Genomic DNA, 72,089 nt, shown 5'->3' on the forward strand with positions numbered 1-72,089 from the left:
CCCCATCTATTTCCCATGAAGTGATGGGACCAGATGCCATGATCTTAGTTTTCTGAATGTTGAGTTTTAAGCCAGCTTTTATCACTCTCCTCTTTCACTTTCATCAAGAGGCTCTTTAGTTCTTCACTTTCTGCCATATGGGTGGTGTCATCTGCATATCTGAGGTCATTGATATTTCTCCCAGCAATCTTGATTCCAGCTTGTGTTCCATCCAGCCCTGCATTTCCCATGATGTACTCTGCATATGAGTTAAGCAGCGTGACAATATACAGCTTTAATGTACTCCTTTCCTGATTTGGAACCAGTCTATTGTTCCATACACAGTTCTAACTGTTGCTTCCTGACCTGCATACAGATTTCTCAGGACGCAGGTCAGGTGGTCTGGTATTCCCATCTCTTGAAGAATTTCCCAGTTTGTTGTGATCCACAAAGTCAAAGGCTTTGGCGTAGTCAATAAAGCAGAAGTAGATGTTCCTCACCTTAGTAATCTTTTTTCTCGCTCCTCTGGGCCTTCGATGTCATTGCCCATCTTTGTCAATAATGACACTTCTTTCTTACTGCAAAATGTTTTAGAATCATTTTAAATAAAATTCAAAAAAGGTAAATTTGTTGTTGTTGCTTAGTGCCTACGTTATGTCTGACTCTTTGTGCAACCCCACTGTAGGCTCCTCTGTCCATGGGATTTCCCAGGCAAGAATACTGAAGAGGGATGCCATTTCCTTCTCCAGAGGATCTTCTCGACCCAGGGATGGAACCTGTGACTCCTGCCACATCTCCTGCGTTGCAGGAGGATTCTTTACAACTGAGCCACCGGGAAAGCCTGTTAAAAATCACAAATAAATAAAATCTGAAAATATTATTTTTATTTTTCTGTATATACACTTTACTGGAAGAATGAAACTCTGTGTTGTATTTGTCAATTTTGCTGAAATGAAATAAAGAAATAGGAAATGGCTAGTGGCATCAAAAATTAAATTTTTCAGTTACACAACAGGCATTTATACTCCCAAGTGATGGCAGAAAGAGCCTGTTACTAGTGAGTTTACTCAATGATCTATGGACATAGCATGCTCACTGGAGAAAACCAGTTTGCAGGTGAATCAAACAGAGCGCCACTACCCCTCACCGGAGAGAGACAGAGTGCTCCTTGCCTATAAAAGCATTTTATTAAAATAATTTCTCTGCATTACAAGTCAGTGACAGGGTGTTAACCAAGTCAGTTGGTAAACATTATGCTTTTTAGATAGGATGCTTCTAACTGTCAGTCTCATAATAAGCAAAAAGTGCACCTAATATTCAGGCTTTCCAGATGGCGCTAGTGGTAAAGAATCTGACTGTCAATGTAGGAGATTTAAGAGATGCTGGTTCAATCCCTGGGTCAGGAAAATCCCCTGGAGGAGGGCATGGCAACCCACTCCAGTATTCTTGCCTGGAGAATCCCATGGACAGAGGAGCCTGGTAGACTACCGTCCATAGGATTGCAAAGAGTCAGACGTGACTTAGGTGATTTAGCGCACACACACATAATATTCACTGCAAATCCCACACTAAATTATTAAGTAATAAAATGCAATGTGATTATAATGTTCTCCAGCCTACCCATTCTTTTTGGCAAGTCATTTCCAAATCTACACTTGCCCACTCATGCACACACGGACACACACATGTGTATAGACACATCTCACAAGAGATGTCAATTTCAAATGCTTTTTCAACTCACCTATGGAAAACTGCTCTTGGGAAAAAAGAAACATCTTAAATCCTAAATCAGATTAAGTCATTTATAACATGAAATATTTGTTATTTCTAGAGGCATTTATATTTTGCCCTTAAAAACAAACAAACAAACAAAAGCAAGCTGGTGTCCCAAAGCATATCTATCTAAACTGCACACATAATATGGGCTCCTTTGTTAGGCCCAGGATTCCAAAGTTGTAAATCCTGAGCAGGACTGAAAATCTATAGCCATGTTTAAAATATTCCACAACTTTCACTTTTCACTTTTATGCATTGGAGAAGGAAATGGCAACCCACTCCAGTGTTCTTGCCTGGAGAATCCCAGAGACAGGGGAGCCTGGTGGGCTGCCGTCTATGGGGTCACACAGAGTCAGACACGACTGAAGTGACTTAGCAGCAGCAGCAACAATGCTTTATAAAGATATTTCAAAATCAACAGAAATCACTCATAAGACAGGTACAAGGGGACACTGTGTTGACAATAAATATAATAAGGGTCACTTCCAGGCAGAGATTTCTTGATTAGACCATATATAACATGCACAGATTATATTGATAACGTGGGAGTATTTTACATGCATTATTATAAAAACATAATTTTCCCTAACACAGAGAACATGGTTTTTACTTACTGAAAAAATTTGGAAGAAATATCAACAATAAATACTTTAGCAAAGTGTATTCTTTCCTGACATTTTGAGACTAAAATAAATGCATATGGATTTCAAATTAAATCTTATTTTGTTATTTATTAAATAAATTTATTATAAATTAAATTTTATTTTATTTATTTGTTAAATATTGTTTTTATTTAAATCAGCAATTCTCATTTTTAACTATGTCACAAAGGGGGTTCATATTAATTGCATATAGCATGATTGGAAAAAAATACAGAATCAGTTTATTTTTTAAGCAAGTCTTTTAAAGAATTAACTAAATCCTTTTTTGACTATAACTCAATTTCTTTAAGCTTAATTTATTCCAGGCTCAGGTTTTATGAGCATTTACCAATTTATACTATCTCTGTAAGAATAGAAATTGATTTTCTACTATAGGTATTGTTCACTCTAGGGAATAGACACATTCTAGAAAGACAGTTGCTGGAAATAATTTTTTGTAACACTTGCATTTTATTTTCCCCTTGACATTCATTTGTAACTTGAAGACTGTAAAGCAAAATATTTCCACAAGAAAAGTCAAATCAAACTTAGTCTTTGCAAAAAAAATAAAAATGTGTTTCTTTCCCTGAAAAAAAAATAATTTCTATGAATAATTTCAAATTAGAATTCTGGGCTTATTCATTTTAGCATTTAGTTTCCTTAAAGGTAGCTCAACTGAAAACTGAAATAAAGAAAAGGCAGAAAAAGACTTAATAGGGTGCTGAGTTCTTCTGTATGCTAAGTGTCATTATCAAAATGGGTATGATTTATTTTCGAATTGAAATCCTTGGACTAATTGTATCATAATCAGCTGAGATGCATGTTCCAAGGCTGAGTCTAAGTCTACTGAAAAAGAATCAAAAGCTCTGAGGGATGAGGCTGGGAAGTCTGTATTTTTAACAAGCAGATGTGGTATTTGTTAAATATTCTACAGTGTGAGAGGCCCTCATCTATTTTATAGGAGGTACTCCCTTTCTAGGTAAAAAAGAAAAATCATAAACTAAAAAAGCAAAAAGATATTACTTCTATAGTTTAAATTAATTTTTAATTTCTTAACTGACTATTTACATATGAAGAATTTCTATCCATGAATTTTTAACTGCAAAACTAGATCTGTTGAGGAGCATACACAAACACAACTGGCCAAGACATTGGCCCTTTACTCCATAGTCTTCTTAAACCTTAAGGGTAACTTATTAATTAGAGGGCAGAATAAAGCTGTAAGGCTTATATCTACCTAACTACGCATTGGCCAAAAAGTTTGTTCGGGTTTTTCTGTAAGTTGTTACGAAATATATTCTCCCATGTCTATAGGCTGAAATGCCAAAGCTTACCACCAAAAAAAAAAAATGATTCTGAAAAAAAAGCTTAATTAAAACACTTTGATAAGCCATCAAAGACCATTACTGCCTTTTACTAACATTCAGTAGAAAATACATTGCTGAATATACTAGGAACTTATAGCTCAAAAGACAATTGATGTCACAGACAGTGCTAAAGTGGTTCATGAATTTGAAATGACAACAGATGCTTTGAAAAAGGAAAGCCGGCTGGATTTTGATTGAACATGCTAATTTTCAAAAGAATCATTCCCTAGCTTGATTTTATACAGTGCAACCTGTTAAGGCTATTTGGAAATCACAGAGGCTGGTGATAAAATGATATTGAGCTCAATTATCCATTATCAGAGGAAAAGATACCAGCATCCCTCTTGCCCCTTTGCAGGTTTATTTGAACACACAGTGCAAGAGGGGAACAGTGAGATGACTTAGAGGACAAGTGACTGTGTGCTCAGGGAGCTATCGGAGCGAATAAGGGACGGAATTCGGGGATGCATTCCTGCTAATTTGGTTCTGCATTGAGATTAAAGCTTTAATTCCTCCCACTTGAGAAAAGAGAGTTAAACAAACAGCCTCTATCCTTTAGGCAAGATTAAATTGAATCCTTTATCATGGGGATCCATAGAGGATGAGATTAAGCATTCTCATCAGTCAGTTAACTTTAGAAAATATTTAAGTGCAGGATCTCATGGTAGAGCAATGCTCCTTTACAGCCAAGTTTCCTTTAGCAGCAGAAAACTGAATGCCGAAATTCAGGACTTTGGGGAGTGTGTGGGGACTGATTGACAAATTAATGGCAGTCCTTGATCTGCTCAAGCATTTTAGAAACTCTCCTGGTTAAATCACCAGTGAGAAGATGGCCCCGTTGTACCAACAACAGCAATGGGTGTTGGCCCCTAAATATTTTTTTCGTGTTGTCTGATAGCTCTTCTATTTAATCAAATTCTTTAAGGCTTTTTAGGGATGCAATTATGGCTTGAGCTTTAGCATTTTGGGGAGCTGGAATGAGGGTAAAGTGAATGAGGCATTTATCTCAGGAAAGAAATTAAGGTTGTGATGAAAAAAATAAAAAACAGTAATCAAGATAGATAATACCTAACACAATATTTCAAAAAATCAAAAATAATGCAGAAAAATCCAAGAGGAACCAAATATCAAAACTTTAAATACACTGCATTGTTGTTGCTTGTTTTCTGACCCAGCATCACTATGTAACAAAAGCATTTTTTTCCTGGGCCCAGAACCCCTCCATCTTCCATGTCCCCTCAGACCCTCCTGGGGAGGATTTGAGGCTTGACAATGACATGCAAACACAGTGGGCAACTATTTGGTTTATATATATAGTTTTAGTTTTATTGGAAATATTTATTAATTTTTACCACTCGGTTCAAAATATGAGAGGATATTTGGGTAAGTGCATACAGGGGAGCCCTTTTTCTTTTTTTTCCATTTGGCTCAGGCATGACCTTGTTAGTATCTTAAACTACTTAATATATGGCTAACACAAGCTATCTCACTGGCCTTCCCAGGTGCAGCTAGTGGGAAGGAATCTGCCTGCCAATGCAGGATGTGCAAGAGGCGTGGATTCAATCCTTGGGTCAGGTCGGGAAGATCCCCTGAGGTAGGAAATGGCAACCCACTCCAGTATTCTTGCTGGAGGAGGAGGCTGGTGGGCTACAGTCCATGGGGTTGCAAAGAGCTGGACACAACTGAGCACACACATGTAAGCCATCTCATTAGCCACATCTGAATGATAGAATAAAGACACTTACATTTTAAAATAACTCTTACTGTTTATGTATTTAAGAAGCTATCCTCCTGTAGTTAAATTTATTCTCCTTTTCCCACTATTGAATTTGTATTATGTTCTTTGAAATATGATTAACCACCCATATCACAAAGCAAAACTGTGGGTTTTGTGTTTTGAATTTAGGCATATTATATCCTGATTGACAAGCAGACGGACAGGTTAGAAATAACTAAAGAATTTTATCCCTAGTCTGGGCCAAAAAAATCCAGCTTAGAAAGTTACCTATAGAGAAGCTTAAGAGAGATTTACTGGAAACATTTTCTGGCTTTTAGAGCTCTTTTTAATGGATAACCCAAATGCCATTTAATGTAACGTGTACAGATTTCTAACAGCAATAGTTACATGCCCCATGTAATTGGCTACTTAGATAGCTGAGGTCACATGTATCAATCAAGACAGAAGATATTTTGGAACTATATCAGTGGGAAAAGTAAGATAGAATCATGAATGCTTTTCATAGTTTTCGTTCTAAAAAACAGTAGATATCTCATCTCAGAATTGTCATATACTTGCCATTTTTCTGGTTAACTGTAAAGATTTAACTTCTTTTCCATAAAATGTCACCAAATTCAAAAAACGTAGTATCGAGTGTTCCTTGTCCCCATTTTCAGTCCAATAAGTTTTATAATAAAATAGAACATTCCATACAATGTGAATATCTGAGAATGCCTGCTTCTTCAGGGGTACAGTTTGAAAGGCGCTTATATCAAGCCCTTATAGATGACAGAAATTACAAAGACAAGAAAATCCACTTAAGGATGTATTTCTAAGAATTTCTTCTTTTTCCTCTATTTCCCTTCCTTCCCCCTTTTCCTCCTTCTTCTGTTTTTGATTTGTTGTCATTTGTTTTTCATTGAATCGACTTGGAAAAAGAAATTATGTCAAGGTAACAAGTTAAGTACCTTACTTTGAATGTAGAAAAAACATGGGCTGTTAGCAAACAGAAGAGAGGAAACCAAAGCCTACTTTTCCATTTTTGCAGTAAAATCAGATAGATGTAGTTCCCTTATCATATGAGTATCTCATTCATTTTCTCTCTCTCTCTCTTTTTTTTCCCCACAAACACACACACATACACACATAAAATGCACAAAGAGTCGTATCCGACTCTTTGCAACCCAGTGGGCTGTACCCTGCCAGGCTCCTCTGTCCATGGAGTTTTCCAAGAATACTGGAAGGGGTTACCATTTCCTACTCCAGTAAATGTAAGCAATTAGTTCATTAATTGAACAATCTGAACAGAGACTTCTAAATTAAACCCCATGGTTCATTTCCAGGAATAAAGACTTTTAAAGACATAATCTGGAAAGTGAGAACAAGTGAGTTTCTAACATTTAAAGGAACTTTCTTGAGAAGCTCTTTGGGTACTTCCTGTTGGATTATATCATATATACAACTAAGTGCATGCATCTCTTCAAGCAGAATTTAGTTTTTTCCCCTTTTCAAGAAGTTTTGTAGGCAATAAACAGATTGGACTAGTTCAGCATGCATCAGGTGAAAAAAATAATTATTTTTAAACTTAGTTTCTGACATTGCATGCCATGTTCTTGAAGTCTATGATTTTCTTTTTCAAGCTGTAGGTGTTGGTTCATAGAAAATATAAAATTTATGCATAATTTTGGAAGACTTTATGAGTCCATGCATTTTTTTTTCTTTCTCAGCAAATGTGAAAGATAAATTTCAGAATGACCTGGAGCAGACAGAGAGAGAAAGTAAGATAAAATAGACTATATGAAAAAAAAAAAGAGTACAGATTCTTTAACTCATAACTTTTTTTTTAACTAATACAACTTGTTATTGAAAATGAATGGTGTGAACTTATATTAACTCCACGTGCACGGAATGGGAAACTAGAGAGAATTTGCAAATTGCAAATACGCTTCTTGAAAGAGGATTTTCTTCTTTTTATGGCAATGTTATCTGAACACCTAACTGCTAGCTATCAAGATTCAAACTTATTTTATGAACATCCCCCTCACCTATCCCAATTAATATATTCAAGAAAGAATAAAAGAAATGTTATGCCTAAATTTCTGTCTTTCCTCTTATGAAGGGGAAAGTCAGGCTTTCTCTATTTTGTCAAAGAAGTGTAATTCATACACTATTAGAGGAAACTACACTCCTTATCGTATGAGTATCTCATTCATTTTCTCTCTGTCTCTCTCTCTTTTTTTTCCCACAAACACACACCCACATAAAATGCACAGTTCTGAGTAGGATTAATTCATTACTTTGATTTCCACATGCATGCATTCATTCTTTTCTTTCCTCATCAACAACTGGCCAGCACCTACAACCCAGCAAGGATGTAGACACTGGAATTATAGTACTGAATATAACACTGCTGACGGCTGTTACACTTAAAGAAGTCCGAATCTCTTTCTGAGCAGGGATACAGTGTGTTTGCATGTATGTGTGCCTGTCACCCGGAGAAGGCAATGGCACCCCACTCCAGCACTCTTGCCTGGAAAATCCCATGGATGGAGGAGCCTGGTAGGCTGCAGTCCATGGGGTTGCTAAGAGTCGGGCACGACTCAGCGACTTCACTTTCACTTTTCACTTTCATGCATTGGAGAAGGAAATGGCAACCCACTCCAGTGTTCTTGCCTGGAGAATCCCAGGGATGGGGAGCCTGGTGGGCCACCGTCTATGGGGTCGCACAGAGTCAGACACGACTGAAGTGACTTAGCAGCCACAGTGCCTGTCACCACTCTGCACAGGGTGGTTTCTTGTTCAGGGACTCTTCAAGAACTATCAGTGAATTAAGTTTGTTTCATTGATTTCATTTCCATTTAGAAGGGTATTCAGGGTAGAGGTTAGTGATTCTAAGACAAAATACATTGGAGACATTCTTATCCTTAGAAAAAATTCTCAAAATCAAATTTCCACTTTACATTGTTTTCTTATTAACTTAATAAGCATGTATTGAACTCCTACTTTGAGTGAAGGACTTATGCTTCATAGACTATGATAAAAGAGACACATGAACCCACACGCACCACAGATAGAATCCCTGCTGTCCTGGAGTAGATCATGTGCTTGATGGCTCAATTTTCTTTCCTGACTATAAGAACAGCATGGTATGAAGTGGTAGTGAGTAATCCTGTCAAATGGCCAAAGAACAATGATGTAAGATGTTTAGGTATTTTAAGCAATTGCCAAATATGAGAAAATTGACTCCATGCTTGATAGATCACTTTGTGAAAACTAACATAAATAAATAAAACCAATATTTAAAATTGGGAATAAAATGGTATTGTGTTTCTATATTACCTACACACAATTACTTCACTATAGTCTCCCTTGCCTGTCGTGTGGTTGTATTTAAGTTTTTAGCTATTAATTTGGGTTTACTTTCCCACTGACAAGTTAGGAGATCAAACCAGTCAATCCTAAGGGAAATCAACCCTGAATTTTTATTGGAAACACTGATGCTGAAGCTGAAACTCCAATATTTTGGCCACCTGATGCAAAGAGCCAGCTCACTGGAAGAGACTCTGATGCTGGGAAAGATTAAGGGCAGGGGGAGAAGGGGGCAACAGAGGATGAGATAGTTGGATGGCACCACCAGACATCAATGTGATAGCATCAATAGACGTGAGTCTGAGCAAACTCTGGGGGATAGATAGTGAAGGACCGGTAAGCCTGGCATGCTGCAGTCCATGGGGTTGCAAAAAGTTAGACACCACTTAGTGACTGAGCCACAATAAGAACATATATTGATCTCAATGTCTCATTTCATTTCTTTTCATAGACAAAATTTGATGCCAGGCAACAAAACTACTCAAGCCCATTACTTTTTCTCCCTCAAAATCTAGGAATGGCAGGAGGCAGAGGGAAGTTATCCCTTAAAAATTATCTAAATCAATGCACAGCCACAGAAAGAAACTGTATTCAGCTGAGCTGCTGATGGTCAGCAGATTTATCTCAGGGGCACGAGGAAACAGATGATATCACGGCTCTTACCACCGACAGAGAATTCTCTGAGGCTTTGGGCTCATGCTGAGTGATTGCGAGTGAGTCCATTTCCATCAGCGAGTGGTTTTCTCTTGTTTGTATGAGAGCTGAGCCTTTCACATCATGTTTACTTTTCACAAGCTTCTCGTTACTTTAGTCCCTGTGGAAATGTCTTATCTGAGATTTCAAATCCAGCTGTATGTGCTATACATGTCACTGTATATATCCAAAATTAATGGGAATTGCTAAGAATATTTTCAGGACTATAAAATCCCTATTATAAAACTATGGCAATTAAGCAAAATTAATAGAAAGGCAATAAACTTGAAAACTATGTATAATACATGTTACAAAGAGTTGAAATCTTTGATCTATAAATTGCTGTTATATTTATAAGAAAAATACCAGTGCTCATGAGAAAGAAATTAGTGAGCAAAGGATGTGAACAGACAATTTCTAGAAGAGGAAACACAGGTTGGTAACTGATAAAAAAAAATGCTCATTGTCAGTAATAGTCAATAAATGCAATTTTTAAAAAGCAGCAAAATATATTACACTGCTTTTATGTTAAAACAACCCTAAAATCTCAGACGCTTAAAACCATGATGGTTTTTATTCTTACTGTATGTCATTCATAGTTCAGGTGAAGGCTCTGCTTAGCATTCTTGGTCTAATCAGACCAGACCTAACGTGATTCAAAACCAAGTGGCTCTCATTGACTATTATATGCTCTAGCTTGAAAATGATACAGGTCGCTTTGATTCAAAACTTACTGAGCAGAACTGTTCAAATGGCTCCAGCCAAGTACATGCCTCGAGAATTAGAAGTTTAAAAGTATTTGATGAGTAGCAATAATGACAACTGCACTTCCATTCCATTTCTCCTTTTATTTTTCAACATATGGTGGGATCACGCCTAAGTTATATTCCTAACTTACTTATTATTTTCTTTGTCTATACTCCTTCCTCTCCCTCTTTTGTGCCCAAAAAGCAAATTCTATGAGAGCTTAGGGGCACAGACATTGTCTACCTTGTTCCTCACTGTATCCCCTACACTTAGAACACAGTCTGTTTGATAATAGCTGCTCATCATAGAGTCATTAAAAGAATAAAGAATGTATTTTTAAAACTCCATCTGTTTCATTTTTTTAAAAAAATTCTAGCATAATCCCAAATGCTAGCAAGAAATGTAGATGGATGTTTGTATATACAGCTAGCTCATCAGAAGTCTGGAGTCACACTTTTTGGAAATCAATTTGGCAATATGTAACAAGAGTCTTAAAACATTCAGAGAGTTTGCTAAAATAATTTCTCTTATAAGAATCCTAAAGAAATAATCATAAATGTGAGAAATCATTTTAAAGAAAATTGTTCATTTTAGAAACATTAAAATAGTAAAGATTTAAATACAATCTAAATTTCCAGTGACAACATTACAGTTAAATGCACTGGTGTGCCTATTTAAATATTTGCTATTCTATCATTCAAAATTAATGTTATGAAGAAAATACTCATAATACAATGCACATGGGACCTAAATTATGCATAAATCTATGCATTAGATAAAGAAAAAAATGAGGGAGAAATTTCCTAATCAGGGACAGACAGAGCTTTTGTTTCCAACTTACCTTTCTATTCCAAGTACCCAGAACTGACCAAGAATTAATAAATCCATAATTGCCATGAAAAGTAAGTAAAAGTAAAATATAACCTTTGAGGAACTTTAAAGAAGGAAAGCAAATAGGTTCTGACTGACAAAGAGAGAAGCAGGGTCCAAAACGTGGACACCAGCAAGCTTCAAAGAAGATGGGAGCAGTTCCAGGTATCCTCAAGGTGCAATGAAACCTTATAACGAGCAGTGAGAGGGACTTCCCCAGTGGCTAAGACTCCATGCTCCCAATGCAGGGGGCCTGGGTTTGATCCCTGATCAGGGAACTAGATCTCACATGACACAACGAAGTGTTTGCAGGCCACTAATAAAAAGACTCCACATGCCACCGCTAAGATCTGGTGCAGCCAGATACATTAATTAATGAACATAAAATTTAAAAATGATCTGCTAAAGAGCAGTGAGGGCCTGGGCCTATGTCTGTGTGATTAGCAAAGAAAGCTAGCTTGCACAGCAGCAGCCTGCTCTGGTTATTAAGCAAATAACAACACAATTGCTTGTTCCACACTACAGCAATATCTGTTCAAACAGGCAGGTGAATTCAGATGGGGAGGAGTCAACATCCTTTATCTTTCAGCTCTTTGGCAGTGGCACTAAGCTCTGCAATTCCCCCAAAGATGTGGGTTGCTATGATGTACAATTTTAGTTAGGGCATAGGGAAGAGGCATTCCAAAGGTTTCTTTTATTTATGCATATGTATGCATGTGTGCTCAGACACGTCCAGCTCTTTGCAACACCATGGACTGTAACCTGCCATGCTCCTATATCCATGGAATTTTCCAGGCAAGAATACTGCAGTGGGTAACCATTCCCTTCTCCAGGGGATCTTCCAGACCCAGGGATCAAACCTGCATCTCTTGCTTTGGCAGGTGGATTCTTTTCCACTGATAACACCTTCTTTTACTTGGTCCTTCCTAAGTACTAGCTCTTATCTAATAAACATGAACACACTTAGCAACACAGCCTCAAATTATGTTATATAATCAAAATAAAAGGAGAGAAATTTATGAATAAACTTTTTAAATATACAACCATTTAAAAAAAACAAAAACAGTCTCCTATAAATGCTGGACTTGGGAAATAGCCACAGAATGGATCGACAGTCATGCTGGGCCCACTATGAGAATGATGTGAGTCAAGACTCCCCTACGATCAACTGACTTTCACAGGCCCCACTTTGACCTGTGCACTCTGGTGGCATTTTTGTCAGTTCCAGGCTGGTATTTAATAACTCCTAAAACTTTGGAGCATTTTCACCTCCCTTAGTCATAGTTAAAATAAGTCTCCTCCCTAAAGTCTTGGAGCAAGATTTATTTGTGGCTACGCTTGCGGGGACCTTTCTTAAAAGGCTCTAGCCTCTGTGTCAATCAAGGGGCTCTGAGACCTGGGTAAGAGGCAGTAAATCCCTATTATAGTTTCTTGAATCAATCTCTGCCTCGCTGACCTAGAATTTTACAACTTAGTTAGGTCAAGTGGTACTTTAGAGTGCTACCTATTTTCTTTCAAAGGATACCATGATCGATTTGCCACCATGATTCTGTGGGAAGAACCATCTGATCACGGCTTTGTTTCTGTGGTTTATTATGGTGGATGCAGCTACCATGTCACTACCTCCTGCCACCTTCTGGTGCTACTTGGTCTCCACCACTATGGGTCCCATTGTTTTTGCCAAAAAAAAAAAAAAAGGGGGAAGGAAATTCCTCTGCATTTCCCCATTTTTACTGTGTTAGCTTTCTAGGGCTGCCATAACAAAATCCCACAGACTGGATGACTTAAATAGTAGAAATTTATTCCCCACATTACTGGAGCCTGGAAGCCTAAGAGCAAGGTGTTGCTGTTTGATTTCTCCTGGGGCCTCTCTCCTTGGCTTGCAGATGACCAACTCCTTGCTGTGTCCCCACGTGGCCTTTTCTCTGTGTGCCTGCATCCCTGGTGCCTCTTTCATTGTTCTCATCTCCTCTTATAAGGACACTAGCCAGATTGGATTAGGGCCCATCCTAATGGTCTCATCTTAACTTAATCAGCTCTTTTAAAGGTCTTATCTCCAAAGGCAGTCACATTGAGATACTGTGGTCAGGGTTTCAACATTCGAATTTTGGGGAGGCATGATCTGGCTCAAAACAATTTTCTTGGACATCTGAGGACAACCAGCAAAGAGTATCTGAAGCTTTTTCATGAGTGAATAATATACCTTTATATACTACACTACATTTCTGTGATCCTTTCATTAGCTGGTGAGAGGTGATGTCTCATTGTGATTTTGATTTTCATTTCCCTGATTATTAATGATAGAGCACATCTTCATGTATCTGTTGGCCATTTGTATATTTTCTTTGGAAAAATGTCTATTCAAGTCCTCTGCTTATTTTAAGATTAGAATTGTTGTTACTATTGTTGAGTCATATTATTTCTTTATCAGATATATGCTTTGTAAACATTTTCTCCTATTCCACAGACTGCCTTTTCATTTTGTTGTTTCCTTTGCTATGCAGAAGCTTCTCAATTTTGACATAGTCCCACATGTTGATTTTTGCTTTAGCTGTCTGTGTGTTTGGTGTATTATATACAAAAAATGTTTTCAAGGAGATTTTTTTCCCCTTAGGTTTTCATCTAAAAGTGTTATGGGTTTAGGTCTTACATTTAAGTCTTTAATCCACTTTGAGTTAATTTTTTTTGAGTGGTATAAGACAGCTGTCCAGATAAATTCTTTTGCGTGTGGATATCCAGTATTCTCAACACCATTTATTGAAGAGACTATTTTTCTCCCCACTGAGTGCTTTTGGTGCCCTATCAAAGATTTGTTGACTGTATATACATGGATTTATTTCTGGGTTTTCCATTCTGCTCTTTTGGTCCTTACATCCAATTTTATACCAGTATCATACTGTTTGAATACTACAGCTTTGTCATCAGTTCACTTCATTTGCTCAGTCATGTCTGACTCTGCGACCCCATGGACTGCAGCACACCAGACTCCCCTGTCCTTCACCAACTCCCAGAGCTTACTCAAACTCATGTTCACTGAGTTGCTGATGCCATCCAGCCATCTCATCCTCTATCGTCCCCTTCTCCTGCCCTCAATCTTTCCCAGCATCAGGGTATTTTTCAATGAGTCAGTTCTTTGCATCAGGTGGGTGAAGTACTGGAATTTCCACTTCAGCATCAGTTGAAGTTCTTCCAACAGCTTTGTAATACATGGTTTGAAATCAGGAACTGTAACGCCTCCGGTATTTTTCTTCTTTCTCAAAATTGCTTGGACTATTTGAGGTCTTTCGTGGTTCCATATGAATTTTAGGATTGCTTTTTCTATTTCAGTGAAGAACATCATTGCAATTTGCAAAGCATTCTTATGCATAAATTTTAATTCTGTTTCTTTTAAAAATTCTATCTTCAATTGGTTAATTGAGGCAGTATTTTTATAGATTTTTAATCTTCTCTTTCCTTAAGGTTTATGTAAAGGAAATAGTAATGGCTTCATGCATGAAAGCCTTATTTTCTTTTATTACAAAAGACTTGCCTGTGGTGGATTCATTTTGATATTTGGCAAAACTAATACAATTATGTAAGGTTTAAAAATAAAATAAAAAAAAAAAGACTTGCCAATAAATTGATTTAACAGGTTATTTTAGTGACTTTCAGGTTAAATTTTCTTATCATTTAACCATATTGCAATCCTAGTAATCTTTTTTCAAAAAATTTTTTGCCAGACTGGGTCTTCGTTGCTGTGCATGGACGTTCTCCAGTTGCAGCAAGCAGGGATTACTCTTTGTTGTGGTGCACGGGCTTCTCCTTGGAATAGCTTCTTGTGTTGCAGAGCAAGGGCTCTCGGCATGCTGGCTTCATAGCTGCACCTTCCAGGCTCTAGAGCATGGGCTCAGTCGCTGGGGCACACGGGCTTAGTTGCTGCAAGGCATGTGGGATCTTCCTGGACCACGGATCAAACCACTATTCCCTACATTGGCAGACAGATTCTTAACCACTGGACCACCAGGAAGTCACTTAAGATAATTTTTGAGAAATATTTAAGAGATATAAATTGTTTCTCCATGTATATCTTACTCATTAAAACATTTTAGGATTTATTCAGTAAATACTTACCTAGCACCTTTTATATGCCTAGTACTGTATCAGAAATAAGAACTTGAGGGACAAAAGAGAATGCAAGTCTCACCAATGTATGTAAAATATACTCACAGAATAGCCACATGAAGCAGAACTCTGGGGTTTATTGGCTATGCATTTATGTACTCATTATATCTTTTTTTTTCCTCCTTAGCAAGAGAACCATACCCTTTCAAAAGAATTTATGTATATATAATTTTATGAGCTGAAAATCTCTGGTCTTATAGAGATCTGAGTATATTTGACTAAAATTCTAACTCCATGAGCCTTGATAACCCAAAGTGCACCTCATGTCTGGAAGCCTTTGCTTACCTGAGCCCTCATGCTCCTACAACCTTAGCAGCCTTCTAACCATTTACACATACACTGCTGCTGCTGCTAAGTCACTTCAGTCGTGTCCGACTCTGTGCGACCCCAGAGACGGCAGTCCACCAGGCTCCCCCGTCCCTGGGATTCTCCGGGCAAGAACACTGGAGTGGGTTGCCACCTCCTTCTCCAATGCGTGAAAGTGAAAAGTGAAAGTGAAGCCGCTCAGTGGTGTCTGACTCCTAGCGACCTCACGGACTGCAGCCCACCAGGCTCCTCCATCCATGGGATTTTCCAGGCAAGAGTACTGGAGTGGGGTGCCATTGCAATAAACTAAGGCTATGTTAGTTTTATTGTGTTACCTGTGATTACTGCCTGTGGCATGTGTGCAACTTCATGCTCTATATTCAGTAAGTCCACAAGTCACATCAGCTTTACCGTGAATGTATGTACTTCATTGAACAGTTGTTCAGGGTCATCACCCTGACAAGTCTGGCATGAAGAACTCTCATATCTCACCCGAACCCGGGCATTAGCATCCAAGCTGACTGCCAGAGAGCAGTCTTCCAAACATAAACCAGATTACATCACCTTCAACCTATAACCTTTCAACGTTCTCTCATTGTTTTTAGCACAAAATCTTGCCCCTTACTCTGGCTAACAAAATCCAACATTTGTTGTCCAGTCGCCACGTCATGCCAGACTCATTGCAACTCCATGGGCTACAGCATGCCAGGCCTCCCTGTCCCTCACCATTTCCTGGATTTTGCCCAGGTTCATGTTCATTGCATCAGTGATGCCATCCAGCCATCTCATCCTCTGATGCCCTCTTCTCCTTCAGCCCTCAATTTGCCCAGCATCACGGACTTTTCCAAAGGTCATCTGTTCACATCAGATGACCAGGAGGCATGTTGGATTTTGTTTTCAGCAAAAGCAAAAGAAAACAAAATCCAACATGCCTTCTCCTAATTACTTCAACTCATCCTATACCGTCTCCTCTTGTTCACCTGGCTCCAGACCCGTGAAACATGAATCTTCAGGTTCTGCCTCAGGGCCTTTGCATTTATGGTTTTTTCTGCCTGAAATACCATTTCCCTTGTTCTTCAAAGTCCAGATATCATCTTCCAGAGACATTTGGCCCCTGAAGTTCACATATCATTGCCCTGCTCCCATTATTATATTTTATACTCTTTAGAGCAACTTTAACTAATCAAAATTAATAATTTTGTTTGCTTATTTGTTAAATACCCACCTTCCCTGGATAGAATGCAATCATGAAATCAGAGACTTTTCTCTCTTAGGGCATGGCTTCTAACAAATAATAGGCATATGATAAATATTTGTGAAATAAAGAAATAAGGATGGCAAAGAGTTACAAGATGTTATTCATTCAAGTAGGAGAATTGGTTGCCGTAAAGAAGCACTGGTATATTTAAAAGCAGGAGAGAAATTGAGATACCATTTATAGAGTTTGACCAAAACTATTACAGAAAGCAAATATCAGTCACACTGATTCAGCAATTCAACCCTGTTTATCATTCAATCATTTCTTCCCTCTAATCTTCTTGTTATTTGTTTGTGATGTAAAACATGATTATACACTCTTTGAAGTATTTACATGGGGAAGGGGTTATTATAAATTTGGATAAATTATACACTTTTATAGCTGAAACTGGGGGAAACTGACTTGAGTCATTATCTGTTCCCTGCAAATAAAGCCTGAAAGGACAAGAGAAACCAGAGATTTGAATAAAGTATCTGAAAATAGTCATTCGGGATATTTTTCCAGTGAAGAGCTGAGAATCTCTAACCTGAACTCTATTTGTGGAGAAACAGCAAAGAATTGGTTTTTAAACCACACTAGCACCTGTAGATATTTATAGTCCTTTTTTATACAAAGAAGGGTAGGCATCTATTCATGTTGAACCAAAGAGCAGTGTATATTTTGTGTCAACTTGACCAATTAAAAGAGCTCTACAATGAATGATCATCAGCTCACTAAAATAAAGTTTACTTAGGGATGATAAAATAAACTTTGATATTGATTTATGAGACACCTTAGAAAAGGGAAATTCTCTGTAAACACATGTACTCAATGGACCATCAATAACTGTGGCCTTCCTGCTTCATTTATCCTGATCTTATCCTAAGTAAAGAGGCTAAAAATAAATATCAGAGGCCTAGAGAAAGGTATAAACAACATGTCATTCTTATAACCCTCTTCACAGATCTCATTTATAAAACCTAAAACACCCACTTGCAATTTAGTTTTTGTCTTAAGTATATTTATATTTGGTATGCATCTCTAAGCAATTTTCTCAGGAATATATTTTTAGATTGCTGACAAAATCTCTCTTTCCTATGCTTAGTACAATTCAGTATTCAAGTGACAAAAAAGAGAAACTTTGGAAACTAAGGATTTGTTTTAGACTAACATATTCAGTTGCACCCAAAACTGTCTGATGAAAATTTAAATTAATATTGATTGGTATTATACTGTTCGTTTCATTATCCTTGGAATAATGTAAAATTGTTTGTAGTTTAATTTGAATAAGAAACATAGGTTTATGTATATATAAAAACATTAAATTACATTCTAAATGTGTGACAAATTTATGAAAAAATATGTACAACATAGAGAGCAATTATGTATATTATAATGATTATAATTTAAATTATTTCATATATGGATAAAAACACTGAACAATTTTTAGTGAAATATTTTTATTAGATATAGATGAGATTTTTAAATTTAAGATTAAATTATATGGCTTGATCTTAGCCAAAAGGCCGAGAAGCGAGATACAAAAACAGACAGAATATGGTTTAGAAGAGAAAAAGCAAAAAAAAAAAAATTATATGGCTTATAAAAACTCAGTATAGGTCCTACTGTATAGCTAAGGGAACTATATTGAATATCCTGCTATAAATCATATAGAAAGGAATATGAAAAAGAACGTCTATATATATGTATCATTGAATCACTTTCCTGTACAGTAGAAATTTACATATTATAAATCAACTATCCTTCAATAAAATAAAATTTTTAAAATATCAATATATACATATTATTACATAGTAATCAGGAAAGGCATTTGAAAAGTTCTGATATAGCAAGTTAGACAAATAGGATGCTTAAAATCCAAAATGAAAAACATGATATAGAAAAACTAATAAAATATAATTAATATTGGAGTGACAGGGGAGTTTGGATAGGGAAACTTTTTTTTTTTATATTTATTTATTTTTTTTAATTAATTTTATTTTATTTTTAAACTTTACATAATTGTATTAGTTTTGCCAAATATCAAAATGAATCCACCACAGGTATACATGTGTTCCCAACTTTAAATTAAAAAAAAAATGTTGGCAATGTATAACTACAAAATTGAAAACTATACAAATGCAGTTACTACATTTATAGGACCAGGAGAGGAACATCTAAAGAAAATATAATCAAGAGATTAGACATAAAGGCATCATATGCTAATGCTTGCATGAGAAAGCATATTTTATTCTTCCTTTATTTCTAGAATTTACAGATCTGATGACTAAAACAAAAGGTAATCAAAGGGTAAAACAGGAATCCGGAGTTGACAGCTTGGATAATTCTAGATACTGGTACTGGCGCTCACGCATACATCACATAAGGGAAGCACGCTTGCTGTGAGCAGAGTGTCATCCATTTTGAATCAGATACTGAACAGTATCCAGTTTGAGAAGTCAGGTCGGTGGGGACATGGTACTGTTCTTGGGAAACAACCCCAAGACACAGACAGAGCTGGTAGTTATCAGAATGTACAGAGAGGAGAATGAACACAGAGGTACCATGTCTCCCTTCTCACTACTTAACACGAGGTCCTTTGTTTACCAGCATTCATATCACTCAGAACAGAAAAGCAGAAACTGATCTCCTGGATGACAACTGTAGTTTAAGAAGTTCTACCAGTGACCTGTATGCTCATTAAAATTTGAGAATCACCAGTCTAGAGAATAACATGAGAAATCAGGACTGTAGCTGAGGAAACAGAGATTTTAAGAGGGAGTAAAGAGATCACACATACCAATTTAAAGTATTCGGAGAAATTTAAAGAAGCAGACAGATGGGTTTAATACACAAAAGGGAGGAAAGTTTTAAGGAAAGACCAACAATGTCCAGTGATTCAGAACTGAAGTGAAAGTCGCTCAGCTGTGTCCGACTCACTGTGACCCCATGGACTATAAAGTCCCTGGAATTCTCCCGTTCAGAATGCTGGAGTGGGTAGCCGTTCCCTTCTCAAGGGGATCTTCCCAACCCAGGTCTCTCCCCATTACAGGCAGATTCTTTACCAGCTGAGCTACCAGGGAAGCCCAGTGATTCGTAAAATGTCAGTAAATAAACACTGATGTGTGCCTCTAAAACCTGTCCATCATGCAGTCATTAAGGATGTTTCCAGAACAATTTATATTGAATAATGTTAGGGGGAAGTCAGATTTCTATGGCTTAGTTAAGTGATTAAGAATTGAGGGATTTAACAATGACAGCTAGAGAAGAGATCACATTAAATTCTTGTCAGTGAAGGCCGTGAAACATCTCACAGCAGAGGGAGGACTGGAGGAAGTTTTTTCGTATAGGAGAAGAAGTTAAGAAGGTGTAGAGAAAAGGAAACCCTCCAACACTGCTGGTGGGAATGTAACTTGGTGCAGCCATTATGAAAAACAGTATTGAGGTTCATTATTAAAAAGATAATAATAACTAAAAGCTACCATGAAAGTGAAAGTGTTATTCGCTCAATCATGTCTGACTCTTTGCAACCCCATGGAGTGTAGCCCATGAGGCTCCTCTGTCCATGGAATTCTTCAGGCAAGAATATTGGAGTGGGTTGCTATTCTCTTCTTGAGGAGATCTTCATGATCCAGGAATTAAACCCACGTCTCCTGCATCTAATGCATTGAGGGTGAATTCTTGACCCACTGAGCCACTGAGGAAGCCCTAAAACACTATTAGGCATTTTCTTATCATTTTAAGGATACGTTTACTCTATAACCCAGGAACTGTACTCTATAACCCAGGAATTTTTATTTTAATGAATAAAAATAGAAAATAAGAAGTTGAAGTAGAAGCAGCTGATTGCCAGACTGAAGGAACTGCAGAAGAACAGGAGCACAAAAACCGCTACTCATTTGTTGCTGCTGGCAAAGAGGAAGACATCGCTTTCTGGGGATAGAAATGAGGCATAGGAGATCGGGTGCCAACTGTGTGTAATTATGCAAAATACATCTGCCTTGCAAGCAGAAAAAAATAATAGAATGAGAATAATCCAGGAAGTAAGAGACTTTCCAACTAATTGTATTTATGCTTCTCTGAGAAAGAATAAAATAAGTTATGTACTAAGAGTTTGAACTCTAAAATCAAACTGCATAAACTGAATTTCAGTTCTTCAAATTCAACTCAATCTCCTTTTTCTGTAGGATGGGAATCATAATCAAGTCTTTATATCAGAAACAAACTACGGAAATTTTGCATAGGTGAATAAAGCAGAAACTGAGTTAAATAAAGGGAAGTGAGCAGGTCAGAGGTTCCCAGAGGCTGGACAGCTGAGGTCAGATGGGCAAGATCAAAGGCAATCTAGTTAACAAGGCATTTCATCTTCTCGTCAATACCCTCTCCACCTCGCTCATTCATTCTCATGTCTCTCTTTGGTTCTTACCATGAAGGAGGTCAAAGAAACGGAGGAAAAGAAGAACCAGAGGCTGATGACCTGTAATATGTAAAAGCCTATGGTAAGTAGCAACAAGAGAAATAGAGAAAGGTAGAACATAGATGATCAAGAATATCAAATGTCTAAGAGGTCACATTAAAGATAGTAGTAGTTTTGAGGGATGTCTATGGTCAGAATGAAAGGAATAAATTTATATCTAAGATTTTGAGTGAAATTGCCTATTGTGGGCTGGAGTTTAGAATGTGACACTCACATTCAAATGAATATGAATGTGTGTGTGTGTGTATGTTACAGTGGCTGAGGGACATGTAATTGGAAAATAGGGGGGGGGGGAAGTATTACCCATGCAGGTTAGGGCCTGATCACAAGGAATGCAAGTGCCACACTAGGGAATTCTTATTTATTATGAGGGATAAATTCTATAGAATTGACAGTCAAATCTATAGAAGTCATCATTAAAGACACTGGAATAGGTAAATTCTCTGAGAGAAAATGCTTTTGATGCTTTTGAATTGTGTTATTGGAGAAGACTCTTGAGAGTCCCTTGGACTGCACGGAGATCAAATCAGTTAATCCTAAAGGAAACCAGTCCTGAATATTCATTGGAAGGACTGATGCTGAAGCTGAAACTCCAATACTTGGCTACCTGATGCGAAGTACTGACTCCTTCGAAAAACCCTGATGGTGGGAAAGTTTGAGGGTGAGAGGAGAAGGGAACAACAGAGGATGAGATAGTTGGATGGCATCACCAACTCAATGGACATGAGTTTGGGCAAGCTCTGGGAGTTGGTGATGACAGGGAAGCCTGGCGTGCTGCAGTCCATGGGGTCACAAAGAGTCAGACATGACTGAGCAACTGAACTGAACTGAGAGAAAAAAAAATGCCTCCTCCAAGAAGAATGAGGACCAAGCTTTCACAACTTACTCTTCTGAAAATGAATAATAAATATGAGAATGAATAAACAGCTGCCAGGACAACATGTGGAGGGAAATCTCAGTACAACTGAGCATCTATATTCCAGAGTATGCAGTGAGTTCTATGATCAACAATAGAAACATAAAGGAAGTGCAGAGCTGGTATGGTGTGTAGATGCCAAAATGTCTATAGGAGGTTCGCAGTCCTAAGAATTCTGTTGGCATTGGTGTTGCCAACTATAGAGAACAAACGGGGTAAAAGTTCTTTTAACTAATAGTTGACATACAATACCTATCTCAGGTATACAGCATAGTAGTTCAAATTTATGAAATGATCACCATGATAAGTCTAGTAACCATCTATCACCATACAAAGTTATTACAGTATTGTTGATTATATTCTCTACAGTATAAGTTGTATCCCCATGATTTATTTTATGTCTGGAAGTTTATACCTCTTAATTCCCTTCACTTACTATGTCAATCTTCCCACCTCTGCAATATGGAAATAACCAGGTTTTTCTCTGAATGCGTGAGTCTGCTTCTATTTTATGTTTGCTCACTTAATTTGTTTTTAGATTCTAAGTGCAATCATATGGTATTAATATTTGCACTTTTCTATCTAACATTTCATTTAGCATTATACCCCCTAGACTATTCACACTGTTGCAAATAGCAAGATCTCTTTTTATGACTGAGCAGTATTCTATTACTGAGCAACTGAACTGAACTGGAGTATTCCATTGTGTATATATATCAGTTCAGTTCAGTCACTCAGTCGTGTCCAACTCTTTGCGACCCCTTGGACTGTAGCGTGCCAGACTTCCCTGTCCATCACCAACTCCCAGAGCTTGCTCAAACTCTTGTTCATTGAGTTGGTGATGCCATCCAACCATCTCATCCTCTATCATCCCCTTCTCCTCCTGCCTTCAATCTTTCCCAGCATCAGGGTCTTTTCCAATGAGTCAGTTCTTTGCATCAGGTGGCCAAAGTATTGGAGTTTCTGCTTCAGCATCAGTCCTTCCAATGAATATTCAGGACTGATTTCTGTTAGGATTGACTGGTTGGATCTTCTTGCAGTCCAAGGGACTCTCAAGAGTCTTCTCCAACACCACAGTTCAAAACCATCAGTTCTTTGGCGCTTAGCTTTCTTTATAGCCCAATCCCATGAACAATGTGTATATATATACCACATCTCCCTTATCCATTCATCTGTTGAACTTTTAGGTTGCTTCTGTGTCTTGGCTATTGTAAATAATGTTGCAATGATGCATATATCTTTTTGAATTGGTGTTTACATTTCCTTTGGATAAATACCTAGAAGAGGAATTGCTGGATCATATGATAGTTCTGTTTTTAATTTTTTGAAGAGTCTTCATAATGTTTTCCATAGTGACTGTACCACTTTACACTCTCAACAGTGTACAGGGATTCCTTTTTCACCACAACCTCAACAACACTTGTTATTTGTTATCCTTTTGCTAATAGCCATGGGTAGGGATTTTTGAGTTAATGTAGTATGCAAAGTGGGAGATATTCCTAGAATAGTGACTGTATGGTGGGTGGTGGAGAAGTGATCAGTCAGGAAATTTATGCCAGCAGCAGAAATGCCAGTTAAAGAAACTTCAGGATGAAGATGCAGAAGAGACCAGGATATATAATTTTAGACATGTAACAATGCTCATTTATCCTACTATGGGGGGAGGTAGAAGTGTAAACAGAGGATTGCCTGTTACACATGTTGCTTTATTCCACTCCTGTCATGAATCAATCATGGTTTTCTTTCATTCTGCTAAATCCCTTCAGTCATGTCCAACTCTGTGCGATTCCATAGACGGCAGCCCACTAGGCTCCCCCGTCCCTGGGATTCTCCAGGCAAGAACACTGGAGTGGGTTGCCATTTCCTTCTCCAATGCATGAAAGTGAAAAGTGAAAGTCAAGTCGCTCAGTCATGTCCAATCCTCAGCGACCCCATGGACTGCAGCCTACCAGGCTCCTCCGTCCATGGGATTTTCCAGGCAAGAGTTCAGACAAACCCTAGAATCTTTCTCTACTTAGTGAGCAATGCAGACAATTTTTCTGTCAAAGGCAATTTGTCCACAAAATAAAACCTCATTGTTATTCATAGTTTGACTGTGAAAAATAATAAAATAACACAATAAAAACAGGTCTGATAGATTTTACAAATATGGATAATTATATTAGGAAAGTTGCAGAGAGATAAATGTGCAGAGAGCCAAGCTGAGATGCTGAAATAATATAGGAAACAGGAAAGTAACAGAACAGAAAGAACAGAGGTAGGAGGAAAGCCACATGTGTGATGGTTTAAAGCATATTCACACCTTACTAGGTATTAGATAGTGTAGGCCTAAGGGAATTCTTGTTTTACATTGGATTGGAAATGAAGAATTGCTAACTTGATCAAATTATGATGTGTTTGGTTTCTGAAAGATCGACTCCCATTTTAGTGTGACAGATCACAAATTATTATCTTAGTAATTATTTGGCTTACTTCTTTTTTTTTTTTTTTTGGTTTACATAAAAATATCAGGAATTACTTTTTAAGAACACTTCAAATTTTCAAGGAACTTTTAACTCAAAGGTGTTGTGATAACATCTGCAACAAGAACATAAAACCAAAATTTCCTATGAGAAAGTACTTCTCAAGGTCACTTTTAACATGATCAGAAGGAAAATCAAAATAAAGTCTCCCAAATCTCCCTTTTCAAACTAGAGAGGTTTTCTTTACACCTTTAAGCCCATTAATTGCATATCTAAGCTTTTTCCCCTGAAGCCCTTAATTATAACACAGGCTTTAGCTCCATTTCATCACATGGGGATATTTCTGAGACAATAGTCATATAATAATTTGGTTTCACTCTTAAAATAATTACAGGAATATATCAAATATTATCAAATTACATAATAGAAGTGTAAGGACTAGTTGAAGATGATTAAAAGGAAAGATAGTTTCTAGAAAAAACATAATTATAAATTAGCCTTGAGGAAAAGAAAAAGGACAATAGCCCAGCCACACAGTGCTTTATAATGGTATATCACTTATGTGCGACAACTGGAGGGAAAAGAATGAAATGATGAGTAGAAAAAAAAAAATATGCAAGTGAGCAACAAAACTCATATAATGGTCCAGTGTTTCACTCACTGTAAGATACAAGAAAGGTAATTCTGAATGTGATTTTATTTCTGTACCATTTTAGAAGAATAAAAATAAAAGCAGAATGATTGATTTTATTATTGTATTTAAATTGGCCCTGTGCTACACCTAGCAAAATATATAAGATACAAAAAGTGGCTGGCCAGAAGGAGAAGAGGAAGAGGCAGAAATCATATTTCTCAGGTAAGTAAACTTTCCCTAACCCCAAACACAACATTTATTACTAGTGACAACAGGTACTGTCGGAATACATGACACAAGAGCTATAAATTTTCTAAAATTCCAAGGAGGATTTTCTCTAAATCATTCCACCTGAGAAAAATCTTCACTTAACATACACACACACACACACACACACACACACAAAAGAAAATCAGTTGCTTAGAAACAGGAGAGAAATTGATGTTAGAAAAACCATAACACTCCTACTCAAGATCTCGTGAAAATTTAGTTTTCTTTTAATTTCTTACAGCTTTAACTGTATATGTACATATATTGGAATCAAGACTATATTTAGTGCAAAACAGTCATGACATTTCATGATAATGATGTCATAATTGAGAACTGTACTTCCATATGCAAACTTTTTTCATTTGAGTATAATTGCTTTACAATGCTGTGCTAGTTTCTGCTATACAATGAAGTGACAGCTATATGTATAGATATACTCCCTCCCTCGTGGACCTCCCTCCCCACCCTTTAGGTCATCACAGAGCACCAAGCTGAGTTCCCTGTGATTATTTCTGATTCCTCCTAGCTATCTTATTTTACACATTGTAGTGTACATATGTCAATCCTAACCTCCCAATCAATGATGTCATAATTGAGAACTGTACTTCTATATGTACACTCTTCTTTTTCTATCTCTTTATCACTTCTATTTAAAATTGTCTCTTTTATAACAGTGCTCTTAGAGCCTCTGTGTTTTTTTGTTTTGTTTTGTTTTTAGGATGCATTTCACCGTTAGGCTTTTCCCCTACATGACTTTAACATTTTTTGTGTGTGTAAATTGACTTCAGAAACTTTTTTTAAACTGAATTTATTACTAATATGGTCTGCATGTTTTGCCTTTTAATGCTCATTCACTAAACAAAAAGAATATTCTTTCCGTGTCAACCACTGTTTCAGTAGCTTGGGATACATCATGAATAAAACAAAGTCCCTTCCCTCATGGAGTTAATGTTCTAGTGAGAAGAAGCAGATAATAAACAAAAAATATTTGAAGATTATTTTGGTATCAATAATATTTTGGGTATCTATAACTGGAAATGGCAACACACTCCAGTATTCTTGCCTGGAGAAGTCCATGGACAGAGGAGCCTGGCAGGCCACAGTTCATGGGATCGCAAGAGTTGGACACGACTTAACACTATCTTTCTTTTCTTTCTTTACAACTGCTATGAAGAAACATAAATAGGGTAGAGAAAAGGTGTGCATCTCACACAGGACACCACTGGAAAAGAGCCTCATGGGAAGTAGAGGAGGAACCTTCTAACTATCTGCTGAAAGAGTCCTCCAGGCCAAGGTTGCAGATGAGGGCAGACTTCCTACAGAACCAAAGAGGCCAGAATGGGGAGGATAGAGCATATAAGAGAAGAAGTAGGAGAGGTCAGAAGAGCTATGGGGTTCACACAGAGAATTAACTTGAGAACTTCCTTGGGGTAAGACAGAAGCTCCAAGGCAGAGAGGAATGGAATACACTGGCATACTGAAGGTTACCTGGACTGCCCCATGGGGGTGGGAGAGGGGCAGCAAGGTCATTTGTGAAGATACTTACATTAACCCAGGTGAGATGGATGATAAATTGGACCAATGCGTTAGCAGACAAGATGGTGAGAAGTGGTTGAAATCTGAGTCTGTTTCAAAAGGAAAGCTGTTGGGATTTGATCACTGATAGGATATATGAAAAACAAAGATCAAGACAGAGCAACTGGGACCATGGTTCCGAGAAAATATTTTCAAATCGTATATCAGATAAAGTATTAGTATCCAAGATAGATAGAGAATTCATGTTAGTATCAACAATAATAACAACAATCTGATTTTAAAATGGGCAGAGAAACTAAAAAGACATCTTTCCAAAGAAGACATCCAATGACCAATAAACACATGAAAAGATGCATAATATCACAAATCATTAGGAAAATACAACTCAAAACCGCAACAAGATATATTACCTCTCATCCAGTAGAACAGCTATCACTGCAAAGATAGGAGCTAAAAAGTGTCAGAGAGGAGGTGGAGAAAAAGGAACTCTGTACCGTTTGTGTGAACGTAAATTGGTTCAACCACTATGGAAGACAACATGGAGGTGCCCCCCCCAAATTAAAAGAACTTTTTGTGACCCCACAGATTGCAGCAGGCCAGGCTTTCCTGTCCTTCACTATCTCCCAGTGTTTACTCAAACTCACGTCCATTGAATTGGTGATACTATGCAACCATCTCATTCTCTGTGGTCTCCTTCTCCTCTTGCCCTCAATCTTTCCCAGCATCCTTGTCATTCCAATGAGTCAGCACTTCATATCAGGTGGCTAAAGTACTGGAGTTTCAGCTTCAGCGTCAGCTCTTCCAATGAATATTCAAGATTGATTTCCTTTAGGATTAACTGGTTTGATCTCCTTGCTGTCCAAGAGTTTTCTCCAGCACCACAGTTTGAAAGCATCAATTCTTCAACATTCAGACTTCTAAATGGTTCAACTCTCACATCTGTACATGACTACTGGAAAAACCATAGCTTTGACTTGACGGACCTTTGTTGGCAAAGTAATGTCTCTCCTTTTTAACACACTGTTTAGGTTGTCATAGGTATTCTTCCAAGGAGTAAGCATTTTTTAATTTTAAGGCTGCAGTCACCATCCACAGTGATTTTGGAGCCCAAGAAAATAAAGTCTGTCACTGTTTCCATTGTTTTCCCATCTACTTGCCAGGAAGTGATGGAACTGGATGCCATGATCTTCATTTTGGAAACGTTGAATTTTAAGCCAGCTTTTTCACTCTCCTCTTTTCACCCTCATCAAGAGTCTCTTTATTTCTTCTTCGCTTTCTGCCATTAGGGTAGAGTCATCTGCATTTCTGAGGTTGTTGATATTTTTCGTGGAAATCTTGATTCCAGATTGTGATTATCCAGCCCAGCATTTCACATGATGCACTCTGCATAGAAGTTAAATAAGCAGGGTGACAATATACATCTTGACACACTCCTTTCCCAATTTTGAACCAGTCTGTTGTTCCATATCTAGTTCTAACTATTTCTTCTTGACTTGCATATAGATTTCTCAAGAGACAGGTAAGGTGGTTTGGTATTCCCGTCTATTTAAGAATTTTCCAGTTTTTCTGTGATCCACACAGTCAAAGGCTTTGGTGTAGTCAATGAAGCAGGAGCAGATGTTCTTCTGAAATTCCCTTGCTTTCTCTACAACCAACGGATGTTGGCAATTTAATTTCTGGTTCCCCTGCCTTTTCTAAATCCAGCTCAAACATCTGGAAGTTCTCAGTTCATACACTATTGAAGCCTAGCTTGAAGGATTTTGAGCATTACCTTGTTGACGTGAAATGAGCACAACTGTATGGTTGTTTGAACATTCTTTGGTATTTAATCCTATGTCTGGGAATATATCCAAAGAAAAGGAAAATAGGGTATTAAAAATACATTTGCACTCTCATGTTTACTGAAGCATTATACACAATAGCTGCTGCTGCTAAGTCGCTTCAGTCGTGTCCCACTCTGCGACCCCATAGACAGCAGCCCACCAGGATCCCCCGTCCCTGGGATTCTCCAGGCAAGAACACTGGAGTGGGTTGCCATTTCCTTCTCCAATGCATGAAAGTGAAAAGTGAAAGTCAAGTCGCTCAGTCATGTCGGACTCTTAGCGACCCCATGGACTGCCGCCTACCAGGCTCCTCCATCCATGGGATTTTCCAGGCAAGAGTACTGGAGTGGGGTGCCATTGCCTTCTCTGATACACAATAGCTAATATATGGAAACAATCTAAAAGTCTATATACTAATTAATAAAGAAGTTATCATGTCTTCATACACATACACACAGTGGAATATTATTCAACCAATGAAAGAAAAAGGAAATTTGTCATTTGTAACAATGTGGATGAACCATGAGGCCAGCATGCTAATGAAATAAGCCAGACAAAGACAAATACTGTATGATATCGTTTATATGTGGCATCTAAATACATTGAACTTACAGAAACGAGTAGGACAGTAGTTACCAGGGCCTGGGTGGTAAGGAAATTGAAGAGATATTGTTAAAATGTGTATACATCCAGTTACAAAACTTCTAGAGACCTAACATAGCTCAGTTATTATAGTCAACAGTACTGTATGATATACTTAAAAACTGTTAAGACACTAGATCTTAATGATAGTTGTATGACATGTTAGAGATGTTAGCAAACACTAATATGGTGGTGATCATATTGCATACATAAATGTATCAAATCAATACACCACACACATTAAACTTATACAATGTTTCATGTGCAGTATATCTCAATTAAAATATTATCAAAATTAAACAAAAGCTTGTGGAGTCTCTTCTTTGTCCACATGATTCTGACAAAGTTTCACTTGGTGGGTTCTATTTTCATCCATAAACCATTTTTTCATAACCTGGCCATTCATATCTTCAATTCTGCATGATTTTTGTAAGATATTTCCGTAATGATTTTCTCAACTCCATTTTCCCATTAAAGTTAGAGAACTTTTATTCTCTGGCTATTGACCTGCTCTTTCAGCTTTCTTGTTGTTGATTGTAGTTTGCCTGTCTCCATTGCTTTGTTCTCCTTTCTGTAAGTTTCCCTCAAATTTACCTTCCAAACATCCTGTGTTTTACATTTCTACTTTCCCTGTTGCAGTTTCCATGAGTTCACTTTTGTTCTATGTTTTGTTTTGTTTTGTTTTTTACATTTTGTACTTGTTTAAATAATGCAGCATCTTTACTTATGTATGTGAAGCTATTATGCAAAATTGTTTGATGTTTTCTCCTCCTACAGAACAAGAGCTCTGTTTTCTCAAAGTTACTTTTACTTATTCATTTATCTTTTTCTTACGAGGGATTTTCTGCAGGAGTCTGTTAATTTTCATTGTCTGCTAATGTTTAATATTTAAAAAAATGGTTATTGGAAGTTTTGAGGATCTTGTGTCATTTAAATTAACTACATGGTGATTAGGTTAAATTTTTTGGCAGAAAATTTCCATGGTAATAGGCGAATCAAGAATCTAAATACTTTTCAGTGAGTTTCAATGCATTCCTCTCTGTATTAATCCTGGTTGTCTAGGGACAACTGGAAGTTGCCAGTTGCTGTGTACTGTGAGAATTCTGTGGTGGATATAAAGCTAATTCTTTATCTCACTATTGTTTATAGCTCAACTTCTGCACAGTTGTTAAAGCATTTATCAGTCATTCATTCGCTTTATGATGATCTCTTTTTTTTCCAAAAACATCTGCTGTTCTTTCCATTCTTGTTTTTGAGTAATTATGGTTTTATGTTTTTTAAAAATTGCCTAGTTTTAAACAGAGGTTTTAGAAATGGAGAAATGTAGTAGTGTATGGCCATTTTTAACTGGAATTCTTCTACAAATTTTAGTTCTACATGCAGTAAAACTTATGAAGTTTGAAAGCATTATTTAACTTGTATTTCTCAAAATAATGAAGTAAAAATGAAATTGCAATCTTATGCCTCTAGCATTTCATGCCCTCCATTCCACATTTCTCTACTCCCTCATTTTGGTGAATATGTTTAGTAAATAAAAATGTAATGTTTGCTATGGGAATTATTACACTGATATCTTCAAGTATTTCACACAAAAAAATTCTACATTTAATATTTGGAATTTTATTTTAACTGGTTTTTAAATTTTGTTTAATTGAAGGATGACTACTTTACAATTTTTTACCTCATTATGGATCTTTTAATAAGGCATGCCATTTTAAAACCTAATTTCATCTGTTACCTGGTAGAAGCCAACCTTCTGATTTTTAACAGAAACTCACAGGAATAGAATATTTCTTACTTTTATATTCACATATAAAATACACATTAGCTGAATATAAAATTATTGTCACTATAATTTTTCCTGTAAAACTCATCAGACTTTCTCCATCATATTTTCACATTTAACTGCTCTAGCAGAACAGTATTCAATTCATTTTCCTTAGTTTCTTGTAGCTTCAGATGTTATTAACCCTTTAATTTGGACTTTCCTGGTGGCTCAGGCTTCCCAGGTGGTGCTGTGTTAAAGAACCTGCCTGCCAATGCAAGCGGAGAAGGCAATGGCACCCCACTCCAGTACTCTTGCCTGGAAAACCCCATGGATGGAGGAGCCTGTTGGGCTGCAGTCCATGGGATCACTAAGAGTCGGACACAACTGAGCGACTTCACTTTCACTTTCCACCTTCATGCATTGGAGAAGGAAATGGCAACCCACTCCAGTGTTCTTGCCTGGAGAATCCCAGGGACGGGGGAGCCTGGTGAGCTGCCGTCTATGGGGTCGCACAGAGTCGGACACAACTGAAGCGACTTAGCAGCAGCAGCAACAGCAGCAGCCAATGCAAGAGACATAGTGAGATGCAAGTGAGATGCAGGCTCACTCCCTGGGTCGGGAAGATCCCCTGGAGGAGGGCATGGCAACCCACTCCAGTATTCTTGCCTAAGAATCCCATGGACAGTGGAGCCTGGAGGGCCATAGTCCATCAGGTCATATAGACTCAGACATGACTGAAGCAACTTAGCATGCAGAGTGGCCCAGTGGTAAAGAATACACCTACCAAAGCAAGAGATGCGGGGATGAGGGTTCAATCCCTGGGTCAGGAAGACCCCTGGAGAAGGAAATGGCAACCCCACTTCAGTATTCTTGCCTGGAAAATCCCATGGACAGAGGAGCCTGGTGAGCTATGGTCCATGAGGTAACAAAGAATTGGACATGACTTAGCAAATAAAAACAAAATCAAGCCTTTATTTATTTTTTTGGTCTTCATGGATGAGTGAGTGAAAGTCGCTCAGTCGTGTCCAACTCTTTGCAACCCCATGGACTATACAGTCCAAGGAATTCTCCAAGCAGAATACTGGAGTGGGTAGCCTTTCCCTTCTCCAGGGGATCTTCCCAACCCAGGGATTGAACTCAGGTCTCCCACATTGCAGGCAGAGTCTTTATAGATAATACTGCCCTAAGACCAGGGCAATAGGCATTCCTGCTTTAGATCCTTGTTCAGTGTAAAAAAAAAAAAAAAAAAATGATATCTGAAAGTTCCGTAAAGAGTAGAGTTTATGGGAATTATGAAAGAGAAAGTGTTCATTTGAACAGGTCACTTCTGCCCCACTTTCTTTGTCCCTCATCAGCAGACCAGATCAAGTAGGGTTAAAAGCACCTTATTATGAGTGGAGGGGGGAAAAAGAAAAGATGGGAAAATGGATTTGTTTTTTCCTTTAAAACACACCACCACAAATCACTGAAAGTAGAAGCCTAGACAGACTGGGTCCACAGACAACCGTACTCCCTCCTGTCATCTCCTCATTGGTGTGTTTTAGGAGGTACTTGGAACTATCTGGGTGATCTCCAGACAGAGGAATGAAGTGAAGTGGGGCTGGGGGAACAAGGAGGCTGTCTGACCTGGCTCATTGGGGAGCCTAAGTTCCTTGCTTGGGCCCCTCCCAAAAGAACTCTGCCCAAATCAGGTCACCAGGGGCAGGGCTTGCCTGGGGCTGAGTACATTTCCCTGGGCCTCCATATGACAAAAAACTTTCCCAGGGAACAAGCTGCAGAAGTCAGACTTTGGATATAGTTTGATTTATGACTTTTACATATTCAGACATATGATATGCAGTCCTTCTGCTCTGGGTGCTTCAAATGTTCAAAGAAAGACAGTTCATGAGTATCTTAGTTAACTGAACCTGTTATGAGGGCTACCAACCAGAGAGTATTTTAATGAACTAGCTCCAGAAATTTTGATATTTTTTGTTAAACGCTGCAAACATGCTCGCCACAATAAAGTAGAACAAGATACTCATTCTTTGAGTGCTATTTCACCTTTCCCTCTCATTCCTACCATACACCAACGATTTGGTGAATTCTTCCCACTCTTCTAAGAATTTAGTATCTAGATCACGTGACTTCTTCAAACTCTGAATGCTAGCTAATATTATGTTACACCAGTGTATATTTTTAAGATGCAATAATATAGCCCCTAAATTCTAACCCCATCCTATCCATTACATTCTAATTCTATCCCCTGGATTATATTATCATCCACGATTATTCCTGCTCTAGAATCCTAAATTTCAAATATGAGAATCTCTGAATGCTTTCTCCAACACTTTCAGTTTATTCACACCCCAGTTCCCCTGCTCCTCCTCTTCTTCTCTCTTCCCCTTCTTTTTCCCCTTCCTCCCCTTTCTCCCCTTCTTCCTCTTTTTCCTCTTCCCCTTCCTCCCCTTCTCCTTAAATTTCAGCAAGGTATTTAGTTGGAAAAAAAGTCTTTCTTTTCTTTCCCATTTTTGGCTTACTTTCATTCTCTATCCAATCTGAACAACAGGTAGGTAGTTTGTGAAGCTGAAATTCTGACAGGAGAGGCTTGTGGTGGACTCAAAAGCATAAAATTACAAGACCATCTAACAAAAAACATCAAGCAGAAAAGAGTAGTTGAGAGGAAGCAAACAGGTATGAAGCAATAGGACAGAAGACATCAGGGAAACTAAGATGAGAGATTCAAAGCCATGGAAAAGTGTGGGCAGGGGTGAGCCTAGGTTTTTTTTTTTTTTTTTTTTTTTTTATTTTTTAAGGCATTTACAGTCATGAGCATAGAGATGAGAGGAAAGGGTAGGGTGGAAGTAAAATTCTAAATTCTGCTTCTATAGCGCTCTTTGTCTACTAGGAAAAGGGGATCCATAATCTTGAGGGACATGTCACCTAGGTATTACTAGATGAGCAAATAATAACTTGCTTATATGTGCCATATGCTCATCGATTTAATGAAAATAGTAATGGTAATCATATCATAGGCTTGTTGTTAACTAATTCAATTAAGTTTAATGTGCCAGGAAAAGTTCTAGGCCTCATAAAGAGTGTAAGAAATGCTAATGGTTCAGTTCAGTCACTCCATCGTGTCCAACTCTTTGCGACCCCATGAATATCAGCACGCCAGGCCTCCCAGTCCATCACCAACTCCCGGAGTTCACTGAGACTCACGTCCATCGAGTCAGTGATACCATCCAGCCATCTCATCCTCTGTCGTCCCTTTCTCCTCCTGCCCCCAATCCCTCCCAGCATCAGAGTCTTTTCCAATGAGTCAACTCTTTGCATGAGGTGGCCAAAGTACTGGAGTTTCAGCTTTAGCATCATCCCTTCCAAAGAAATCCCAGGGCTTATCTCCTTAAGAATGGACTGATTGGATGTCCCTGCAGTCTAAGGGACTCTCAAGAGTCTTCTCCAACACCACAGTTCAAAAGCATCAATTCTTCGGCGCTCAGCTTTCTTCACAGTCCAACTCTCACATCCATACATGACCACTGGAAAAACCATAGCCTTGACTAGATGGACCTTTGTTGGCAAAGTAATGTCTCTGTTTTTCAATATGCTATCTAGTTTTGTCATAACTGTCCTTCCAAGGAGTAAGCATCTTTTAATTTCATGGCTGCAGTCACCATCTGCAATGATTTTGGAGCCCAAAAAAATAAAGTTTGACACTGTTTCCACTGTTTTCCCATCTATTTCCCATGAAGTGATGGGACCAGATGCCATGATTTTCATTTTTTGAATATTGCGTTTTAAGCCAACTTTTTCACTCTCCTCTTTCACCTTTATCAAGAGGCTTTTTAGTTCCTCTTCACTTTCTGCCATAAGGGTGGTGTCATCTGCATATCTGAGGTTATTGATATTTCTCCCAGCAATCTTGATTCCAGCTTGTGCTTCTTCCAGCCCAGCATTTCTCATGATGCATATAAGTTAAATAAGCAGGGTGCTAATGGTTATTGTAATTATTATCCAAATTATGGTGAGATCCTATGAACCATCCCTTTCCCACACAAAGTACACTCTGATATTTGAGTATTTCTTTACATTTGATTGAGTACTAATATATACCTTGAAAGTGAAAATGAAGGGAAATCCCTTCCTGACATAGAAAATAATTTTGATCAGACTAAGTTTTATTCATAGTCAGGTAAGATGTCATAAACTTTCTAGGCTCATCGAAACTAGCCTGTCTTCTGACCTGGCAGACATTCTGACTTAGACTGACAGTGTATGCAGCCAAACTCATCCTCTCTGCCTCGATTTTATGCAGGATTCTTCTACATAACCTGGCAACATGGTGTGAACCACATGGTAGAAGCCACATAGAAAAAGCAAAACGTTATAAATCGAACCATACTTCAATTTGCTTAGTCATGTCCGACTATCTGCAACTCTGTGGACTATGGCTTCCAGGTTTCTGTTCATGGGATTCTAGGCAAGAATACTGGAGCGGGTTGTCATTTCCTCCTCCAGGGGATCTCCCTGACTCAGGGATCGAACTGATGTCCCTTATGTCTCCTACATTGGCAGGGGGATTCTTTACCACCAAACCATCTGGGAAGCCCTACTTCAATTCAATGAATGTTAATTTATCAACATGTACTTAACTGTATAGCAATTCTCAAAAGAATTTTTTTCAGGGAAACTAAGAAAAACAAAATAGAACAAATCCCCCCCCCCACCCCGCCCAGAATCTGGACCTCTTCCCCCATGATAGAAATACATTTAACAAGTCTAACAAGTATGATTAAAGTATTACATCTCATACAATGACTCCTACACACTACGTAAATATATTTTTAAAAAACCTAACTTAGAAAAATGGAGTGAAAATCAAAATTACAATGTAAAAAAGCCAAATGCAGCTAATTGAGGGTTATATAGAATTTTGTATCATATATGGCGTTATACTTCTCGATTTGAATTTGAAAATGACATGGTAATAATATGAAAACATTAGATTTTCATGTACGTTATTAACTTCATTTTTTCAGTGTTCTATCAATCTTGGTTTGCTAAAGGAAAAAATACCAAAAAATTATGATCACTTGCTTCGATGTGTTTTATTTCTCTTATATGTATGGAATATATCTGTGCATAAAATTTTGCCTTCTCAAAGACCCTGTCTTTTTCCTCTTCTAAATACATGTCATATAAATATAATACATAAATAATCTAAATAGGTAAACATTTGTTTAAGTAAAAGATCTAAAAGCAAATTGCAAGAATCCAGATGGATTTGTACATGCTATTCCCTGCATATTTCTGGTCAAGAAATAGAGAAATGCAAAGCTATCATTTCAACAACCCCCCAAAATTCATGACATTGCTTTAAAATCTTCACTGAGCATGTATACTGTTCACACACAAAACCACTGCTGATTATATTGAAAGAATCCTATGTATAAGATTATAAAATCAAATCATGTTCTGTGAAATCTTATAGAGCTTTTATTTAAGTCTGAGTCATAAAATTGCACCTGCATTTGAAATGGATTTTACCCATCATCATAAGTACTCAGTTAAGTCAATGTGTGCATAATTGTATTGGCAACTGCAATACTGCATTTAGGAAAAAACCTGTCAGAATTGTAATGAGAAAACAATTTTCAGAAGTTTTCTGAGTTTGCTCTAAAGTAGCACATCATACTTGCTTGCATATTTCATTTTATCTTACACTAAAAATAAACCCATTATGAAATCTTAGGATATTTTCTCTTCAAAGTGGTTATGTAGCTCGAGCACTGTAACTTTTGCATAAAATATTAAAGTTTTATAGTTTTTGTACTTTTATTTTGAATATGTCAAAAGCAAAGTACAAGTCTACTTCAAAGGAAGGTATTAATATAAATCTATGACATTACAACTATATCATAAATACTACTATTGATTAATTTAAGTGCTTGAAAATCCACATATTTAATTAGGCATATCATCTATTTGGCTAGACAATCTTACCACTTCATATTATTGCCTGTCACAGGGATTAGTAACATGGAAAGTGGGTAAATAAAAATATACAAACTGTCTGTTTCCATCAATGGGTAGATCATGGATAGACAGAAAAATCAGTAAGAAAACATTGGCCTTAAATGATCCATTAGATCAGATGGACTAAATGGATACCTGTACAACATTCTATCTGCAACCAGTAAAATATACATACTTTCCAAACGCACATTCTCTAGGATAGATCACATAGGAGGCTGAAAAACAAACAAAACTATCAATAAATTTTTAAAAATTGAAATTATGATAAGCATAATTAATCATCAGGAAAATAAAAAATAAAAACACATGAGATACTACCTCACACCTGTCAGAATATAATCAAAAGGCAACAAATAATAAGTAATGATGAAGATGTGGAAAAAGAAAAACCTCTTGTACCATTGGTAGGAATGTAAATTCATATAGTCACTGTAGAAAACACCATGGATGCTCCTCAAAAAATTAAAAATAGGAATACCATATGATCTAGCAATTTCACTTCTGGGTATTTATCCAAATAAAGCAAAAACATTAATTCAAAAAGATATATGCACCCCATGTTCATAGTAGCATTATTTACAATGACTGAGATATGGAAGCAACCTAAGTGCGCACTGACAAGTGAACTGATGAACAGTAAGACTCGTGGAATGTTACTCAGCCATTACAAAGAAGGAAATTTTGACATTTGCAAAAACATGGACAGATCTAACAGTATTATGCTTGGTGAATAAGTCAAACTGAGAAAGACACTAATTGCATTTGTTCACTTGTATGTGGAATCTAAAGATAAAACCAGAGTAAACTAACAAATAGAACAGAAGTAGAGTAACAAATACAGAAAACAGACGAATGGGCTGCAGGCAGGAGGGAGACAGAGGAATGGATGACGTAGTTGAAAGGGATTAAGAGGTACAAACTTCTAGCTATAAAATAAATAAATCACAGGGACGTAATGTACAGCACAAGGAATAACTGTCAATAATATCATGCTTAAAAAAAATACAGATTAGAGCACCCAAAGGAAAAATAAAGATACACAATACAAAAGGAACATTAATATACATAACAAGCTTTGTTGGCTGTAGGTATACCAAACTTAGAGGATACTTTAGAGTATTAAAAGTATATACTAAAAAGAGAAATGTTCAAAATAAGGAATCTAGGAATTCATTTCAAAATATTAGAAAAAATAACCAAAAATTAAAACCAGTTAAAGTAGAAAGTAAACAACTTAAAATAAATCAACTAAAATAGAAAGTATGCATAAAGCAAATGAACTAAGCCAAACCTGATGACGGAAAAACTCTAATAAAGTTGATAAATGACTGGCAATAAATATGTCTAAGAAATTATTTTTTAATTTTCTAAAATGAGAAGCAAAAAAGAAGACATTGCTAGAGAACAGACATTAGGTTGAAAGAGGTTATTGTGAAAGAAATATTGCCCATGAACTTGAAATCCTATATGACAGGAAAAATATCTTCAAAGACTGTACTGTGTGGTCAGTCATATCCGACTCTTTGTGACTCCATGGACTGAAGTCCCCCTGTCCATGGAATTTCCCAGGCAAGAATACTGGAATGGATTGCCATTTCCATCTCCAATCTACAAAGACTAGAGTTACTAAAAATAAGATATAAAAAAATAGTATGAAGAATGCCATATCAAAGAATATCCTATATCAATGAATAATTCTCTTCTAAAAATTACGGTCAGTCCTTAATCTCTTCCTACAAAGAAACCTTCAGTCCTGGATGGCTTTACAGGTAAATGATTCTAGAATTTTAAAGAACAGCACTAATATTGCAAACATTAATCAGAGAATTAAAGATCAGGCTCACTTCACAACTCTTTTTGTTAAATCAACACAACCTTGATACCAAAACCTGACAAGGATATTCCAACAAAGAAAATTTTCAAACCAGTATCTTTCATGAACATGGATGGTGCATCCTAAATGAAATTCAGTAAAATGGGTCTAGAGATTTGAGGGAAAGAAATATAGTACATAGAAATCATGTTGGATTTTCTATGTGTGTGTGTGTTAGTCACTCAGTCATGTCAGACTCTTTGTTATCCCATGGACAGTAGCTCACCAGGCTCCTCTATCCAAGGAATTCTGCAGGCAAAAACTGGAGTGGCTTGCCATTCCTTTCCTAGCAGATCTTCCTAACCCAGGATCAAACCCAAGTCTCCTCATTTGCAGGCAAATTCTTTACCAATTAAGCTACCAGGAGACCTAGGGTTAACTCTAGGAATTAAATTTTAGTTATCATTCAAAGATCAGTTGTGAGTCATCATGGTTATAGGAACAAGGAGAAAATAAAGCAATCATCACAATACATGTAAAAAAAGTTGATAAAATTTAACACAAATTCCTTAGGATAAATTTTTAAGCAAAATAAGACTAGAAACATACTTTATCTAATTAAGAGTATCCACCTTAATTATACAGTGGAAGTGACAAATAGATTCAAGGGATTAGATCTGATAGAGTGTCTGAAGAACTATGGATGGAGGTTTGTGACATTGTATAGGAGATGGTGATGAAAACCATTTCCAAGAAAAAGAAATGCAAAATGGCAAAATGGCAGTCTGAGGAGGCCTTACAAATAGCTGAGAAAAAAACAGAAGCTAAAGGCAAAGGAGAAAAGGAAAGATACACCCATCTGAATGCAGAGTTCCAAAGAATAGCAAGGAGAGATAAGAAAGCCTTCCTAAGTGAACAATGCAAAGAGATAGAGGAAAACAAAGAATGGGAAAGACTAGAGATCTCTTCAAGAAAATTAGAGATACCAAGGGAACATTGGAGAAGGCAATGGCAACCCACTCCAGTACTCTTGCCTGGAAAATCCCATGGACGGAGGAGCCTGGTAGGCTGCAGTCCATGGGGTCACTAAGAGTTGGGCACGACTGAGTGACTTCACTTTCACTTTTCACTTTCATGCATTGGAGAAGGAAATGGCAACCCACTCGAGTATTCTTGCCTGGAGAACCCAGGGACAGAGGAGCCTAATGGTCTGCCGTCTATGGGGTCGTACAGAGTCAGACAAGACTGAAGAGACTTAGCAGAAGCAGCAGCAGCAAGGAAACATTTTATGCAAAGATGGGCTCAATAAAGGACAGAAATAGTATGGAACTAACTGAAGCAGAAGATATTAAGAAGAGGTGGCAAGAATACACAAAAGAACTATACAAAAAGATCTGAATGTCCCAGATAACCACGATGGTGTGATTACTCACCTAGAGCCAGACATCCTGGAATGTGAAGTCAAGCGGGCCTTAGTAAACACCACTATGAACAAAGCTAGCGGGAGTGACAGAATTCCAGTTGAGCTATTTCAACTCCTAAAAGATTATGCTGTGAAAGTGCTGCACTCATTATGCCAGCAAATTTGGAAAACTTAGCAGTGGCCACAGGACTGGAAAAGGTCAGTTTTCATTCCAATCCCAAGAAAGGCAATGCCAAAGAATGCTCAAACTACCACACAATTGCATTCATCTCACACGCTAGCAAAGTAATGCTCAAAATTCTCCAAACAAGGTTTCAACAGTACGTATACCGAGAACTTCCTGATGTTCAAGCTGGATTTAGAAAAGGCAGAGGAACCAGAGATCACATTGCCAACATCCGTTGGATCAAAGAAAAGGCAAGATAATTCCAGAAAAACATCTATTTCTGCTTTATTGATTACCCTAAAGACTTTGACTGTGTCGAGAAGATCCGCTGGAAAAGGGATAGGCTACCCACTCTAGTATTCTTGGGCATCCCTTGTTGCACAGCTGGTAAGAATCTACCTGCAATGTGGGAGACCTGGGTTCAATCCCTGGGTTAGGAAGATCCCCTGGAGAAGGGAAAAGCTACCCACTCCCATATTCTGGCCTGGAGAATTTCATGGACTAAGTCCATGGGGTCACAAAGAGTTGGGCCTGACTGAGCGACTTTCACTTTCACTTTGACTGTGTGGATCACAACACTATGAAAAATTCTTAAAGAGGTGGAATACCAGACCACCTAACCTGCCTCCTGAGAAATCTCTATTCAGGTCAAGAAGAAACAGTTAGAACCAGACATGGAACAATTAACTTGTTCAAAATTGGGAAAGGAGTACGTCAAGGCTGTATACTGTCACTCTGCTTATTTTGCAGAGTGTATCATGTGAAATGCCAGGCTGGATGAAGCACAAGCTGGAATCAAGATTGCCAGGAGAAATATCAATAACATCAGATATGCAGATGACACCACCTTTATGGCAGAAAGCCAAAAGGAACTAAAGAGCATCTTGATGAAGGTGAAAGAGGATAGTGAAAAGCTGGCTTAAAACTCAACATTCAGAAAACTAAGATCATGGAATCCAGTTCCATCACTTCATGGCAGATAAGTGGGGAAACAATGGAAACAATGATAGACTTTATTTTCTTGGCCTCCAAAATCACTGCAGATGGTGACTGCAGCCATGAAATTAAAGACACTTGCTCCTTGGAAGAAAAGCTATGACAAACCTAGACAGTATATTAAAAAGCAAAGACATCACTTTGCCAATAAAGTTCTGGACACTCAAGGCTATGATTTTTCCAGTAGGCATGTATGGAGTTGAGAGTTGGAACATAAAGAAGTCTAAATGCAAAAAATTGATGCTTTTGAGCCTTGGTGTTGGAGAAGACTTTTGAAAATCTCCTGGTCACCAAGGAGATCAAACAAGTCAATCCCAAAATAAATCAATCTTGAATATTTATTGGAAGGACTGATGCTGAAGCTGAAGCTCCAGTACTTTGGCCATGTGATGCAGAGAGCCAACTCATTAGAAAAGACTATGATGCTGGGAAACATTGAAGAAAGAAGGACAAGAGGACTACAGAGGATGAGAAGTTTGGATGGCATCACCGACTCAATGGACAGAGTTTGAGCAAGCTCTGGGAATTGGTGAAAGAGAAGGAAGCCTGGCATGCTGCAATCCATGGGATCGCAAAGAGTTGGACATGACTGAGCAACTGAATGACTGAACAATAACAACAACAGCAACCAACTATTGTACATGTGAAATGCTTAAAGTTTTACGGGAAGAACAAAGATGTCTATTATCACACTTTATTATACAGAGTGAAGTAAGCCAGAAAGAAAAACACCAATACAGTATACTAACGCATATATATGGAATTTAGAAAGATGGTAACAATAACCCTGTGTACGAGACAGCAAAAGAGACACCGATGTATAGATCAGTCTTATGGACTCTGTGGGAGAGGGAGAGGGTGGGGAGATTTGGGAGAATAGCATTGAAACATGTATAATACCATGTATGAAACGAGTCACCAGTCCAGGTTCGATGCACGGTACTGGATGCTTGGGGCTGGTGCACTGGGACGACCCAGAGGGAGGGTAGGGGAGGGAGGTGGGAGGAGGGTTCACGATGGGGAACGTGGGTATACCTGTGGTGGATTCATTTCGATATTTGGCAAAACTAATACAATATTGTAAAGTTTAAAAATAAAATTAAATTAAAAAAAAAAAACTTCAGGTTGATGGAAATAAAGTGCTGTTAAGTAAACTGAAAAAAAAATAAATAAATGCAGTATTATAGTGGAACTCCTCATTAGTGCAAAAGTGCAAGTAAATAAAATTGATAAAAGATACAAGTATCAGAAAAAAATAAAATTGTCATTACTTTCAGGTGACTTAATAGTGTATATAAACAATCAAAAGTAAACTACTGATATGACTTATAACTAAATTGATCTCAAAACATAGATAAATATGATATATTTAATCTTCCAAGACCATTTCAAAAGTTAATATTAAATATTAAATTTAAAGTAGCATTAAAGCTCAAAATTTAAGGTCAAATCATGTAAAAACATACAAGTTCTTTATAACAAAATAATAAATCTAATTAGTAGAATTGAAGAGGACCTAAAGAGATAGTGGTATGTATTATGTTTGTAGGTTTGAAAGCTCAGTTCCCAAATGCAGCTTTAGTCAAATAATTCCAACAATCATTTCAGAATAAATATTCAGAAAAAGATAATTTCTGGAGTACACAGGGCAAGGATAGCTAAGATAATCTCAAAGAAGAAGGGAAAAAGATATATTACTCTCTCCTTGACGGCTACGGCTCTTTATACACAATTTAGAAAATGTAGGTTGATTGCAAGCATAGACACATAGGAAAAAGGAACAAGTAGAGAACAACATACACACTGACAACTGATTTTGAAAAAAAGGTGCACTAGAGCATTGGCAAATTGTTTATCAGTACCTATACCCCAAATCACTGCAGATGGTGACTGCAGCCACGAAATGAAAAGACGCTTACTCCTTGGAAGGAAAGGTATGACCAACCTAGATAGCATATTCAAAAGCAGAGACATTACTTTGCCAACAAAGGTCTGTCTAGTCAAGGCTATGGTTTTTCCTGTGGTCATGTATGGATGTGAGAGTTGGACTGTGAAGAAGGCTGAGTGCTGAAGAATTGATGCTTTTGAACTGTGGTGTTGGAGAAGACTCTTGAGAGTCCCTTGGACTGCAAGGAGATCCAACCAGTCCATTCTAAAGGAGACCAGTCCTGGGTGTTCATTGGAAGGACTGATGCTGAAGCTGAAACTCCAATACTTTGGCCACCTGATGTGAAGAGTTGACTCATTGGAAAAGACTCTGATGCTGGGAGGAATTGGGGGCAGGAGGAGAAGGGGACGACAGAGGATGAGATGGATGGATGGCATCACCGACTCAATGGACGTGAGTTTGAGTGAACTCCGGGAGCTGGTGATGGACAGGGAGGCCTGGCGTGCTGCAATTCATGGGGTTGCAAAGAGTCGGACACCACTGAGTGACTTAACTGAACTAACTGATACCTAGGGCTACTGGATGTAAGTGTCCTCTCTAACCTTGACTCCTCTACTTCAAATCGTGTGCTTCCCAGGTGATGCTAGTGGTTAAGAATCTACTTGCATATACAGAATACACAAGAGACATGGGTTCAGCCCTGGGTCAGGAAGATCCCGTGGACTAGGAAATGGCAACCCATTCTAGAATTCTTGCCTGGAGAATTCCATGGAAAGAGGAGCCTGCTGGGCTATGGTCCATGGGGCCAAAAAGTCAGACACAACTGAATGACAACATATTAAACATAAAGAGTTGGACACATAAAGAGTCCACAAAGAGTCGGACACGACTGAATGACAATATATTTAAGACAGCATATTAAAAAGCAGAGATGTCACTTTGCTGACAAAGGTCCATATAATCAAATTATGGTTTTTCCAGTAGTCATGGACAGATGTGAGAGCTGGACCATAAAGAAGGCTAAGTGCCAAAGAATTGATGCCTTTGAACTGTGGTGCTAGAGAAGACTCTTCAGAGTCCCTTAGACAGCAAGGAGAGCACACCAGTCCATCCTAAAGGAGATCAACCCTAAATATACATTGAAAAGACTGGTGCTGAAGCTGAAGTTCTAATACTTTGGCCATCTGATGAGAAGAGCTGTTTGGAAAAGACCCTGATGCTGGGAAAGAGTGAAGGCAAAAGTAGAAGGGAGTGGCAGAAGATGAAATTGTTCCATAGTATCCCTGACTAAAAGGACATGAATCTGGGCAAACTTTAGGAGACAGTGAAGGATAGGGAAGCCTGCAGTCCATGGGGTCACAAAGAGTTGTGCATGACTTTAGTTACTGAAAAACAACAACTTCCAATCATATCCGTTCCCTTCTCCAGGGGATCTTTGAGACCCAGGGATCAAACCTGGGTCCCTGCATTTCAGGAAGATTCTTCACCATCTGAGCCACCAGGGAAGCCCTCAAATCATATACAAAAATCAATTACAAGTAGATTCTCAATATAAACATGTAAGGAAAATGACTTAAGCCATTACAGTAAGGGATGCCAAGCTATGACCTATAGGGCAAACCCAGCTCATAACATCTGTTTGTATGGCCTGTGAGCTAACAATGAATTTTATCTTTCTCTTTTTTAAAATAGGAAACAAAAACCACATTTTCTGATATGGGAAAATTACATAAAATTCAAGTTTTAGTTTTTATAAACACTTCTTGGAACATATTCCTACCCATTAGTTAAAGTATAGTTTATGGTTAATTTTGTGCTGCAACAGTAATGGTGAGCAGGTTACAGAAAGATCATTTAGCCTGCAAAGCCAAAAATATTTACTACCTGAATCTCTAAGGAAAGTCTTCATCAACCTTGGCAGTAGAGGATACTATATGAAAATATCTATTAGCTTTGTGCTGAGGAAACTTTACTAAATAGGAAATAGGAAGCACTAACCAAAAAGAAAAAAAAAAAAAAGAAAAGATAGACAAATCAGTCCATGTTAAATTAAAAATTTCTGTTAAAGTTTTTTGTTTGTTTTTGCAATTCTGAATCCTTTAATATACACAGAACAGAATCAACAATTTGTTTTTCTTTGGAAAAACATCACCTGTTTGAGCATTTCTCTTCTGCCATTAAACAATTGATAAAGCTTGCTAATGGAGTAAAGAGCATTAAATAAATGCCTACTTCTGAAAGCAGTCAACTTCATTGAAATTAAAGGCTTAGTTCTGCAAACTGCAGACCTCTGCTAAACCTCTTCAGAAAGGACCCTAGCACACTTCACACAATATCCTAAGAATTGGTAAATTAGCAAAATGCACAAGAGATGGCAAATTTGCCATCAGTGTCTTGAAGCGCTCTTAAAGCTGGAGAGCCCAGATACCTGGGAGGGTCAGTCAATTCCCATTGTCAGCTTGAGCTGGCAGGACAAGCAGGGGGTATGTAAATTTCTATAGAATACTGGCTTCTGTGATTTGAGCTTACTGTTTGACATCACTTAAACTGGAGTCAGTTGGGCGCCTCTGCACATAAACCAATCCCTCCTCAAGGGTACACTTCACAGAGAACAAAATTACCATATATCCAGTGTAAGGATTGGCTTTCTTTCATTATTTCTTCAAACCCAATACACTTGTGATCCAGGTTAAAATAACAAAGACAAAAATAACTACCCAAGATTGTTGGATCCCTGGTGATAATTATTGCCCGTTCTTCCTTAGTTTGAATACTTGGGTTCAAACTACAAATCCAAGTTCTTAATGGAATTTCCCTGATGGTCCAGTGGCGAAGACTCCATGCTCCCAATACAGGGGGCCAAGGTTCGATCCCTGGTGAGGGAACTAGAGCCCACATGCCACAACTCAGACCTAGTGTAGCTAAATAAATAAAATAAACAATGATAACATGAACCACAAGAAAATTAACATTTCAGAAAATAATCTTCAGAATGAACAAACAGCACAGTTTGAGGAGGTATTTGCAACATATGTTATTGAAAAATGCTTAATAATCAGAACATATACATAGAACGGGGCTTCCCTGGTGACTCAGACAGTAAAGAATCTGCCTGTGATGCAGGAGTCCCAGGTTTGATTCCTGGGTTGGAAATATCCCCTGGAGAAGGGAATAGCTACCTACTCTGGTATTCTTGCCTAGGAAATCCCATGGACAGAGGAGTCTGGTAGGCTTCAGTCTATGGGGTCACAAAGAATTGGACACAACTGAGCATCTAACACACACACACAAACAAAGAATCTTATCTGCCCCCCTCCCCCCAAAAAAAAACAACAAAAAAAATAACAACAGAAAGAGATACAGATAGGCAAACTTAAATGAATGATATTCACACGGCCAGTAAACATATGAAAAGGTGTTCAATCACATTAGACATCAGGAAAAAATCAAATTATGATAACAATGAAATAATATAGCAACCACACTAAACGACTTAAGTCAGTAAGGCTGACAGCAATTATTACCAAGAATATACACAAATAAAAAATTAGATCTCCTACACATTCCTGTTGTGAAGATAAATTTATACAATCACTTTGAAAAACTTTTTTATTATTATCCAGTACTTGTTGAAAGTCAAAGTGTTTGTTGCTCAATTGTGTCTGACTCCTTGTGCCCCCATGAACTCCATGGCACGCTCCAGGCAAGAATATTGGAGTGGATAGCCATGCCCTTCTCCGGGGGATCTTCCAAACCCATGGATAGAACCCAGTTCTCCTACATTGCAGGCAGATTCTTTACCATCTGAGCCACCAGGGAAGCTCACATTATCCCGTAACCCCACTCCTAATGGTAACGTAGGTCAAAAAATGCATTACCAAGAGTACATTACAGGTCACCTTCTTTTCTCCTCCCAACCATCACTCCTCATATCTCAAAGCCTAATCCCTACCAAGATGAGTTTTGCCAGTGTTTGGAGTTTGTGCTGACGAAATGATGCAGAATACACCCCGTGTCTGGTTTCTTTCATTCGATATTACACCCATTTGACTTATTCAGGTTAACACATAAAACAGTAATTTATTTTCACTACTACTTGGTATTCCATCATGTGATTACCTTACAACCTAATTATTGCATATTTAGCTGGTGAACAGTTAGGTTGTTCCCATATTAGTAATATTATATTTAACTCTGTTGTGTACAGCTTTTTGATCTGAACTTTTGATCTGGATATGTATTTAGGTGTGTGATTCATTATTTCTTTCCTTCAATTTCTCTTGGTTTAATTAGCTTAATTTAAAAGATTACTTAGCTCAATTTTATTTTTTCTTCAGATGGAATCATGAATCATCAATTTAAGTCTATTCCATTTTTCTAATATAAGCATTTAATGTTATCAATTCCTTCTAAGCACTGTATCCCACATATTTTCTTAGGTTGTATTTTTATTTTCATTCTATTCAAAATATTTTCTAAGTTCTCTTTTGACTTCTCTATGCCTTCAGCCTCCTTCCTACCTCCAATCTTTCTCATGGGAACCAAATAGAAGTTCTTAGAAGAGAATTTACTAAAAGGTAGATATTTCATTATGTCTGTGTCTCCCATGGCTGCTATGCTATTATGCTACTCCACAACTGAATTGAGCAATTATTTAAGATGTTGCCAAATTATTCTTGCCTCTGTATGTTAGACACATCTTTCCTTTTATCTCTTACAGTTGAAAAAGTCTATATGTCTTGTCTCTGGGAGAAAGGAGACCCTTATTAAGTTTCAGGCTATTTGCCCAGCAACCTAAGCTCTCCAATGGGTTCAAGTTATTATTTTTTAATTTATCCAGCTTTCTCTCTTAGGATAGATAAAATTATATTCCTAGTTTTTTTATATCTTAGAAGTGGGATCTCAGGATAAGAACTGAAATTAAGCAAAACAACTCTCAAAGTCCTGAGGAAGGGTATTTGAAACATGAATCAGAAATATGTAGTAATAGAAAGAACAACTGGTAATATTTGATATAAAATATACAAATGTTGAAGTAGTATTTGTTTGCTTTAAATAGCAGAAAATACTAATAAAGACTAATTTGTAAATAGGAGATTCAAGATATTGAGTTCTAGAACAGGTTATCAAATAGGAACAAAGACAAATTAAGATTATGAGAAAATTTAGGAGATTTGGAGGGTAGAAATATAAATATCAATATCAACATTAATCTAGAAATAAACCCAGAAGGATAAAAAGGAATATAGAGGAAATAATGTGTTTTTTTTTAATTACCATAAACTAGAATTACAGAAGATATAAAATTTTGGATTGAAAGTGCATTTGCAGCAGGATAACAAAGGAAAACACAGAGAGATACATATACACATACACACACTGTGATAAAATTTAAAGATGTTAAATAAAGAGAAAGAACTACTAACTTTTTCAGAAAGTAAAAACAAATCAGCTCCATGAAAGTAAGAATCATATAGAGATCAGATTTCTTGATGGCAATGAGAAATGTTAAACAGTGCAGTGCTTTTTATCCCAGAGTATGAATTTACAAAATCTTCCAATTATATATGATGATGTGGTAGGAAGAAAAATGACCTCCCTTGAAATGTTCATTTCCTAATTCCTAAAATTTATGAGTGTATTACATTATGGTTCAAATTAAACTTCACAGGTATTTTCATGGTTAAGAATATTGGATGAGCAAATTACATGGATTATCCAGATTGGCTCGATCTAATCACATGCATCCTCAAGAGTGGAGAAGGTGGGCAGAGAGGTGGGTCATAGGCATGCAGTGTGAAGAGGATCCTCTGTACTGCTGGCTTGAAGATGAAAGAAAGGAGTCACAAAACAAGGAATGGTGGCCACTAGCAACTGGAATAACCCTCAGCTTGCCACCAGAAAGAAAACAGGGACCTCAGATCTATAAACACAAGGAACTGAATCCTACCAATAACCATAGGAAGTGAATTCTCTTCTATTAGGAACAGGTTTCCTCTCTCTGAAAGCCTCCAGAAAGGAATGTATCTTGCCAACATCTTGATTTTAGTTCAATGAAATCTAAAGGTATTGCATTTTTTATCTCAGAAACTGTAAGACAATAAATTTGGGGGCCTTGTAAGCCGTTACATTTAAGTTAATTTTGTCATCACAGCAATAGAAAACTGATACAATTTTTTCACTGATGATCAATATAAAGTTTGAGATTAATTTTTTGTATATAAAATGTTAATCATTTTAAGATCTATTTCTATACTGTTATTATTAACCTTTATTGATCTTATATGCTGCAAATAATGTCTCCAAGTTTATTTTTTCATTCATTAACTTTATAGATGATGCCTTTAATCTTCTATACAAGGTTTGTTTTGTTTTGGATTATTTCAACCTCTATCATGACTTTAAAAAAATTATTAGAGTATGGTTATATACTCATTTTCTTCAGATTCTTTTCCCATATAGATTGTTAAAGAGTATTGACTAGAGTTTCCTCATTACTTTTAATGCATTCTCAATCTTAAAACTTGCCTAAGGAAGAGTCTAATTAAATATATGTGTGTATGTGTATTAACAATTTCATACACTAATTTTCAAATGTTTAAATTTTTTTTAATATTTTCATGTAGTATGTATATTTATTTGGGAGTGCTCTCAGGATCAACACCTTTACAGGGAAGGAAAGAAAACAGGATTGGACAAAGGGAAAAGTTGGACTGCAAGGCAGTCACACTAAGGGGACGGTCAACCCCAAAGGGAGCTCTGAGGGCGAGACTGGCCTTCAGAGGGGCCAGAGTTGGGCCAATGAGGCCAAGTATCTATACCCACAAATAGACCAGTCTTTGGAAAACACTGGGCATCCTAGGGTAATATTTTAAAGTCCAATTTCAATCTGGCCTTTGCTAAGTATCTTGTCTACTATTGTCTACCATTATTTCTGTTGTTGTTCCTTAATCACTAAGTGTGTCTGACTCTTTGTGACTCCATAAACTGTAGCCCACCCAGGGTCCTCTGTCCATGGGATTTCTCAGGCAAGAATACTGGAGTGAGTTGCCATTTCCTCCTCCAGGGGATTTTCCTGACCCAGGGATGGATCCATGTTTGCTCAGTCTACTGCACTGCAGGCCGATTCTTTACCACTGAGCCACCAGGAGGCCCATACTATTACTTTCTATCCTAGTTTTAAAATGACTGGGTCTTGTAGCTGGCTGGCAGCTTCAGGAGGGTTGCAGGGATTGAGGGACTCTCTGAGCGAGTCAGCATCCAGTTCATCAGCCAGATCAGGGGTGATCAGGTCAAGTCATACCTGGTCCATGACGAATCACCCCCTACTTCCTTTTCATCCACTTTTATTATTAAGCACAACAGAATATGTGCGTATTGGTAGCCTCAAGAGTCTATGAATCGCAATGACATTTCACATTATTTATACCCCCAAAGTAAAAGAAATTTTAACAAAATTACTCTTGTCTCGTCAAGAGACAAATGATCAAATTGTAAGACAGGTCTCTATGTCAACTCTGGAAATATGTGTTTACATTTCCTGGGGTTATGGGGTCTGTGATCATTATAAACAGGAGACTGAGATTGCACAATACCCAGAGAAAACAATTTACATTCTGAAAAGGTTAAGTTTTCAAGAAGACTCAAGAGAGAAAGAAAAGGCAGCTGTCTCTTCCCCCTTTATAAGCAAAGAAAATTCATTTAATTTGTTTATTTTTATTTATTTTTTGATGTGAATCAAAAAATAATTCAAAATTAATTTAAAAATTATTTTTATGAAAATGTTAGAGTTCTGCATCTTCTTTTGTTGCTCCTTGTGACTCTCGTGGTAGCTCACTTTCTTTCTTTTTAAAGTTAAATTGAGATTGTGAGCTCATAACCTGCTGATTTTAAACAGCCAAAACCATAAATGACCTGGCTGGGAAATGCGGCTCTCCAGAAAAGGACTTGGCTTTTCCTAAGTGTCCTGGAGAACAAGGAACCATCAAACTGATTCCAGGTTTTTCTGAATGTTTCTACTTGGAGTTCCCCAAATTGGCTTAAAAATGATTGAGAAGGAAACTTATTTTCCAATTTCCACATGTAGACAATATATCGTTTTTCTTGTTGATATTTTTACTATAGGCAGGAGACATTTGCTTAACAGTGAAACTCTTTCAATGATGTTTATTAAGGTCTTAATTTTGTGTCTGTGAAAGGATAAATATCATCTCCTGCCTTACTCAGGCTCATGGCGAAGTCTTCTATTTTCCATGAGGATAGTACAGTCTGGTATCTGCACAACACGCTAGGTCATTTCAGATTCAGTGCTTCCTGAACAAGCACTGTGCAAACTGAAATTTCCTTCTTTTCTTTCCCTCTCCCCCTCCATCCCTCCTTCTCTCTCTTTTTCTTCCTTCCTTCCTTTATCTCTCTTTTCCCTTTCTTTCTTCCTTCCTCCCTGTGCTTCTTTGTCATACGTTTTCACATCCATGAATTTCCTTTCCATGTTGTGGCTATACAGAGATTTTTATTTTAAAATACAGTGGCTATGGGACTTCCCTAGTGATCCAGTGGTTGGGAGTCTACCTTCCAGTTCAGGGGATAAGAGCTCAATTCCTGATCAGGCAACTAAGATCCCATATGCCACAGGGCAACTAAGCCTATGCAGCAATTAAGGCCACAACTACTGAGCCTGTGTGTTGCAACTAAGATTCTTGCAGCTGAAAACAAATAAACAAATATTTAAATAAACTAATTAAGTTAAATTTAGTGGTTGTGCTTTATCCAGCAATTCTAGATTTTGTACAAGGGGAACGTCTATTATATGTTCATAAGCCATCTTAATCACTTCTTTCATAGTTCTAGAAAATCTCTCTCATACTTATCAAATTGTGGAAATGAGAAAGAATGCAATTTAATCAATGAATACTTACCCCTATAACTCTAAGTATAGACAAAGTTTCTTGAGTAACCCTGGAACCAAATTTAAGAAGTCTTAAATTCATGTAGATAAAATAATATCCCATTTCTCCAATTTTGAGCCATGTGGGGATCGAAATAAGTGTATGTGTGCTCAGTCATGTACAACTCCTTGCAACCTCCTGAATTGTAGCCCATGAGGCTCCTCTGTCCATGGAATTTTCCAGGCAAGAATACTGGAATGGGTTAACATTTCCTACTCTGGGGGCTCTTCCTGACCCAAGGATCAAAATTGCTTCCCAGTGGCTCAGTGTAAAGAATCCACCTGCCAATAAAAGAGACCCCAGGAATCAAACCTGCATCTCCAGGGAAGAGGTCCTGGAGGAGGCAATGGCAACCCACCCCAGTATTCTTACTTGGGAAATCCATGGACAGAGGAGCCTGGCAGGCTACTGTCTATTGGGTTGCAAAAGTTGGACACAACTTTGCAACTGAGCACACACAGGGATCAAAATAAAGCAAAATGTATTTGCTTATAATAATTTTACTAGTTTATTTATTATTTCCATGCTAGAAATATGTACAAAATTATTTTGAAAAAATTTAGTTGAATGTAAAGTATATAAAGGTTGTGGGAATGCATGTGTATGTGTGAGTGTGTGTGTTGGAGATAAAGGATTGATACCCAGGGTTTCCTGACTTGGTAAAAGAAAAGTAAGAGCAAATTCAGTAGAAGTGGGAGGACTGAAATGAGCTAGGACGCCAACAGTGACAATACACAAACACTGATATCAAAGAAGCACATATATCTGACAGGTACTTTCATGGCTAATTTTATTGTTATGTTTTCTAATATAAAAGAACACCTTTTGCAGCATCTCTTCCCCCCCAGGAAGTTATAATATCTAAGAAATATTGCCTCGTTTATGGTATAATAAATTCTTCCACCCACGGCTACTATTCCTATAATTCAACTGTAACTTGAGGAACAAGTCAGAATTCCAGTTTGGGTTCTGTTTCATCAAATTCTGCATCTGCTTAGAAAAGTCATAATGCTTATCTGTGTCCAGTCTGGTTCTTTATTAAATTTCACACCCAGTTTCTTTCTACAAAACCCGGGTCCCGGCTTCATCGGGTAGGAGACTAAATATCACAACACTATGCCTCCATTCTATTTCAGTTGTAAAAGTTTGACTACAAAAGTGAATGAAATTTTTGAAAAACACCTCTAGAAAAATTTAGTTTAAAATGTCATTAATTAATAGGACACACACCAAGTTTTTTTTTAAGTTAAATTGATTGTTAGATGAATCATTCACTCAGTGCACTCAATATGATGACACAAGAAGTACCGTTTTATTCACCCACTCAGAGTCCTTGTTTTTGTCTCATACAGTCATTTAAATCCTAGAGATATGGATTTTAAAAAGACAATTCAAGTTACCTGTGATTTGACGGTATAATAGAAGCACCTACAAGGAAGAACAGTACAAAAAGGGTACAGGGGGACATGAAGACACTACAGTCACAAAATGGCAAGTAGGGAGAATTTGTTGTTGTTGTTGAGTCACTAAGTCATGTCCGACTCTTTGTGACCCCATGGACTATAGCCCACTAGGCTCCTCTGTCCATAGGATTTGCCAGGAAGAATACTAGAGTGGGTTGCCATTTCCTTCTCCAGGGGATCATCCCAACTCAGGGATCGAACTCATATCTCTTGCATTGGCAGGCAGATTCTTCACTGCTGAGCCACCAGGGAAATCCGGTGAAATTTTATTTCATGCTTATTCTACACCAGATAAGACTGAGAAAATGTGGTAGTTGCCAGAGAAACAGAAATTAGCCTAATTTACTATTTTAATACAAGCCTCAGTAAACTATTAAGACTAAACATATAAGACTAAACTATTAGTCTTATATGAATATAGCAAATAAAATCTTTGTGATAGGAATACGCTTTTAATTTCACATTGCAAATAAAAATTTTAAATATAATTATTTATTTATAGATATTGGTATGTTAGTAGTTTTAATATATGTTTTTTAGCTTTCCACAAACTGTTAAAGCTCCTAAAAAGACTTTTGATATACTATTCTACCAGGAGCACTCCAATTGTTATAATTCAGATTGGCAACACTTATTAGCACATGCTTTCTATACACTATGTAGATATATATTATAGGTATACAATTATATATATCCAATCTGAATTATATAAAGATATAATGGTTATGTGTATACAATATATATATAAAGTATATATAAAGTCTTAAAGTTCAGGTTATGCCATCTGTCACTGGGACATGGTTGTCATTTAAACATATCATCTTCTTTAACAATGTATGTTAGCAAAAAGCTCGGAGAAGGCAATGGCACCCCACTCCAGTACTTCTGCCTTGAAAATCCCATGGACGGAGGAGCCTGGTGGGCTGCAGTCCATGGGGTCGCTGAGGGTCGGACATGACTGAGCGACTTCACTTTCACTTTTCACTTTCATACATTGGAGAAGGAAAAGGCAACCCGCTCCAGTGGTCTTGCCTGGAGAATCCCAGGGATGGAGGAGCCTGGTGGGCTGCTGTCTATGGGGTCACACAGAGTCGGACACGACTGAAGTGACTTAGCAGCAGCAGCAGCAAAAAGCTATCACAGATAACAGAGGCAAAAATCAGGTTTATAGTGAAGACTTCATTGAGACTATTTCACTCAATGTAGCTTGTGACACACAATGGGAATTGAACCATGATGGGCCGATACTCGACAGGAATCAGATATAGTAAAGGAAAAACAAGAATGAATTAATAGAAGTGGGAAGGGTTGAAAATAAGCTAGGACCATAGTGACAACACATAAACACTGATATAAGGATGAAAGGAGCAGGTACATCTGGGAGCTAATTTTATTGTTATGTTTACTAAGATAAAGAACAGCTTTTGGAGTGTCCTTCCTTCAAGGAAGTCGTACTATCCAAAAACGATGGCCTGATCACAGCGCATCATGAGGACAGCCAGCTTGTCCTCTAGGGGATTTGACAGCAGTGGTGCTGGGGAACCTGACTTCTTCCCCTCCCCTCCCCACCCTTGTCACCTTCAGACTTTGAAAGATCTACCTATCCAAAGTGAACTGCGACACCGGCTGCCAGGATGGAATCAGGACACTCAGTGGTTGAAGTTACTGTCTTTGGGGAATCTTTTTTATTTTTATTTTTAATTGGAGGAAAATTGTTTTACAGTGTTGGGTTGGTCTCTGCCATACAACAAAGCGAATCAGCCATAAGTATACTCATGTCTCCTCTGTCTTGACCTCCCTCCCAGCCCCCAGCCCAGCCCACCCCTCTAGGTCATCACAGAGAACAGGTTGAGCTCCCTGTGTTATGCAGCATCTTCCCACTGGCTACTTACTTTACACATGGTGGTATTTATATCTCAGTGCTCTTTGGGGAATCTTATTAGCCCTTCAAGGTCTTCAATTGTTAGAGTTATACCTAATATTTGCTTAATTTCTTTTATATCTGTGACTGTACATATTGTTATGACTCATCTTATATACCTAGACTCTCCTTCAGTGGCAGTCTAAAAAATTACTTAACTATTAATTTGGCATTTCCAAAGAAACCATTTTACCTTCTTCCTACTATATCTTAGTTTTCTGCTTTATTTATCTTAGATTGTATATCGACTGACTTTCTTTTCCACCATTCTTTTGGTTATTTTATTATTCTCTCTCCTAATATGAACTTCAGGTTACATTTCTTGAGAGGGGCAATAAAGAATTTTCTTTCTTAATAATGAAGATACGCAGGTTTAGGGCCTTTTTGTTCTTATGTGTCTCTCAGATTTTATATACACACTATTTAGAGATTATACAATTTGACTCTAGGCTTTTTCTTTGATGCAATATTACCTAGGGATTATTTAAAATTTCCAAATATAATTTAATTTTTGGCTAACTTTCAATTTTATTTTTCTGATCTTTATTGGATTATGATTATAGAGGTTCATATCTTTACTTATTAAAGTGATTTAATTGTATTTGTGGTCAAGTATATAATTGATTTTGGAAGAAACTTCATTATCATAAAATAATATATCTCTTTTAATTTGAAATGTATCTATATCTAACTAAATGTGCTGTCCTTATCATTCCTATTGACTTTCTCCAAAGCTGAGCTCGATTGCAATTCCTTAGTAGATTTATATTTATTCCATTTTCTAGTAGCACATTTTTTGCTTATAAAAGTAGTAGACTGAAAAATATTACTTTTAATTAATGTTACAGTAATGCAAATTCTGATTTTGTGCAATTGAATGCTTATCTCATTTATCATTTTCCTATATACATACACAGATATATTGTTACTTGCTTCTCAGCTTTATTTTTTTCTCAATCTGTGGTTTTTACTGGTTGATTTTTTATTTGGTCTGAGTCTTTGCTTTAGTATTTTCTCAGATATGAGTGATAATGTAGCTCACTTCTATCCTATTCAAAAATATTGCTCATTTATCTATAGAAATGAATGACATCTGGGGTAAATATAAAACAAATACTGACTTACTTTTTCCTCAACTCAAATAAATGTTCTTCTATTATTTGTTCATCGTTTCCTTTCTGCCATCTACTTTTTTTTATTATTCTGGACTTCAATCAAAAGGAGCTACCCCAAGACTTTCATGATTTTCATAGTTTTGTAGTTTTGTATTTTTACTCGGCAACTAGAGAAGCATTGCAGAGTAAAAATATCATTTTTCCAATCTACCAACTATGCAGTGGCTGGCCTATATTGCATTTTGTCTCATTTTTAAAAAATGATCTTATTTGTCCTTTTTTCAAAAAATGTTTAAGTAGCTCTATTTGATTGAATTCTCTTTTACTCTATTTGATTGAATTCTCTTTTACTCAGCACTAGCTAGAATTATCTTTTACACCTATTTCACTTCAGGTGTTCTATTATTTCTTTGTCTATTTTTGAGATCAAATTCTAGGTGTAAACCACAAGGTTTAATAGATCTGTGAGTGATGTTAAGAAAAGCATTCTCTGCAGCGTGCATGACTTTAAGTAACTGACCAGCATTCAGCCTCCTATACCAGCAGGGGGAGGCTGTTTTCCGTCTCTAAATTTTGCAAGTAGAGAAAACAGCTCACCTTTTTAGCTCCCCTTGGATGTTTGGGACCAGAGGGACAAGGTACTTTCAAAGGGCCTGATGTCAACCTTTCTACTGAAAGGTCTACAGATCTCTGTGAACTGAGATCTCCCTTGAGTACCCTGGGTTCTCATCCCCACATTATAGCAAGCTGACCACGTGGCCAGCCTCTCCACTGAGGAGACCCAACCCATAGCTTCCCCTCAGTCTGGAGGCAGGGAGTATCCCGGGCCTGATTCCACCAACCTGCTGACCCCAGCAGTAGCTGGTCCAAAGAGGGAAGTTTGTTGCTGTTGATATTAATAGCAGACAATCAACCAAGTCATTTTTATACAGTTCCACAAAGCAGAGAAGAATTTCCTCATTCATCAGAAAGAAAAGTTTCTTACACAGTCACAACTTTAACTTTAAAACAAGAAATGCATTAGCATCTTTATTACAAACGTAATTGGTTTTCTTTTCTTTTTCTTCATAGGGATAGGGTCACTAACTAAAATACACCACTGTAAAATCTGCAATTTAAATTTCATTTCATGCTGCATTGTAGAAATAGTTTACATAAATAGTGTCCATTAATCATTTAAAACAAAGGTTAAATGTAAATTAGAACCCTGCTACATATTTCTATGATTATTTATGGTTTTCTGGTAAAGTTTTATTTTTTAAGGGTGAAGGGATTAATGTTTTTGAAAGTAAAATATCTTTAAACTAAAACTGATAACTTCCAGAAATCATTTGACCTGGAGAGACTGCTGTAACATCGCAAACATCATTTGAAGTTAAAAAGCATGCTAGCTCTTGGTCACCATTTTAATTATGTCATAATTTAATCATTAAATCTTTTTCTTTGTGAGACTTGTCTGCCACATTAAGTAGTGACATTGAATACAATTTTGAGAAAAGTGATATCATTCGGGTGGCTGTAATTTTTTGGAGAGAGAATATCGGTTTCTCAGTTTATTTAACAACAACAACAAAAAAAGGTCGTAAAAGGAATAACATTCGTATTAGCTAGTAAAGACTAGTTCAAACTGCATTGACCAAAGGACAAGATACCTAGAAAAACACTTTTGGTTCAGTGGTTAGTAAAATCATTACTTATTCCTTTTTAAGGAAATACCTGTATAATTGATCAACCTTTAACTCATCATTCTAAACTACTGTTCTGTCATCCCTATTAATTTATTTCATATATTTATATTCTTTAATTTGAATCTGATTTTACTCTTTTATCACAGCTTTGATATGGTAACATGTCAAGAATGACAATCTGAACTTTAGGAAACAAGAGAAATAAGTAATTAGACATTTTATCATTCTACTAAATTCCAAATGAAAGTATTAAAGGTGTTACCTGAATTAAAGTTATTTAGAAGAAATAATATTTTGATGCATAATAACCCAGAAATAGTACAGATTACAGTCACTGGGGGAAAAAGCAAAGCAGCAAAACAAAACACCTGCGTTTATTTCAGCACTGGCTAGTATCATATTTTATTGCATCATTTTCTTTACATGGGTTGTTAGGGATACAGTTAGCAGTGCCATTTATGTAATGGTTCCTAACCTGAATCTAAAACAAAGGATGCATTATTCTGATGAACTATATCACTGTGGCTCTATGTCATTATCTCATTTACTCCCCTGGATATTTTTGAGCAACAAGATTTTGAGAAAGAAGTGAAGTTATAAAAGGAAGAATTCTAAATCTTTTATAATACAACAATAGCATCTATTATGTTGAATGAGAGTTTTCAAGATATGTTCAATATTTTTAATGAACTACTATTATAATATTCATCCAGAGATTATTTAGTTAACTAGAATGCTAATTGGATATGTCTGAAGCAAAATTGAAGTAATTGTTTCCAATAAACTATCTTAATGGCTGTTCATTCATATTATTTCCAGATCACTTTATCCAAGGTTGGTTATATGTAAATACAACAGTTGGGAGCTCGTTGTCTCAAGCAAAAATTACACTTCAATTATGCTCTAAACATATTTCATGTTGCTCTTTACTAGACCAAGAAAGCAATTACACTTTAACTCTCCCTTTCTGATGAAATAATAATCAGAATGCATTAACATATTTAAAAGGATAGATCACTAAGTGCAATGTCATTTAGACATTTAGAGAATGGAAATTAATGAGTCAGGTTCAGAAAATTAGTTTCAGTATTTTGATAATAGTAAGACCTCTGACTGTGAAGATAAATCTAGAAGTTTTGGTTTGAAATCTAGGTTTCCACTAGTATCTCTACAGACAACATGACTTGGAAGTGATCCTCCACAATTTAACCTTTAAAATAAGCAAAATCTGTGTTTTAATATCTCCTGTGCACATGAAGCACTGTGAATAGCAAGCACACAGGGGAAACTTTATCAATTAATTTACACTGAGAACAAATGTCATGCAAAGTACATTTTGATATGATCCTGAAAGGACAAACATCAGCCCTTGAACACCATATGTGGGCTGCATTATGGCTTCCTGGCACCAATCCATAATCTATTTCCAGCAGCCACCGTTTCAAAAATTTATGAGGACCTGGAAAGCACAGAAGGCCTAAAGAAGCCACTCGAGTTCTGCTTATTAGCATACTCATTAAGCCTAATCAATAATTGATGAACCATTTGTGAAAACCATATGGATTAAATTACATCTTGGCTTAGACCATTCAGAAAAGAGTCCTAAGTATTTTGCCCTATTGTTTGCTATGTAAACATGATGTCAAGACTGATTCTACACAGATAACTAAAAAAGCTTGGGCTTTCTTTTCTCTACAGACCAAAATTATAACGTAGTATGCCATATTCTAAAAATGTTTTAAAAGAATTTACTACAGAAGCTATTTTGCAAAATTAGTGGGATATAGTAAGAACTTTAATTTTCTTTTAATTGCCCCTGGAAGTACTAGAGAGAAAAACAAAACACTAGGCTTTGGGACTTCCTGGTGGTCCAGTGGTTAAGAATCCACTTAATGATACCGGTTTGATCATTAGTTGGGGAACTAACACTTAACACATTGATTTGACCATATGAAAAATAGTTTGTTTTAGCTCATGACTATTTTGTGACCCCAAGGACTGTAGACCGCTAGGCCCCTCTGTCTATGGAATTTCCCTGGAAAGAATGCTGGAGTGGGTTGCCATTTCTTTCTCCAGGGGATCTTCCTGACCCAGGGATAGAACCCAGGTCTCCTGTATTTCCAGTTTATTCTTTACCATCTGAGCCACAAGGCAGGGAAGCCCTGGGAATTCTTATGTATGAGATGCATCCTCCCACGCTTATTTGTTCAATCATTTGTGTCTATTATGTCTATTAGTACAGACTCAAGAATATTTATTTCATACTTTGACTTATAATCTGCTGCTACTATAATAGAATACTGTTATATTTATTTTACTTCACTTGTCTGGTTTTGGCCTCATAAAATTAATTTGGAAAGTATTTCCTCCTCTTCTACTATTTGGAAGATATTGAGAAGGATTGTCATTAGTTCCTCCTGCAATGTTGGGTAGAATTCACCAGTGAAACCATCTAGTCTCAGGGTTTTGTTTGTGGGAGGCTTTTGCCTACTTTCAGTTGGGTTGCTTGTATTTTATTGTTGAAATTTAAGAGTTCTTTGTAGGTTTTGGATACAAATCCTTCATCAGACATTGTTTTGTAAATACTTTCTCCCTGTCACTAACTTGTGTTTTCTTAATTTAGAAAGTTCAACTTATGAATTTTTCCTTTCTTCGATTGTGCTTTTTGTGTTCTCTCTAAAAACTCGTAACCTAATCTAAGGTAATTTGGGTCACATAATTTCCTCTCGAAATTTTACCATATCACAATATACATTTAGCTTTATGATTCATTTTAAATTAATTTGGGGGAAAGATACATTCTAATGTCTGTGTTTAAGCTATTTTTAGCTGGTGGTGGTGGTGGCTGCTGCTGTTGCTTTGCCTATGAACATAGGTTTGATCACTGTTGTTAAAAAAAGATTGTACTTTTCCATTGTATTGCTTTTGTTCCATTTTCAAGGACTATATCTGTATGATTCTAGCTAGCTGTCTATTCATTTCCATTGATCCATATGTTTATTCTTTTGCTAATACTATCTTGAGTCCAATTTTTTTCCTTCTTCTGTACTCAACTGGCAATCCTAGATCTTGTGGCTTTTCACATAAGCTGTAAAATTTGCTTGTTAACATCTACAAAGTAGTTTATCTATTTATCAAATTTGGAAGAGTTGAGATCTTAACAATATTGAATGTTCCAAACCATGAACATGAACATTTATCCATTTATTTAAAACTTTAATTTGATTTATCAAAGTTTTATAGTATATTGCTTATCATTCCTAAACATATTTTGTTAATGTTACAGCTAAGGACTTTTTTGGTGATTTTAAAAGTGGCATTATTTTTAAAATTTAAAATTCCAATTGTTTATTACTTTTTTTTTTTTTTAAGACTTCTACTATTCCTGTGTCCTTGCTAGACTTAAATTTGAGTTTCAGGAGTTTTTTGTTGATTCTTAGATTTTCTGCATGGACCATCAAGTCACCTATGAGTGAAGACAGTTTTAGTACTTCCTCTCCAATCTATATCTTTAATTTCCTTTCCTTTTCTTTCCTTATGCAACAAGCTATGACTTCCAGTACAATGATGAACAGCAGCGGTGAGAGAGGATTCTTTGCATTGTTCCTGATCTTAAGTAAAAAGTATCCAGTTTAATTACCATTTAATATCATATTAGCAATAGGGTTTTTGTAGATAATATGACATACTTTTTCTATAACACTCAGAAAAATCACAGTAATCAAAATTTTTTCAGCTTCCATCACGAATGTATATATACCTCTCTATTTTATTATTAACTGCCCATTATCAGAAAATACTTTTCTAATACTAACATAGAGAAACATAATTTACCCTTAGGTAATAGTTGGCAGAGACCAGTTATTAAATTTAAGCTCTACAGAATTCTAAAACCCAATATAAAAATAGACATGTGGCTAGGGCATTTTGCAAATGCAAAATGAACTAGCATAAATAACTAAAGGAAATATTCAGAATAGTTGTGTAACAAGTGAAATTATGTAATGCTGAAAGAGGGATAATCTAGGAAATATTCTGTGTTTGGCATCCAAATAGAGAAATTTAGAACACAGAAGACAATAAAACAGCAGATCCTTTATAATTTCTATTTTCTTCTGATTCTGTCTCTAATAATAATTTTTAATCACCAGTAGACTTTATTCCAGACACCAGCAGTTAGAGGATAAAAAGGATTTTATTAGAATAAAATACATGAAAATCACTGTTCAAGGAAACACAGGGCCACTTTATCATTTACTCTAAAAAAAAAAAAAAAAAAAAAATACTCTTGTGGAGCATAATTTCTTTTCTGTATTAATGTCAGTAACTCTTAACAGACTCTGAATAGAGTGTTCTTTGAAAAAAGAATTATACTAGGGTTGAGACTCCTAATGCTGGTTCCCACAGTATCTAAGTACTACTTAAGAATAGTAATCATAGGACTCAATATCATGAAATTGAACTATTCAAAAAGTGTACTATTAAGGGATAAATTTTTTTTAAAAAGCTAAAATCATAATTCCCATAAGGTATAAAATAGACATGACTATAGGTAACCCAGAATACTTTTCTAGACAATGTATAGTTTTTCACGTAAAGTCATTTTTGTTTTTACATTTTCATTTGTTGATTGAATTCTACAGTTTGCATTGTATAACTAATTCATGACAACTAATTCTACTTATCTTTCACATTTTTAATTATTTAAAAACCTGAATATTGAGATACCACTTTTCAGTCCAGCATATAAGAAGCTTGGAAGTTACCTCTTCATCATGAAAAATTAAAAGCTGACCAAACTAGTCAACTTACACTTAGTTGTAAGTATATATTACATACTCTATAGTACCATGAAAAAAAAAAGGGAGTATAACTGATGTGTTAAGAAAGGAGAGAAAAATCAAATCACATAAGATATTCAGTTAAAATCACAAAACACGGTAAAAATGTGGAGGACAAAAACAGTGTTGAACAAAGAACAAGGCATCAAATAGAAAATGGTTACAAATACGGTAGATATTAATCCAACAATATCAAGAATCACAAAGAAAATCAACAGTCCAAAACCACTAATTAAAAAAGTGATTGACAGAGTGGATCCAAATAAAAGGCCAATTTATGTAATCTAGAAAAAATGTACTTTAAAGGCATATATAGATTAAAAGCAAATGGATGGAGAAATATACACCATGCTAACACTAAAAAAAGGAAGTGGGAGTAAAGATATTAACTTGAAACAAAACAGACTTCAGAGAAAGGAAAATTATCAGGAAAAAAGAGAGACAGTATATAAAAATAAAAGGGTCAATTCTAAAAGATCTAAGAATTTTTAACATGAATGTATCAAATAATAGATTGCCAAAATACGTGAAGCAGACACTCAGAGAACAGCAAGAAGAAATTGATGAATCTACAATAATCTTAAGAGAGTTCACAGTAGGTAAAGAATCCACCTGCAATGCAGGAGAACCCAGTTCAATTCCTGGGTTGGGAAGACCTTCTGGAGAAGGAATAGACTACTGAGTCCCATATTCTTGGGCTTCCCTGGTGGCTCAGCTGGCAAAGAATCTGCCTGCCATGTGGGAGACCTGGGTTCGATCTCTGGGTTGAGAAGATCCCCTGGAGAAGGAAAAGGCTACCCACTCCTATATTCTGGCCTGGAGAATTTCATGGACTGTATAGTCCATGGGGTCGCAGAGTCTGACATGACTGAGTGACTTTCACTTAAGAGGGGTTCAATACCTGTATGTCAGCAATGGAGAGATTCAGCAGGCAGAAAATCAGTAGCAGTTGAATGTAACATTATCACTGATCAACTGGATTTTATGGGCACCCACAGATTAGTTCATCCAACAATAGTAGAATAAACATTCTTCTCAAGCTTACATATAACATTCACCAGAACAGAACATTCTGTGGGCCACAAAATACAACTAACAATTTTAAAAGAATAGAAATCATACAACATCTGCTCTCTGAACAAGAGGGAATTAATTAGAAATTAGTGACATAAACCTAGCTGGGAAATCCCCAAATATTCAGAGATTAAACAACATATTTCCAAATTACATGAGTCAAAGAAGAAATCTCAGAAAATTTTAAAATATTTAGAATAAAATGAAAATGAAGATAAAGCTAATTAAAACATGTAGAATGCAGATAAACTAGGGCTTAGAAATTTACAGTATTGAAATGTGTACATAAGTAAAGAAGAATTATCTAAGATCAATTATTTAAACTTCTCCCTTAGAAAACTAGAAAGAAAAAAGCAAATTATCTGCAAAGTGAGCAGAAAAAATGAAATAAAAATTAGAGAACAAATCAATGAAACTGAAAACTGAAAAACTGATAGAGAAAATCAGCAAAACTAAAGGCTCACTCTTTGACAGGATCAATGATATCAATTAAGTCCCTAGGCAGACTAAGAAGAAAAAAGAAAGGACACAAATTGTTAACATCAGAAATGAAAGGCTGGATTTTATTTCAGATCCCATGTACACTAAAAGAATAATAAAGAAATAGTATCAACAACTCTATAGCTACAAATTTGACAACCTTGGTGAAACAAACAAATTCTTTGAAAGACATAGCTGCCAAAACTCACACAAAAAGAAACAGACAACGTGAATAGGTCTATACTACTAAGAAATTGATTTAATAATTAATAATCTTCTAAATGGTGGCTCAGATGGTAAAGAATCCACCTGCAATGCAGGAGACTTGGGTTCGATCACTGGATTGGGAAGATCCCCCTGGAGGAGGACATAGCAACCCACTCCAGTATTCTTGCCTGGAGAATCCCCATGGACAGAGGAGCCCTGGTGGGATACAGTCCATGGCTTGGCAAAGAGTTGGACATGACTGAGCGACTAAGCATAGCATAGCAGCAATCTTCTAGAATGGGCCCAGATGGGTTTACTTGTTAATTCTCCCAAACATTTAATAAGGAAGAAACTATGCTGATTCTCTACAGTCGATTTTAAAAGATAGGATTAGAGACAATATTTCCTAACTCATCTATGAGAACAGCATTAGCATAATACCAAAATCAGACAAAGAGATTAGAAGAAACAACAGATAAATATCTGTCATGAACATAGCTGCAAAATTCCTCAATGAAATATTAGCAAATTGAATCAAACAATGTATTATATAAAAAGCAAGACTTTTTCACCATGACCAAGTAAGATGTATCGCAGCTGTGCAAGACTGTTTGAGTGTTTGAAAATCAGTTAATGTAATTCATCGTATCAATAAACTAAAGGAGAATATCACATGGTCATATCAGTAAATTATAGACAAAGCATTTGCCAAATCCAAAACCTATCTGTGATACCAATTCTCAGAAAACTAGGAAAAGGAAGGAACTTGATAAGATTATCTCTTCAAAAAAATCTACAGTTAACATTATATTTAATTATGAAAAGATCAAATCTTTCCCACTAAGATCAAGGACAAAGCAATTATATCTCCTCTCATCATTGCTTTTAACATCATACTGGAAGCCCCAAGTAATACAATAATACAATAAAAGGATTTAAGAGGTATATAGATTGGGAATAAAGATGTACAAGTATCTTTGTTAGCAGATGACACAATCTTCTATGTAGTAAATTTGAAACAATCAACAAAAACACCCCTGGAACAGGTACATGATGATAGCAAAAGTGAAAGATAAAAGGTTAACATATCAAAACAAATTGCCTTCCTATATACCAACAATGGACAGTGGAATTTAATTTTTTTTTTTTTAAAATGCCATTTACTTTAGCACCTTAAAAATAAAATATTTATGTAAAAATCTAATAAAATATGTACAAAAGCTGAGAAAAATTACAAAACTGATTAAAGAATTCAAAGAAGAACTAAATTAGTGGAGAGATATTTCATGTTCATAGATAGCAAAATTCTAAAGTATTATCAAGATGTCAGTTCTGCTTAAGTTGATCTATAGATTCTGATAATCCCTGTCAAACCCCAGCAAATTGTTTTATGGATACTGACAAAATGATTCTAAAGTTTATATGGACAATGGAAAAATCCAGAATAACCAACACAATATTCAAAGACACACACAAAAATGGAAGACTGACACTATCTGATTTCAAGGCTTAGTATAAAATTATAAAATGACAATAATCAAGACACTGTAATATTGGTGAAAGAATAGACAAATAGTTCAATAGCAGAGATTAGAGAGCCCAGAAATAGACCCACATAAATACTGTGGAATGGTCTTGGACAAAGGAGAAAGTTAATTCAATGGAGAAACATTCTTTTCAAAAAGGCTGTTTGTTGAAAAGACAGTTTGGCACAACTAGACGTCAACATGCAAAAAAGTGAATCCAGAAACAGACTGTATACTCTTCAGAAAAATTAACTCAAGATGGTCCACAGGCCCAAATGTAAAACACAAAACTATTAAACTCCTAGAAGATAACATAGTAGGAAAATCTAGATGACCTTGGGTTTGCACTTTTTTTTTAAGATGTAACACCATAGGCACTATCCATGAAAGAATAATTAATAATAAAACTTCATTAAAATAAAAAACTTCTGATCTACAGAAAATATCATAAGGAGAATGAAAAGACTAGCCACAGACTGGGAGACAATATGTGCAAAGACATACTTATTGAAGGATTATTGTTCAAAATATACAAAGAACCCTTAGAACTCAACAATAAGAAAACAAAAACACTCAATTTAAATATGGGCCAAAGCCCTTAAAAGACACCTTGTCAAAAAAGATATACCGATGACAAATAAGCACATGAAAAGATATTCCACATTATATATCGTCAGGGACAATCAAATTAAAATAACAATTATTCTAAGGTCATATAATTAACTCTCATGTATATCATAGAGCTTTGGCATCTATACCAGAGTCCTGGTACTCTTGGTCAGAGCTTGTAAACCTGGACACATGAAGTTTAAGAAAGATATTGGCTGTGGTAGGTTGCATTATTAGGCCCAATTTGTCACCCTTCCATTATCCACATTGTTTGCTAATCTATTGAAGAGGCAAAGTCTATTCTCCACTCTTTCAATTTTAACTCAATTATGTAAATTGCTTTGATCAAATGCAGAAGTTATCAAATCAGCTTGCCAGGTCTGACCCTAGGTTGTAAGAGACAACATACGCTTCTGCATGTTTTTGAATTTTTATTTGTAATCTTGTCTTCACCACAAGAGAGCACTAGCCCACTAGCCCACTGTTTCCAGAGAAGAGACCCTCTGTGGAAAAACAACTGAGCCTGATGAGTCTAGACAAGATCAGCCAATACTGTAACCTTGAGAAATGCTTTATTACATATCATTAAGGTTTCCTGGTTGTTAAGCAGTATCGTGGCAATAGACAGCTTACATATGGGTCTTCTTCCTATGCATGTGCGTGCGTGCTAAGTTGCTTCAGTCATGTCTGACTCTCTGCAATCCAATGGACTGTAGCCCTCCAGGCTCCTCTGTCCATGATATTCTCCAGGCAAGAATACTGGAGTGGGTTGCCATTTCCTTCTAGAGGGGATCTTCTCGACCCAGGGGTTGAACTTACATCTCTTATGTCTCCTGCATTGGCAGAAGGATTCTTTACCTCTAGTGCCACCTGGAAAGCCCCTCCTATGCTGTGTGTGTGTGTGTGTGTGTGTGTGTGTGTAAGTGACTTAGTCATGTCCTACCCTTTGTGACCCCATGGACTATAGCCAGATTTCCTGCATTGCAGACAGATTCTTTACCATTTGAGCTACCCGGGAAGCCCCCTTCCTACACATATGTATACTAACTACTCATATATTCTCAGAGAGCAAGTCTTGGTTTTCAACCAACTGAATATCAAATTAACCAAGTAAACCAGATATTTGTGGGTTGCTTGCAGCTTTATTTTCTCTATGAAATGTTTTCCCAAAACCCAGTCTCTCTGGGATATTTTAAACATAGTAAGCCCTTTGGCAAATTTTCTCTTGCAGCCAGTTTTTCTAATCTTCTATGATCCACTGTTTTCACCACATTTTGAAAAATCCTATTAGTTTAGACTGTATAGTGGTTCTTCTTTTAGAGTGTTTTATTTGAATAAAGCATGTTCTACAAATATCTTCAACTCTGTTTATATCCACAATAAGCAATCAGGTACTCAGTTCTCTGTTCAGGCCAAGTCCATATTCCATTATTGTAAGCAAAATCCTTATTAGATACCCATGGTTCTAGTTACTACTTTCTATTTACTTTTACCAAAGATTTCATTTAGCTTTATAGAGTGAAAATATTTTTCATATAGCATACAAAACATCTGTTCTACAATAAACATTAATTCATAACTATAATTAGTAAGTTACAATAGTCCATATACCTATCTAGCTCTAGATTAGGTAGTTATACCAACCAAGTAGTTTAGGTGATATAGTTCCTGACCTTAGAATCTCCTGGTGAGACAAGAGAGGACTTAAATGCTCTCACCAAATATTTATATAAAAATATATGAGGCAATGGATATATTAATTCATCAGATAGAAGGAATACTTTCACAATGCACATCAAATTCTCTGAAAATACACTTGAAATATCTTATAATTTTGTAATTATATCTCAATAAACCTGAAAAAAAAGAAAACATAGTACAAAATATAGGGAAACCCAGTCATTAATACGTACAGACTACATGTATCTTTTTGAGCCTGTTTTACAAAGTGAAGTCAGAAAGAGAAAAACAAATACCGCATATTGAAGCACAAATATGCAATCTAGAAAAAAGATACTGATGAACCTATTTGCAGGGCAGCAATAGAGAAACAGGAATAAAAATAGACTGTGGACACAGCAGGGGAAGGAGAGGGTGGGATAAACTGAGAGAGTAGCATGGAAGCATATACATTCAGTTCAGTTCAGTTCAGTTCAGTCGCTCAGTCGAGTCCGACTTTGTGACCCCATGAATCACAGCATGACAGGCCTCCCTGTCGATCACCAACTCCCAGAGTTCACTCAGGCTCACGTCCATCGAGTCAGTGATGCCATCCAGCCATCTCATCCTCTGTCGTCCCCTTCTCCTCCTGTCCCCAATCCCTCCCAGCATCAGAGTCTTTTCCAATGAGTCAACTCTTTGCATGAGGTGGCCAAGGTACAGGAGTTTCAGCTTTAGCATCAGTCCTTCCAAGAAATCCCAAGGCTGATCTCCTTCAGAATGGACTGGTTGGATCTCCTTGCAGTCGAAGGGACTCTCAAGAGTCTTCTCCAACACCACAGTTCAAAAGCATCAATTCTTCAGTGCTCAGCTTTCTTCACAGTCCAACTCTCACATCCATACATGACTACAGGAAAACCATACCCCTGACTAGACAGACCTTTGTTGGCAAAGTAATGTCTCTGCTTTTCAATATGCTATCTAGGTTGGTCATAACTTTTCTTCCAAGGAATAAGTGTCTTTTAATTTCATGGCTGCAGTCACCATCTGCAGTGATTTTGGAGCCCCCCAAAATAAAGTCTGACACTGTTTCCACTGTTTCCCCATCTATTTCCCATGAAGTGATGGGACCAAATGCCATAATCTTCGTTTTCTGAATTTTGAGTTTTACGCCAACTTTTTGACTCTCCACTTTCACTTTCATCAAGAGGCTTTTGAGTTCCTCTTCACTTTCTGCCATAAGCGTGGTGTCATCTGCATATCTGAGGTTATTGATATTTCTCCTGGCAATCTTGATTCCAGCTTGTGCTTCTTCCAGCCCAGCATTTCTCATGATGTACTCTGCATAGAAGTTAAATAAGCAGGGTGACAATATACAGCCTTGACGTATTCCTTTTCCTATTTGGAACCAGTCTGTTGTTTCATGTCCAGTTCTAACTGTTGCTTCCTGACCTGCATACAAATTTCTCAAGAGGCAAGTCAGCTGGTCTGGTATTCCCATCTCTTTCAGAATTTTCCACAATTTATTGTGATCCATACAGTCAAAGGCTTTGGCATAGTCAATAAAGTAGAAATAGATGTTTTTCTGGAACTCTCTTGCTTTTTCCATGATCCAGTGGATGTTGGCAATTTGATCTCTGGTTCCTCTGCCTTTTCTAAAACCAGCTTGAACATCTGGAAGTTCATGGTTCACGTATTGCTGAAGCCTGGCTTGGAGAATTTTGAGCATTACTTTACTAGCGTGTGAGATGAGTGCAATTGTGCGGTAGTTTGAGCATTCTTTGGCATTGCCTTTCTTTGGGATTGGAATGAAAAGTGACCTTTTCCAGTCCTGTGGCCACTGCTGAGTTTTCCAAATTTGCTGGCATTTTGAGTGCAGCACTTTCACAGCATCATCTTTCAGGATTTGAAATAGCTCCACTGGAATTCCATCACCTCCACTAGCTTTGTTAGTAGTGATGCTTCCTAAGCCCCACTTGGCTTCACATTCCAGGATGTCTGGCTCTAGGTCAGTGATCACACCATCATGATTATCTGGATTGTGAAGATCTTTTTTGTACAGTTCTTCTGTGTATTCTTGCCACCTCTTCTTAATATCTTCTGCTTCTGTTAGGTCCATAACATTTCTGTCCTTTATCGAGCCCATCTTGCATGAAATGTTCCCTTGGTATCTCTAATTTTCTTGAAGAGATCTCTAGTCTTTCCCATTCTGTTGTTTTCCTCTATTTCTTTGCATTGATTGCTGAGGAAGGCTTTTTTATTTCTCCCTGCTATTCTTTGGAACTCTGCATTCAGATGCTTATATCTTTCCTTTTCTCCTTTGCTTTTGCGTCTCTTCTTTTCACAGCTATTTGATGTAAAACAGATAGCTAATGGTAAGTTGCTTACAACAGAGGGAGCTCAACCTGGTGTTCTGTGACAGCCTGGAGGGGTGGGATGGGATAGGGGGTTGGGGGAGGTTCAAGGTGTGGGGGCATAGGTATACTTTTGGCTGATTCAGATTGTTGTTTGGAAGAGGCCAACACAATATTGTAAAACAATTATTCTCCAATTAATATTAAATTTTAAAATGGATAGAGTATTATTGGGGTAATCAAGGAAAACTAATAGAAATCTAGTTGAGAGAGAGCTACCATCTCCTTCAGCACATAGACAGCATCATCAGTTACTGAATGTTCCCTATAGTTGGGGAGAATTGCATAAATATTCTCACAATCTGGTTGTCTTGTTGATATACAGAAGTTCACTCTAGGCATTTATTTTAAGATTTCTTGGATGGAGGATTTTTATATCATTTTTTAAGTTCCTTTTGGACTGATGTTTCTTCTAGTGGACCCCAAAGAGACTGATGGTATCCCCTTAAATT

The sequence above is a fragment of the Bos indicus x Bos taurus genome, chromosome 16 (genome assembly GCF_003369695.1).
Source record: "Bos indicus x Bos taurus breed Angus x Brahman F1 hybrid chromosome 16, Bos_hybrid_MaternalHap_v2.0, whole genome shotgun sequence".
Lineage (NCBI taxonomy): Eukaryota > Metazoa > Chordata > Mammalia > Artiodactyla > Bovidae > Bos > Bos indicus x Bos taurus.